The sequence below is a fragment of the Lactuca saligna genome, chromosome 1 (genome assembly GCF_052625555.1).
Source record: "Lactuca saligna cultivar CGN05327 chromosome 1, ASM5262555v1, whole genome shotgun sequence".
Taxonomy (NCBI): domain Eukaryota; kingdom Viridiplantae; phylum Streptophyta; class Magnoliopsida; order Asterales; family Asteraceae; genus Lactuca; species Lactuca saligna.
The window spans coordinates 63,343,153-63,415,241 of record NC_136417.1 but is presented as its reverse complement, the minus strand read 5'-3'; the positions used below and the strand labels follow the sequence as shown (position 1 = coordinate 63,415,241).

At 33.7% G+C, this 72,089-nt stretch overlaps 4 protein-coding genes and 2 pseudogenes across 5 annotated transcripts; 2 read left to right on the top strand and 4 right to left on the bottom strand.

The window, feature by feature from the left end:
- The first annotated feature begins 23,835 nt into the window (after positions 1-23,835).
- LOC145038016 (putative glucan endo-1,3-beta-glucosidase A6) lies at positions 23,836-25,216 on the top strand. Its single transcript, XM_078986687.1, has 2 exons — positions 23,836-23,953; positions 24,033-25,216. Exons 1-2 carry the CDS (start codon positions 23,857-23,859, stop codon positions 25,067-25,069), a joined length of 1,134 nt encoding a protein of 377 aa, XP_078842813.1. The 5' UTR covers positions 23,836-23,856; the 3' UTR covers positions 25,070-25,216.
- Positions 25,217-33,543: 8,327 nt separating this feature from the next.
- Positions 33,544-38,815, top strand: LOC145037990 (putative acyl-activating enzyme 16, chloroplastic). Of its 2 annotated transcripts, XM_078986685.1 has the most exons (18): positions 33,544-33,863; positions 34,378-34,566; positions 34,650-34,764; positions 34,871-34,958; positions 35,070-35,281; positions 35,380-35,498; positions 35,571-35,720; positions 35,829-35,896; positions 36,054-36,159; positions 36,263-36,421; positions 36,681-36,734; positions 36,830-36,910; positions 37,093-37,230; positions 37,398-37,557; positions 37,654-37,733; positions 38,041-38,174; positions 38,342-38,399; positions 38,492-38,815. In XM_078986685.1, the coding sequence occupies exons 1-18, from the start codon at positions 33,618-33,620 to the stop codon at positions 38,582-38,584; spliced, it is 2,250 nt and encodes a 749-aa protein (XP_078842811.1). In that variant the 5' UTR covers positions 33,544-33,617; the 3' UTR covers positions 38,585-38,815. The 2 variants fall into 2 exon arrangements, with proteins under 2 accessions (XP_078842811.1, XP_078842812.1); XM_078986686.1 differs by lacking the exons at positions 33,544-33,863; positions 34,378-34,566 and having other exon boundaries at positions 34,647-34,764; positions 34,860-34,958; positions 38,492-38,809.
- A 4,491-nt stretch (positions 38,816-43,306) lies between these two features.
- On the bottom strand, positions 43,307-46,656 carry LOC145037942 (receptor-like kinase TMK4). The gene is made up of 2 exons (XM_078986683.1): positions 44,250-46,656; positions 43,307-44,162 (listed from the first exon to the last, which is right to left on the bottom strand). The coding sequence occupies exons 1-2, from the start codon at positions 46,468-46,470 to the stop codon at positions 43,651-43,653; spliced, it is 2,733 nt and encodes a 910-aa protein (XP_078842809.1). The 5' UTR covers positions 46,471-46,656; the 3' UTR covers positions 43,307-43,650.
- Positions 46,657-51,008: 4,352 nt separating this feature from the next.
- LOC145037974 (crocetin glucosyltransferase, chloroplastic pseudogene) lies at positions 51,009-52,489 on the bottom strand (annotated as a pseudogene).
- A 10,371-nt stretch (positions 52,490-62,860) lies between these two features.
- Positions 62,861-64,388, bottom strand: LOC145037958 (phloretin 4'-O-glucosyltransferase pseudogene; annotated as a pseudogene).
- A 2,223-nt stretch (positions 64,389-66,611) lies between these two features.
- On the bottom strand, positions 66,612-68,790 carry LOC145037926 (Tetratricopeptide repeat (TPR)-like superfamily protein). Its single transcript, XM_078986682.1, has one exon. It carries the CDS (start codon positions 68,566-68,568, stop codon positions 66,658-66,660), a length of 1,911 nt encoding a protein of 636 aa, XP_078842808.1. The 5' UTR covers positions 68,569-68,790; the 3' UTR covers positions 66,612-66,657.
- Positions 68,791-72,089: the final 3,299 nt, after the last annotated feature.

Below are 72,089 nucleotides of genomic sequence, written 5' to 3'. Positions count from 1 at the left end.
AAGCCCTTTCACTGATCACATGGTCAAAGGTATTACAATTGCTATAAACATAGCGAATAACACGAGAAAATAACTCAGAATGATAATACTGAAAAACACATAGCACATATAACACATAACATACAATTGTTCCTATATATTGAACTCACCTTAAGTTAACCGGGGGTTAAAATAGTAATTTGGACAGCACTTCGGCTTTAAATATGCCTTTCTATGTTGAAAATCGGGAGCTTAATTGAAAACCGGGCACTGCGAAGGTAGGGCTTCAAAACCGAAAAGATAAAATTTTTGGGCTTCTCGGGGGTCTCGGGACGTGTTTCGGGTGCTAAAATTGATACCGGGGTTTCGGGAAAACTCAATATGAAGAAAATATGGAAAGAGGGGCTAAAAGTGGTAAATTTCCAAAGTTAGTCGGAAGATCTCGCAGATCCTCTTTATATAGGGCCGAGGTTCGGAGTTGGCTTAAGCAGCGAAGGGTTCGGTGGCAGCAACAACGAGGGGCATGTGGCGAGAAGGGGAGGCTCGGATGCGAGGGTCGGATACGAAGCTGGTAGGCGAGGCGTGTCTCGCTCCTGCTGGACCTCGGCTTCGGTGAATCAGGGAAGAACACGCGTCGGTCTCGGAAGCAAGCAGCGAAGCAGCTCGGTGGCGAAGGCGATGCGAAGCGCGCGTCGGATCCGGATTGGCTCGCACCTCAATCCACTCAGCTTGCGACACGTGATGCTTCTCAAATCGGCCACGTCTCCGGTGATACTGCTGCTTCGTGGGAGTGACGTGTCCGAATATTGTTCATGCGAAAATTCTCGGTTTTCGGGCCCCGAACTTCTAAAATCCATAACTTTCGCATACAAGCTCTGTTTTTGACGTTCTTTATATGCACGCATAGCTAAAATTACGCTCTACAACTTTCGTTTAGACTTTGTCGGCTAATTTTGAATTTATTTTTAATATTATTATTTTTAACAGACCGGGACAGGAAAATCTGTTAAAAATTCATAACTTCTTCATCCGACATACGTTTTCGTCAGACTTTTTACCGTTGTAAGACCTTCGATTCTCGTTTAGGATGTATCGGTAAAATATCGCTCGATCTAAAACTCAAGTTTTTAGCTGTCTACTGCTAAGTTGAAACTTTGAAAAATCATAACTTCCTCATACGAAGTCAGATTTTGACGTTCTTTTTATCGAATTTCTCGGTTTAACGAATACAACGACTTTCATTTAGATTACTAATGCTAAAAAGTAGTTTATCAAAAACTCACTTTTTACGTCATTCGGTGTCGTGCCGGTTTTTTCGTGGATCTTCGGTTGGTCATAACTTCTTCGTTGTAACTTGGATTTTGACGAGGTTTTTGCCTACAAGTTTCTAACGAGGTTCTCTACAACATCAACTAATAAAATTTTATATTTTCGCTAAATTTTACTATTTAACTTTTAATTGGAATCTCATAAGACTTCCAATATTTTCTGAGTGATTCTAAACATAGTTTTACTTCATTTCTAGTAAAAACCATATGTTAGAACTCAACACTCAATTTTACATAATATTTCACAATTTTATTCATTACAAAACACGATTTCAAAACGTGTATGTTACAAATACCTCCTCCTTTTGAGGATTTCGTCCCCGAAATTACATCGATTAAAATAAATGGGGATATTTTGCTTTTATCTCATTCTTATTCTCCCAAGTATAGTTTGGGTCACGATGGTGTTTCCACTTGACAAACACTAATTCTACTTCTTTATCGCGTAGTTTAGTTGTTCATTCATTCATGATTTCTTCAGGCTCTTCTACATATCTTAATTTATTATCCAATTTCACTTCGGATAATGGAACTGTCTCATCGTAGATGCTCAAGAATTTGCACAGATAACTTACATGAAACACAGCATGAATACCTGCCAAATCTTCAGGCAATTCTAAGCGGTAAGCTTGCTTTCCAATTCTCTGGATGATTTTGAAAGGACCAACAAATCTAGGACTCAACTTTCCTTTCTTCCCAAATCGCATAAAGCCTTTCCATGGGGATACCTTCAGCATCACGAAATCACCCACTTGAAATTCTATAGGTCGTATTCTCTTTTCCGTATAGGACTTCTGTCGATCCTGGGCCGCTTTCATTCTTTCTCGTATGATTTGAATCTTGTTGGTGATGTCTTGAATCATTTCAGGGCCTCCAAGGATCTTCTGTCCTACATCACACCAACATAACGGCGTACGGAATTTGCGACCATATAATGCTTCATATGGTGGCATTTTGATTGAAGTGTGGTAACTGTTATTATACGAAAATTCGACAAGCGGTAAGTATTTATCCCAATTACCACCGAACTCCAAAACACATGCACGAAGCATATCTTCTACTGTCTAGATTATTCTCTCTGTCTGACCATCTGTCTGAGGATGATAAGCGGTGCTGAGAGCAACTCGAGATCCCAATTCGCGTTGCATACTTCCCCAAAAGTGAGAAGTGAAGCGAGTATCGCGATCGGAAATGATCTTTAGTGGCACACCATGTCTTGCAACATTTTCATCCAAGTATACTTGTGTGTATTTCTCCATTGGATCCGTTTCACGCATGGCGAGAAAATGTGCACTCTTAGTCAGACGGTCGACGATTACCCATATGCTATCATGCTATCTAGCAGTCTTTGGAAATTTGGTAATAAAATCCATGGACAGCTCTTCCCACTTCCATACAGGAACACTAAGGCTTTCTGGATTTCCATAAGGCTTTTGGTGTTCGGTTTTGACTTGTAAGCATACTAAGCATTCCTGTACATATCTTCCAATGTCTTTCTTTAATCCAGGCCACCAATAATCAGCTCTTACATCATAGTACATTTTACTAACCAGGATGTATTGATAGTTTAGATTTATGAGCTTCATCTAAAATCTTCTGTCTTAATCCACCAATCTTTGGAATCCATAGCCGATTCTTAAATACTTTTAATCCTCGTGGATCACCAAGTAAAACATCGGCATAATGTACCATTCCTTACTTCTTTACATTTTCTGGCTTTAAGGCTTCAACTTGCCACTTCTCTAGTTCATCAAGAATGGTGAACTTCACCGTAGTGTGAGTAATAGTATAACACATACTATTACAATAAACTTTTCTGCTAAGTGCATCTGCAACCACATTAGCCTTTCCAGGATGGTACAGGATTTCGCAATCATAGTCCTTGATCAGCTCCATTGTGACATCCCCATTTTCACGGCCAGAAAAGACCGATTTTTGATGTTTTATAAAAATCAGAGTACTTCTTTTAATAAAAATGTTGCGGAATTTGTTCCCAGAAAAACATGATAAATACGTTTTTAAAACATTTTCGAAGGAACGTATTTTGTTCATTTTAAAACATTTGGGATGTCATCGTTAATACAGAAACATAACCATAAACAGAACTTACATTTATTTACACTAGTGATCTATATCTCTTTAAATCTCTCAGTGTAATGTGACTTCATATCAACACCTGTGATATAAATAAACTGAGTGGGTCAGGTTGGGAAACCTGGTGAGTACATAGAGTTTTCAACCCACAATAATATAATTATTATTTTCAAACAATCAAACAATCAACCCAATTACCCATCCTTATTATCTGCTTTATTCTTAAGGGTCTACCCTAAGAATCAACTATTCCTCGTTCATACATTCCTAAGGATCATCCTAAGGAATCGGCACGAAGTCCATCGTCACCGGGGTTTAGGCACTAAGTCTGCATAGTCGCCAGAATTTATACAATAGGCACTAAGTCTGCATAGTCGCCAAGGTTTTGGCACCAAGTCTGCATGATCGCCAGGGTCTAGGTATCAAGTCTGCATGATCACCAAGGTTTAGAGTACACCGGGTGAACACATCGTTCACAACACCTACAGGTTGTGATCCTGATAGTGTTCCACTGGACTATCTAGGATAGTCCGTGGTTGTCATCCATACTCTGCTGAATGACGGGGACATTGTTTGGGAAAAAGGCTTCTCACATCGTACACCTCTCACCCACACCTTATAGTTTATATCACCTCTTAACTCATCATCCAACTCATATTTCATCTATTATATCTACCCATGTTTTACCCCAATATTTTCGTAGATATAAAATACATATATAGTTTAAATCATTTAAAACATGTATAAAATCTTTCACTCAGCATAGACAGCAAGTATTCAGACAATATGCACACATAGCACGTAATTTATATTAAAATACTTCATATCTATGTGTAAGATGAAAGGGACTATGCACTCACTTGAGAAGGTGGTGACTCGGTACTCGGACAGCGCTTCGTTTACTTTAAAATAATTTCCTTTGACGAAACCTAGTATTATCACCACTAGATTTTAGTCTAATAGTACCGTGACTAATTATTAGTCTTATTATTATATAAGCGTTTAAACAATACTTTCCAACTACTATGTACAGACAGGGGCCAGACATAAAACACCGGAGGGCAGGACCATTTTGGCGTATAGCACTTCTGAAATCCAACAACCCTATGCGGCCCTTTAAACCAGATTCCCCGTACCGCGAGTAGTTAAAAGATATTATAACGACACTTATATAAGTCATAATAATAGCTCAAATATTTATTATAAATTTATAATAATAATACTAATTTTAAATATAAACTATATTTAAAATAGGGTAAGCATAACTTACTTTTAAGGGGATTTTAGCTAGGAGTCGGGCTCTGCAGGGGCAGAACTTCGTCGCTGAATCTTTCTAAGAAAGATTCGTGCAGCGTTTCAGCGCTCACCTTACTATACTAAAACTACAGAAAGAGAAGTCGAATCATGAGGGACCGAAATGCTCGGGGGATAAGGAGAGAAATACTCTTGAATCAAGAGAATGGTGCAAGAAATATGAGAGCCCAAGGCTCTTATTTATACTAATTGAATTTTCAAAAACTACCCTCCATAATTACTTAATGACATTTTAGTTATATAAACAACTAAACACCCCTCTATAATACTATTTTAAATTGTTTTAATGATATTTGTACTAAACTAATGTCGAAAGAACTCAACATTAGTCTTATAATGACCGCATCGTCGATACCTTTCTAATGATATATACATATGTATATATATATATATATATATATATATATATATATACGTATACATGATTTATACTTTATTTTAATACGTAAATATGCTATTATAATTTGTAACTCGTTCATACGAACTCCGTTTTTGACGTTCTTTATATCCACGCGTACGTGGAGACGTACTCTACAACTTTCGTTTAGACTCTGTCGGCTAATTTTGACTTTATTTTTAAAGTTATATTTTTAACAAGCCGGGACAAGATTGGTCCGTTAAAATCTCATAACTTCTTTATCCGATGTCCATTTTCGTCTGTATTTTTATCGTTACGCTACTAATAACAAGATCTTCGATTCTTGTTTAGGTTGTGTTGGCTAAAAATCAATCGATCTAAAATTCGAATTTCGGGTTGTACACCGCTAATCCGAAACTTCGAAAAATCATAACTTCTTCATACGAAGTCAGATTTGGGCGTTCTTTTATCGATGTTCTTAGTTTAACATATTCTACGACTTTTGTTTAGAGCGCTAAGGCTAAATCTCTCTCTATCATAAATTTACTATTTACGCTTCCCGGTGCCGTGCCGGTTCCGACGCGAAACTTCGACGGGTCATAACTTCTTCGTTATAACTCGGATTTCGGCGTTCTTTATATGTACGGAAACCTTGTGAAATATTCTACAACTTGGTTAAGATTATTTATTTAATAATCTTTTTGTAGAAAAGTCGTTTTCGACCCCTATTGCCTCTAAATTGACTAGCCTGGATCTGCGGGCGTTACAATTATCTCCCCCTTAGGATGATTACGTCCCGGAATCATCAACGAAACAGGGCTCGTATAATGACTCCATACGTCATCTCTTCATCCTAGGTAATAATTATAACTTCTATATTCCTTCAAGTCTATCTCTTAGACTCATTGACTGTAAGCAGTATTCGATCGTGCACCTGCTCTCTACCTCAGGCTAGACTTCAAATTATGACCTATCATCATGTGATGCACGTTTAGACTTAGGTCTCTTAGAGTTAAATTCTAAAATAGACTATGCCTTCATTCATGTTCTAATGTAATATAATCACACTTTAACATGTAGCGTTTCTGGCTACCAACTTCTTTAACAACGAACGCGATACTTCTATTGATTGCTTTGATTTCAATTGTTTGGTTTTTGTCGGACGCTACATCGAACTTGGTTCCCTGAACCACGCAACATACTCATCGTAGTCGGACTCAATTCGGTACGACCACTAGGGTCGGAAATTAACAATCTTTTTAGTCATTATCGAAACGATGGTAATGACATACTTGAAAAAAACAGAATCAGTTACTAGCTTCTTGGTAATCCTTGTGACTTTCCCTGATCCAAGTGTGAGTCTTGTGCTTCCGGTAGTATAGACCTCTACTACCATTCACACCTACTCATACTCGTCCCAAGTATTGTCCCGCAGTTTCCCAAGTCACCATACAAGAAAATCACATAACATTTTAACACATCAGATAAAAAAACGAAGGTTTTATTATTTCTTGAAACTATTACATAGGTGTCCAAGTTCACCCTAGACTATGCCTCTAATAGGCTACATCGTACGACACTATGGCTACTGCATAACTTGATCTTCGGATATGAAGTCCTCATCATTGATTCCTTGCACGGTTTTCTGCTTCGTCGAGGATCATGTGGAATGCCCTTGGCCTCGGTGGCGTTTCTGGTCTTGCTGCCTTATTTTTCCCCGGGCAGTCCCTGGAAATATGCCCTTCCTTGTTACATCCATAACACACCTTCTTGTTGGATGCACACTTGTTGGCGTAATGCCCTGTCTTCCCACATTTGTAGCAAGTTACCTCCTCGCTACATTTCCCGAAGTGCTTCTTTTTACACTTCTCGCACCACTTGGTTTCACCTCCTCCTCCTTCTTCAATCTTTGAGAATTTCTTTTCCTTGTTGGATTTTGATGATCCTTCATGTTTCCTTTTCTCGCCAACTTCAGCTCTCTCCAGACCTTTTTCCCTAATCTGGGTCTCAACATTCCTAGCTGCCCAGATGGCTCCTTTCAAAGTGGTTGCTTGCTTGACCATTGGTCCAAAGTCTACTGGTAATCCATGGGCAAACTTATTGACCTTGGAGAGCTCAGTTGGAACTAGATAAGGAACAAGCTTCATTTTCTCTGTAAAACTTGCAACATACTCGATGACACTCATCTTTCCCTTCTTTAGATTCTGAAACTCGTTGTTGATCTCCAGAAGATCCTGCTCAGAGCAGTACTGCATTTTTAACTGCACTAGAAAATCCTCCCATGACATCTTGCTCGCTTCTCCTTTGGGCATCGAATCGGCTAGTAGCTTCCACCAACTTAGTACTCCAGATTTCAACAAAGGAACCGTGAGAGTGGTCTTTTGCCTGTTGCTACACTCGCAACTCTCAAACATCGTCTCCATCTCGGAGATCCAGTTCATGACTTCCACCGGCGTCGGGCTTCCAGATAGACTCGGTGGTTTGGACGCCATGAAATCCTTGTATTTGCATCCACGTCCATCATTTCCTCCATCCTGGTGGTTTTGCCTAACTATCGGTGGGTTGGCTTGACCAACAGTCCCACTGTAGTTTCCCTCCTCAGTCTGCCCTTCGTTCAACTCGGGCTGTTCGATCTGTATGGTTGCTTCTTCTCGATTTTGCTGGAGCAAACGTCTGGTTTCCTCCATTTGACAATCCAACATCGCCTGGATCATTGCTTGCACTCCGGCCATTGTTATTGGCTCAGCAGCGGTTACCAAAACCGGTATTTGCTCAATCACCGGGGGTTGGTTCCGGTTCCCATTTGCATTCATGTTTCCGCTACGGGTCCTTGCCATCTTGATCTATACACCGAATAAGGTGAATCTAGACCTTTACTTAAGATTGATGTTTAAATCATCCTTATCACTCCGAAACGTTTATATGCTAGTTCTAATATCGTATTCGTACGTTTAGAATCCTAAACACATAAGGTTTCCAGATCCGGTCGGCAACAGACCATAGATCTGATCAAACTATAGCATCATTTAGCACGTAAAAGGAATTTAGGCATCATTCCTAAAATAAGCTAGTGCTTGTGTCTATTCAGGTGCATTACCTACATCTATTTGACACACTCCTCACAATCATCACTTAGCATTCTAAGTTTAAGTTTAGAAATAAATCCATATTCCTAGTTCGCTTAAACTAATGCTCTGATACCAACTGTGACATCCCCATTTTCACGGCCAGAAAAGACCGATTTTTGTTTATGTTTTATAAAAATCAGAGTACTTCTTTTAATAAAAATGTTACGGAATTTGTTTCCAGAAAAACATGATAAATACGTTTTTAAAACATTTTCGAAGAAACGTATTTTGTTCATTTTAAAACATTTGGGATGTCATCGTTAATACAAAAACATAAGCATAAACAGAACTTACATTTATTTACACTAGTGATCTATATCTCTTTAAATCTCTCAGTGTAATGTGACTTCATATCAACACCTGTGATATAAATAAACTGAGTGGGTCAGGTTGGGAAACCTGGTGAGTACATAGAGTTTTCAACCCACAATAATATAATTATTATTTTCAAACAATCAAACAATCAACCCAATTACCCATCCCTATTATCTGCTTTATTCTTAAGGATCTACCCTAAGAATCAACTATTCCTCGTTCATACATTCCTAAGGATCATCCTAAGGAATCGGCACGAAGTCCATCATCACCGGGGTTTAGGCACTAAGTCTGCATAGTCGCCATAATTTATACAATAGGCACTAAGTCTGCATAGTCGCCAAGGTTTTGGCACCAAGTCTGCATGATCGCCAGGGTCTAGGTATCAAGTCTGGATGATCACCAAGGTTTAGAGTATACCGGGTGAACATATCGTTCACAACACCTACAGGTTGTGATCCTGATAGTGTTCCACTGGACTATCTAGGATAGTCCGTGGTTGTCATCCATACTCTGCTGAATGACGAGGACATTGTTTGGGAAAAAGGCTTCTCACATCGTACACCTCTCACCCACACCTTATAGTCTATATCACCTCTTAACTCATCATCCAACTCATATTTCATCTATTATATCTACCCATGTTTTACCCCAACATTTTCGTAGATATAAAATACATATATAGTTTAAATCATTTAAAACATGTATAAAATCTTTCACTCAGCATAGACAGCAAGTATTCAGACAATATGCACACATAGCACGTAATTTATATTAAAATACTTCATATCTATGTGTAAGATGAAAGGGACTATGCACTCACTTGAGAAGGTGGTGACTCGGTACTCGGACAGCGCTTCGTTTACTTTAAAATAATTTCCTTTGACGAAACCTAGTATTATCACCACTAGATTTTAGTCTAATAGTACCGTGACTAATTATTAGTCTTATTATTATATAAGCGTTTAAACAATACTTTCCAACTACTATGTACAGACAGGGGCCAGACATAAAACACCGGAGGGCAGGACCATTTTGGCGTATAGCACTTCTGAAATCCAACAACCCTATGCGGCCCTTTAAACCAGATTCCCCGTACCGCGAGTAGTTAAAAGATATTATAACGACACTTATATAAGTCATAATAATAGCTCAAATATTTATTATAAATTTATAATAATAATACTAATTTTAAATATAAACTATATTTAAAATAGGGTAAGCATAACTTACTTTTAAGGGGATTTTAGCTAGGAGTCGGGCTCTGCAGGGGCAGAACTTCGTCGCTGAATCTTTCTAAGAAAGATTCGTGCAGCGCTTCAGTGCTCACCTTACTATACTAAAACTACAGAAAGAGAAGTCGAATCACGAGGGACCGAAATGCTCGGGGGATAAGGAGAGAAAGACTCTTGAATCAAGAGAATGGTGCAAGAAATATGAGAGCCCAAGGCTCTTATTTATACTAATTAAATTTTCAAAAACTACCCTCCATAATTACTTAATGACATTTTAGTTATATAAACAACTAAACACCCCTCTATAATACTATTTTAAATTGTTTTAATGATATTTGTACTAAACTAATGTCGAAAGAACTCAACATTAGTCTTATAATGACCGCATCGTCGATACCTTTCTAATGATATATACATATGTATATATATATATATATATATATATATATATATATATATATATATATATATATATATATATGTACGTATACATGATTTATACTTTATTTTAATACGTAAATATGCTATTATAATTTGTAACTCGTTCATACGAACTCCGTTTTTGACGTTCTTTATATCCACGCGTACGTGGAGACGTACTCTACAACTTTCGTTTAGACTCTGTCGGCTAATTTTGACTTTATTTTTAAAGTTATATTTTTAACAAGCCAGGATAGGATTGGTCCGTTAAAATCTCATAACTTCTTTATCCGATGTCCATTTTCGTCTGTATTTTTATCGTTACGCTACTAATAACGAGATCTTCGATTCTTGTTTAGGTTGTGTCGGCTAAAAATCAATCGATCTAAAATTCGAATTTCGGGTTGTACACCGCTAATCCGAAACTTCGAAAAATCATAACTTCTTCATACGAAGTCAGATTTGGGCGTTCTTTTTATCGATGTTCTTAGTTTAACATATTATACGACTTTCGTTTAGAGCTCTAAGGCTAAATCTCTCTCTATCATAAATTTACTATTTACGCTTCCCGGCGCCGTGCCGGTTCCGACGCGAAACTGCGACGGGTCATAACTTCTTCGTTATAACTCGGATTTCGGCATTCTTTATATGTACGGAAACCTTGTGACATATTCTACAACTTGGTCAAGATTATTTATTCTAAATAATCTTTTTGTAGAAAAGTCGTTTTCGACCCCTATTGCCTCTAAATTGACTAGCCCGGATCTGCGGGCGTTACATCCATGGCTCGTTGTTGTCTCATATTCAGAGTTTGCTGACTGAATATATACTTGAGACTCTTGTGGTCGGTAAATAATTGGCATTTCGTACCAAAAAGGTAATGTCTCCAAAGTTTTAGGGAAAATACTACTGCAGCGTGTTCAAGATCATGGGTGGGATAATTCTTTTCATAATCTTTCAGTTGTCTTGAGGCATAGGCTATCACTTTACCACGTTGCATCAACACACAACCGAGTCTCAATCTTGAAGCATCGCTGTATACGGAGAAATTATCATCACCTTCTTGGAGTGATAAGATGGGAGCATGAGTCAAAAGATCTTTTAGAGTTGAGAAAGCTTTTTCTTGAGCTTCAACCCATTCAAACTTCACTTCCTTCCGTGTAAGACTTGTGAGAGGTACGACTATACGAGAAAAGTCTTTAATGAATCTCCGGTAATATCCCGCGAGACCTAAGAAACTTCTAATTTAGGAAGCATTACTGGGCACTTCCCAATTTTGAATGGCTTCGATTTTGATGGGATCTACATATACACCGTTACTAGAAATAATATGGCCGAGAAATTGAACTTGATGGAGCCAAAATTCACATTTCGAGAATGTAACATAAAGTTTCTCCTTTCGAAGAAGTTCTAAGATTTCACGAATATGAACGGCATGATCGGCTTCAGACTTGGAATAGATTAAAATATCGTCAATGAATACGATGACCGACTATCGAGAATTGGGTGGCACACTCAATTCATCATATCCATGAATACGGCAGGAGCATTTGTCAAACCGAATGGCATGACAAGGAATTCGAAATTCCCATAACGAGTACGGAAAGCAGTCTTCGATACATCTTGCTCTTATACTTTCAACTGATGATAGCCAGATCTCAAATCAATTTTTGAGAAATAGCTAACACCCTGAAGTTGATCGAATAAATCATCGATGCGAGGTAGTGGGTACTTGTTCTTGATAGTCACCTTATTCAGCTCACGATAATCAATGCACATTCGCATCGATCCACCATTCTTCTTGACAAACAATACTGGAGCACCCCAGGGAGAGGTACTTGGTCGAATAAAGCCTTTGTCAAGTAATTTCTGCAGTTGGATCATCATTTCTTTCATCTCGGATGGTGCAAGACGATAAGGAGTCTTTGCAATCGGAGCAGCACCGGGCACAAGGTCAATTTGGAATTCTACTTGTCTGTCCGGAGAAAGTCCAGGCAGATCATCGGGGAAAACTTGGGGTATTCGTTAACAATGGGAATATCATTTACAATTTTATTCTCCTTTCTTGAGATATCAACTGTATAGGCTAGATAGATAGGACAACCTTTCGATATGAATTTACGAGCTTTGAGGAAAGAGATTATTTTTAAGATTCTTTGTTCACCATAGACATGAATAGGATCTTCCCCTTCAATAGGAATGCGTACCATCTTTTCATAACACAAGAGTTCTGCATGGTTCTTTGACAACCAATCGATGCCGAGAATAATATCAAAATTGGGCAAGGAGATAGGGATTAGGTTAGCAAGAAAATTATAGCCTTCAATTTCTATGACACAATCCCTATAGATTTTATCAGCAAGTAATGATATACTTCCTGCAGTATCTACGTGAAATGGTTGCGCGAGTGCATAGCAAACAGTTTGAAAAGAATGTGCAAATTCATAAGATACGAAAGAATCCGAGGCACCATAATCAAATAAGATGTGAGCGGGTCTAGAGTTGACAAGAAATGTACCCGTCACGACATTTGGGTCCTCACGTGCTTCCTCTGCAGTAATATGGAATGCGCGACCCTTAGCTTTTGGCACCTCCTCCTTTTTAGTTGGAGTATTCTTCGTTTGTTGGACAGGGACTTGACTTCTCGCTGGTTGTTGAACAGAAGCTTGACTTCCCGTCACTTGGCTGGTAAGAGTAGGGCAAAAATGCTTCTTGTGGCCAGTAATACCACATGCATAACAAGTCACATCCTTCCTTGGGCAAGCTGGCTTGATATGACCTGTTTCTCCACACCCATAACAGACAATGGATTCCTTGTCTATTTTGCATTGACCCGGATGATTCCTTCCACAAACGCGACATGACGACGATTGAATAGAAAAAGATTGTGACCTACCACGGCCACGAAAAGCACTCTGAGATTGTGCTTGCTTGCTTGGATCAGTTCGAATAGATTGAGCTGGTGGAATAGTGGAAGCAGGAGTAGTTCTTTCAGTACGTGGATGCTTTGGAATAGTAAGAGTGGCACCACGTATTTCTAAGTCATGCTCACGCCTTCGAGCATACTCAACGGCTTTATCGAATGACAGAACATCCCGGTTGACAACAAAATCATGGATTTCGTGTCGTAGTCCCTCCATGAATAACTGAATTTTCTCGTCTTCAGTTGGAATATACTTCGTAGCAAACCTTGCTCTTTGATTAAGTTGAGTTTCATACTCATTCACAGTCATTCCTCCTTGTTTAAGCTCGAGGAATTCCTTCTCCAATCTTTTCCTCATATCTAGAGGACAATACTTCTCTATCACACGAGTCTTGAACAACTCTCAGGATAAGTTCTCCTGGTCATATCCATCGAGAGCTTCATATGTTGCTTCCCACCAGACTAAAGCTTCTCCAATGAGCATTGCAGAAGCGTAGATAGCCTTGTCTTCATCATCCACATGAGATACACGAAATATTTTCTCGGTGTTCTGAATCTAAGTTAGAACAATTATAGGATTAAGGACACCAGATAACTCCGTAGCACCACTACTCTTGAAATCTTTGAACGAGGGACGCTTCACCTTTCCACTTGAAGATTCTCTTGTGACTTTTTCTTTTCCTTTATCATCATTCTTTTTGTGTTCTTCGAGAGTTTGTCGAATAACACCGGTAAGTTTACCTAAAAGTTGCTCCTCATGAGGAGATACTGGAGTATTCACTTCCTCGGGTTGAGGATCTCCACCAACATCAGGGGTATTGCTACTTACTTGTTCAGCCATCGATTTGAAATACGGAGTAAGATAGTTATATATTTCCTATGGTTTGTATCCCTATACTTACAATGATTAAGTTCATATATTGAACTTCCTATAGTTTAAGTCTAAATACCAATCCGTGGAATTTAGTTCGTTTAAACTACTGCTCTAATACCATGGTTGAAAGACCCCAACTTTCTTATTTTTGAAAGACCCAAACTTTCGTACTTCACAATATCATTACTCAAAAACATGTTATTTGCATATTTATAAAAAGCAATATTTTACATTGATAAAAAGGGAATTACAAACTATTGGATACGAACCTTCTATTACAAAGTGTTATATATATTACATAACTACACAGGATATTGTAATTTATACAAACATAAAAAGTAGTACAAAAGTACTATTACAAACTATTCTACATCTTTCAATAGTATGTAAACATACTAGTTATTTATCACCTGCAATTGTTAAACATTGATAGAGTAAGCGGTGACGCTTAGTGAGTTCAAAAATAGATACAATATAATGTTAGATCATGTGAGATCATCTGACAAGCATTCATATCAATCAAAGACATTATTCAAAGATATTCTTTTCAATTCTTGATATACATCAATAAAGCTTTGGCCCAAATAACATAGATGACATGCAATTTCTGATTAACATCTTGTTAGATTTTAGGCTTATAGTCCTGTCTAACCATTTGCCAATGCCATAGAATAGAAGCCATTCTCTTACGGAGACATGCTCTACATGGCCAGAGGCTACGTACCAGTACCAATGTGAATCTAAGTCCTTTCACTGATCACATGGTCAAAGGTATTACAATTGCTATAAACATAGCGAATAACATGAGAAAATAACTCAGAATGATAATACTGAAAAACACATAGCACATATAACACATAACATACAATTGTTCCTATATATTGAACTTACCTTAAGTTAACCGGGGGTTAAAATAGTAATTTGGATAGAACTTCGGCTTTAAATATGCCTTTCTATGTTGAAAATCGGGAGCTTAATTGAAAACCGGGCACTGCGAAGGTAGGGCTTCAAAACCGAAAAGATAAAATTTTTGGGCTTCTCGGGGGTCTCGGGACGTGTTTCGGGTGCTAAAATTGATACCGGGGTTTCGGGAAAACTCAATATGAAGAAAATATGGAAAGAGGGGCTAAAAGTGGTAAATTTCCAAAGTTAGTCGGAAGATCTCGCAGGTCCTCTTTATATAGGGCCGAGGTTCGGAGTTGGCTTAAGCAGCGAAGGGTTCGGTGGCAGCAACAACGAGGGGCATGTGGCGAGAAGGGGAGGCTCGGATGCGAGGGTCGGATACGAAGCTGGTAGGCGAGGCGTGTCTCGCTCCTGCTGGACCTCGGCTTCGGTGAATCAGGGAAGAACACGCGTCGGTCTCGGAAGCAAGCAGCGAAGCAGCTCGGTGGCGAAGGCGATGCGAAGCGCGCGTCGGATCCGGATTGGCTTGCACCTCAGTCCACTCAGATTGCGACACGTGATGCTTCTCGGATCGGCCACGTCTCCGGTGACACTGCTGCTTCGTGCGAGTGATGTGTCCGAACACTGTTCATGCGAAAATTCTCGGTTTTCGGGCCCCGAAGTTCTAAAATCCACAACTTTTGCATACGAGCTCCGTTTTTGACGTTCTTTATATGCACGCGTAGCTAAAATTACGCTCTACAACTTTCGTTTAGACTTCGTCGGCTAATTTTGATTTTATTTTTAATATTATTATTTTTAACAGACCGGGACAGGAAAATCTGTTAAAAATTCATAACTTCTTCATCCGAAATCCGTTTTCGTCAGACTTTTTACCGTTGTACTACATATGACGAGACCTTCGATTCTCGTTTAGGATGTATCGGTAAAATATCGCTCGATCTAAAATTCGAGTTTTTAGTTGTCTACTGCTAAGTTGAAACTTTGAAAAATCATAACTTCCTCATACGAAGTCAGATTTTGACGTTCTTTTTATTGAATTTCTCGGTTTAACGAATACTACGACTTTCATTTAGATTACTAAGGCTAAAAAGTAGTTTATCAAAAACTCAATTTTTACGTCATTCGGTGCCGTGCCGGTTTTGTCGCGGATCTTCGGTTGGTCATAACTTCTTCGTTATAACTCGGATTTTGACGAGGTTTTCGCCTACAAGTTTCTAACGAGATCTCTACAACATCAAATAATAAAATTTTACTTATTTAAAATTTTATATTTTCGCTAAATTTCACTATTTGACTTTTAATTGGAATCTCATAAGACTTCCAATATTTTCTGAGTGATTTTAAACATAGTTTTATTTCATTTCTAGTAAAAACCATCTGTTAGAACTCAACACTCAATTTTACATAATATTTCACAATTTTATTCATTACAAAATACGATTTCAAAACGTGTATGTTTCATCTTGTTTCCTAAAACGTTTTTTTAATGCAATCAAACCTCACCACCTTCATTGCATTTATCTCGTACACATTGTGGTACTTCACATAGATTCTCTTCATGCCATAAACCTACAAATACTATACAGTTTATGAATTTTAAACACGATAGAATGAAAATGAATTTACAAAGTTGTCTTCACAATAATCAGAAAAAGAGAAAATTGAGGATGGTGGTGTCACGAAATATTTCTATAATCATATATAACTTTCTTTATAAAAATGAAAACAAACACAAAAAAAAAACTTTTATCTTAGGGGATAGAATACAAACCTAAGGATTACCATTATAAATTTTACCCCGTGACTCGCGTATGAAACTGATGCAGTCACGATGTTGCCATTTTCTATAAGTCTAGATGAACTTGAAACCCATTATAAAAAGAACCAAAGTTACCATAAAACACTATTTTCGATATTTTAAGTTGCTCTAAATATAAAATCCCTGTTAAGATATCAAAACCCTAGATTTCAAAAAATCTCAATCGTACTTGCAAATGAAGTCAAAACCAAAAGCAGAAAGAGATAAAGTCAAAGAAACGAAAAACCAAAATCAAAAAGATAGAGAGGTTGACTGGTGTATGTTTGTGCATATAGACAACAGAAAGAGGGTGTGTGTATGTATAATCGCATCCTTATTGATTTTGTAATAGATAGAAAGAAACAGAGGAAAAAAATGGCAAATTGATTTGGGTTTTGATTGAAGAATAAACTAACGTGTCTTAAGATCAAAACCATAAAAAATTATTTACCTTTTTTGATGAACTGTTTGTCAGCGACTAACAAAAAAGAAGAAGATCCAAAGGTCTAGAGAGGTGGGGGGGGGGGGGGGGGGGGGATTCAGAATGCGAAACTAACTTTAGGTGATGTTTGGTTTACATAATGTGTATAAAGGAATTGAAATTTAAATTGGAAAACAAATTTGTCTGGAATTTAAATCCAATTCTTTATCATGTTTAGTTGACAGAAAATAGAATTAGAATTAATTTTAGATTTTGTTTGATTCGTAGGAAATGAAATTGGCATCTATGTAAAATGTTAGAATTATTCTTTTTCTGTTTTGCTTAAGTTTAATTTATTTTCTAGGTTAAATAGCACAAAAGACACTAAATTTACACCAAAATTGTAATTTGACACTGTATTTTTTTATCTTAAATTTGATATTGTGTTTTTCAATTTTTTATAATTTTGACCATTTGACCGGTCAACCCGGTTACCTGCTGACGTGACATGATGACATGTCAAAATTGAATTTTTTTTTTCTCACAAAATTGAATTTTACACCAGAATTAAACTCAATATTAAAAAAAAAAAAAAAAAAAAAAAAAAAAAAAAAAAAAAACGTAGTGTCTTTTGTAGAAAAAAAATCAATTTTGACACGTCAACATGCCAAGTTATCAAAAGGGGCACGTCATCATATTACGTCAATAGGTAACAGAGTTGACTGGTTAAGTGGTCAGAATTATAAAAAAATTGGAAAATACAGTGTCAAATTTGAGGAAAAAAAACACAATTTCAAATTAGAATTTGAGTGTAAACTTAACGTTTTTGGTGCTATTTACCATATTTTCTAACGCATATGTAAAAATACATTATATAAATTTAAAAATAGTAAAAATCTTGATAGTGACGACGACAATGGTGGTGATAAGTAATGGTAGTGGTGGCAACAACGATGGTGATGGTGGTGACTGATGATGGCGGTGTTGGTGGTGGCAGCGATAATGGTGGCGTCGATGGTGGTGGTGGTGGCTGGTGGTGATGGTGATGATGGTGGTGGTGGTGGGCAATGGTGGTGGTGGTAGTGGCGGTGGCGATAGTGGTGTTGGTGTTGGTGATGGTGGTGGCGACAATTATAATGGTGGTGACGACAGTAGTAATGGTGATGAGTGAAGGTAGTGGTGGTGGCGGCGACGATAATGATGGTGGTGGTACGACAATGGTGGTGGCGGCGACAGTGGTTGTAGTGGTGGTGAGTGGTGGTAGTGATGGCGGAGGTGATGATCGTGGTGGTAGCGGTGGTGGTGGTAGGTGATGGTGGCGAGTGATGGTAGTGGTGGTTGTGGCTAGTAGCTACGGTGGCGGTGGTGGTGGTGGTAGCGGTGATGGTGACAGAGGTCGTTGGTGGTCGGTAGCAGTAATAGGGTGTTGGTTTTCTGATAAATGGGGTATTTTTTGTAATCTATCATTTTCCTTGATAAGAATGAATGTTTTTATCCAAATTTAGAAGGAATCTATTTTCCTCCATACGGTGAAAATTTTATTTCATTTAGAAATCAATTTCCCCCTCTAAGTCAAACCGAACCAAACGCATGAATTCGAGGTAAGTAGAATCATTTCCCTTGAATTCTATTCATTTTCTGCCAACCAGATGCATTCTTATTGATCAATTTAGATTTTCTTGCAAGAGGCATTTTAGCATCTATCTTGATTGGAGATGATTTTTTTTTTGGAACATTTTTATTTTAAGATTAAATGAAATGTGAGAATATTTATGATTTTCAAAGTAGTAAAGAAAATAATCTCACAGATGCCAAGTACAAAATTCGTAGAAGATTCCTACAAGATAAAGAGTTGACGAAATTTTTTTTTACTTGAAAGTATTCTTATTTGTACAGGTGATTGGGAAAATGATTTAAGTAATCATCGAAGGTTAATAAATTTGGACTACCACCACCTCTATGTTCCTTGACTCCTTGTAAAAAAAACAACAACAACAACAACATCTTATATGGCTATGCAATATAGTGGTCAAAGTTGATATATTTTAGTTTAACAAAAGTAAATTTGTGAGTGTTCTATGAGACTTGTCCAAAATTATTTGCGTAAACCTACCCAGCCTTGATGCTTTTTTGCGAGTTTGCTTGATTATTTTTTGCAAATTGTGTGAACTACGTTTATGCACAGAAAGGGGTTCATATTTATGCTAAGTGTGAATAATTGTTGATGGAATTTCTTTCAACTGGTATTATATGTCAATATTATGTATTGACGTGAGGAACTTGTTCATGACTTTGGATGATGTGTGAAACCTAAATAATGTTATTACTTTTTTCTTTTAAAGTGTCCAGCTGAGTATAACAGCCCATATGTAGAGTTTGAGGAAGCCCACTCTTATGAGGAGACTTAACAGAATCCCCACCACACCATAATCTTTTTTTTTTTTAGGATTTAGCCTTCGGGTATATATCTTCACCCCCTTCACAACAAATTTTTTACTCATTATATGGCACCTTCAACACATCATTAAAAAGAATACCCTACCACACCATAGCATAATCATTTTTTTTAGTTTCTCTATTTTTTTTTCATTTTATCATTAATTATAAAAATAAATTATATAATTTTATAAAACCAATCATTTAAATAAAAACATAACATTTAAATTGAAAACAAAAACATTATAAGACAAAAGAAAAGTTACGATAAATTAAAAACATACAACGATCCTAGCAATTTAAATTTATTTCGTTAATGCTTTTGCCGGTGTTTGCCTTCAACGCTTGCACTACTTCAAGATTTTTGGGCGCCAAATCTTCGGTGATTGTACTAAGAATTGTAAAGTAATTTATGAGGTCTTTTCGCTCTTGTCGCTCTCGATCTGTCGTTTCTTGTTGTTGAAATATTTCCAAGTACTCACGTCTCAAAATAATATTTTCTTGTTGCAGTATTATGTGTTCCTGGAATAACGCTTCGATTTTTGTCATATGCTTCGCTTTCATTTCACTTTCTTCCGAATGTTTTACCATGCGCTTTGCTTTGTCACGTCCTCCCGGTTGTCGATAACAAGAGATCTCTTCGATGTTATTTGAAATTGCATCAACGTCGCCGTGAAGGTTTATGTGAGTCGTGCATCGTCGACCGAATTCAAATTTCTTGACCTCTTAGATTGCACTCCACTTTGCAACGGCCATTTTGTAAGTATAAGTTAAATTCATGGATTTATTTAAAAGTTTAAGATTTGGGGTTTTTTGCAAAGCGCTTCGCGACTTCTAAAATTCATGAAGCCACGTGTGTATGTGTGTGTATATATTTTTCTAGAGAAAAGAGAGAAGGAACATTAAAGGGGAACCACCCTCGCCAAATCGCACCGAGGGGGTGGTGTTTCTGGTTTAGTAACCACATAGTACAACCGCACAGTACAAAAAGATAGTACATTGTCCCGTCTCATATAGTATACAATATACTCATTACTAGGCTCCTAGCCTTGATGTTAACCTAACTAATTAGGTCAAAGTTTTATAGGATAAAAATTCAATGTTAATAATCATTTAAAAAAATGAAATTTTTTGTCATATTGACTTCAATCTTAAGTCCCTTTTTACCGTGTCTTCAAACTTAATTTTTTGGCAACTCTCGACCCAGCCTCTAACCCGTCATTGTATCAAGTACCAACCCGAAAATAGACATGTTTGGATTGAGATTTTGACCCGCAACCCCACCGACCCGTCAACCTGTTTATTTTATGGGTTAGGGTGAGTTATCTGTTTGGATTCGTGAATCAACCCGCCAACTCTTATATATATATATATATATATATATATATATATATTACATTTTAAAAAATAGACATATTTAATTATTAATAAGATATTATTTCCTTCTGTAATATTCTGTATCATTGTATTCCTACGTCTTCCATATTTGTATAATCGTGTGGCTAGTTTTTTGCGGTGCCATAAGCAAAAAAGAAAACACACATACTTACGAGTCACAGACGAAGAACATATCATTGTATTAATTATGTTTTTTTTTTTCTATTCATTATGCAATTGACTTGAATGTGGTTGTTGACAACGTATCTCAAAATGTAATGAATTTAAACAAAAAGGAAGACAATATAGAGGTTATAAATTCCAACATACTTTAAGTCACGGTTCGGTGAGTTCTTTTTAGTTCAAATAGTAGAAGACATAAAATTATATATGTAACTTTCAAAAGATCATAAATTTAATTTTACATAGTGTTTCTATTTGAAGATCATCATGAAGACATGAAAAAGTCGGTGTTGGAGGAAGAAATGGGAATTCTAGCATGAATGAATTACCGAAATGGTTTTTGGATATTTTTGAACAATTGCATTTTATTTGAATGTTTTCATTTTTCAATTTTATTTGGATGTTAATATCTTTATTACTTTACATTGAAAACCTCTTCTTTTTTTTTTTTTTATGTTAATGACTTTAATCACTTTATGATTTTATTTTGAAAAAACCTTATTTTCTGAAAATATGTTGCTTATTTATTAAACAAGTTATACGAGTTGGGTTCGATTCACTAACCTATGAACCCGCGAACCCATATACTTAAACAGGTTATATAGGTTGGGTTGGGTTGAGGTTTCAAACTCGTCAACCCGTGACCCACCAACCCACCAATCCGATTGTCAGACCTAGCAATAACAAGTTACAAAGTCTCATTTATATACATGGTAGGATAAAACATGATGCAACGTGTTTGATGTTCGCTCATCATTAAAAATAGCATACATACATAGCTTGTTGATTTTAATTTGGTCATTTAGTCCCCATGTAAATGAACAAAATAGATAAATGGTGAAATCTATAAATTTGGACAATATTTGAGTGTCAATATTTGACAAAAACTTTCATCGCCATTCAATTATTTAAAATATACATTTTAAGGATCACAAAAGATGCACTTTTTCAGTTTTTCTAGACCATAATCTTACCAACTTTTTGCTCTATTTACTATACCATAGTTTACTCTACTTGATCACCTCTTTCATTCTCATGTTGCTCAATGAAATTCAATAACATTTATATTCATGTTTAAACCACACAATAAAATAAATTAACAAAAACATTTTTTTTATTAACGACAGACCATCTAAAAGCTAAAAGTTGATTTATACATGACTTAATTCCAACGGATTACCACTAATGGGAAATCTCCAGAAAAGTCCTAAAATTTTAGTCCAATTTATGAAAAAGTCTCAAACTAATTTTTGTTTATAGAAAAGCACAAAATACCGGCTAAAACTTCGAAAAAACCCTTTTTGGCCGGTTTCGTAAATTTAGCCGGTATTCTGTCATTTTTCGTTAGTTTGTTCAAAATATTAGGACTTTTCTGAAAATTACCCGATAACCAAAAATATTGGGACTTTTTTTAAAATTACTATGGAATCAATGGATATTATTATTAACAAATCATTTATAAACATAAAAAATATTTTTTTATTATAAACAAAGGAAATACATTTGTTGTTAATTTCTAGAAATAGAATGGTCGACTATGTACTTCTCAATTGTTTGTTGACCACTTCAAAGTCTCTATGTTCTTCATATGTATCGTTGTGGGTGTCATAGTGAGAAATACTCTATTAGGCGTGACCAATACAAGAGTTGATAATATTTATTAATACACAATCAATGAGTGTCTACTTGCTATTAAGCATGATGTTATATGATCATGTGTTATATATTAGAAAATATCATTACACGAACATATAGATCTTTCATTATGTTCTTTAACCTAACTACCACCTAACCTCCAAACATTACCCGGTAACAACCATAAAATTACACACATCTATCGAGAGTGAAAAGTAAACCTTGAATGACAATTTAAATAGATAATGACCCTTCACTTGTTTCCATATAAATTATCATTCAGGGTTCATTTTTCACATTTTATAGATGTGTGTTAGCCGATGATTGTTAACATGTAAGGTATGAATGTTGGTTGGTAGTTAGGTTAAACAACATAAGAAGAACACCAATATTAGAGGAATGCTAACTAACTTCATCTCACCATCATACCCACAACAATGCATAGGAAGAACGTAGAGAGTTTGAGTGGTCAGGAAACAATAGAGGAGTACTTAGGCCACCAATATTTTGGTTATTATGTAATTTATAAAAGATTTGTTAATAATAATATCCATTAATTTCATGGTAATTTTCAAAAAAATCCTAATATTTTGGTTATTATGTAATTTTTGGAAAAGTCCCAAAATTTTGAGCAAACTAACGAAAAAGGACAGAGTACCGGCAAAATCTGCGAAACCGGACGAAAAGGGTTTTTTCGAAGTTTTAACCGGTATTCTATGCTTTTCTGTAAATAAAATTTATTTTGGGACTTTTTCATAAATTGGATTAAAATTTTGGAACTTTTCTGGAGATTAACCTACCACTAATTTACTAAACCACCTTGATTGTAGTAAACTCAACCCAAGTTATATAACTTTAAACCTCAAATGAAAAAAAAAGTCTCAATTTTGATTCTAACATTGCAAAATACAAATTATTAACATATATATATCAAGGGGCTGACTCATAATCTTTACCTTGCTCAATTCTAAATTATGCAATCATTTCTAAATCAAACTCTCACAAAGATTGTCACTCAAATAACTCACAAACCTTAGGAGGTTCACCAATCACTCTTTACTCTTTCTTTTAACACCATATATCTTCATGTATATATACATCATCTTACACCCTTCTTCACATCTCATCTCAAATGATATTTGCATTTGCATTCTTTCATATGCAAAATCACAAATTCACCAAAATGGCTCTTCTTTTCCTCACTTTCCTATGTCTCATTACTTCCTCAAGTACCAATTCCTTACATTAATTCTAACTTTTCTTTTATGTTTTTCATTCTAACCTTTTTTTTTTTTTGAATTTTTTTAGGGGCTGCTATATTAAACAGGATCGGTATAAACTACGGAAGGCTAGGAAACAACCTTCCATCACCTGCGAAATCAATCGAACTTTTACAAAGCATGAACGCAGGTAGAGTCAAACTGTACGACGCTGACCATGAAATCCTCCATCTTTTATCGGGGAAGAACATCGAGGTGGCAATCACAGTCGCTAACGACGAAATCTCCGCCATTGCTTCAAATCAACATTTAGCAGATCAATGGGTATACGAACACGTCTTAGCTCACTACCCTAGTACCAAAATCCGATTCGTGTTAGTAGGAAACGAAGTCCTAAGCTCCACAAACACAGTTCAAGATATGCAAATCGCAAAAGATCTTGTCCCCGCAATGAGACGTATCAAGAACACGATAAAATCACAAGGGATTCGGAACATCAAAGTCGGAACTCCACTTGCAATGGACATGATGGGAACGACGTTTCCGCCTTCAAACGGGAGTTTCAAACCGGAGATGCGGGAATTGATGATTCCACTGTTGAAGTACTTAAACGGGACAAGATCTTTCTTCTTTGTGGATGTTTATCCGTATTTCGCGTGGGCGGAAAGTCGCGCGAATAATCAAACGGGGATTGATCTTGGGTTTGCTTTGTTGAGAAGTGGGAATATGACGTATACGGATCCACAAAGCGGATTGGTGTACACGGATTTACTCGATCAAATGCTTGATTCGGTTGTTTATGCGATGGCGAAATTGGGATATGATGATGTGATGCTTGCAATTGCGGAAACTGGGTGGCCACATGAAGGTGATTCAGATGAGTTTGGAGCGAATAAAGAGAATGCAGCTGAGTATAACAACAATTTGATAAGGAAAATGTCTGCAACTCCAAGTAATGGAACTCCAGCTAGACCAGGGGCTGTTATTCCAACTTTTATATTTTCGATGTATGATGAGAATCAGAAATATGGACCTGCAACTGAAAGACACTGGGGGTTGATGAATCCAGATGGGAGTGCTGTTTATGCAGTGAACATAACTGGGAAGGTTAATCCATCTGATTAGTTATCATCACTTATCAGATTCGGAGATATCAGAGATTTGAATCTCAATAATTCTTAGTAAATAATGAGATTTTATGTTTGGAATTTGTTTTAAACCGAGTGATTTCGGGATTATTGGAAGTAATTAATAGAAATGTTTTTGGTTTAACAGTTTTTGTGTGAATGCTCGATGGTTGAAGATTGATAAGAAGAATATGAGTATGAGTTGGGAATTTGGGGCGAAAAAACCGTAAAACTCGAACTAAATCGATAATTTAATTTCAAAGTTCATAAGTAACAAGATCTATATAGGAAATGATAGATGAAGAGTGTATGAAGATGTTAACATTGATCTTGATGAATGAAAATGACATAATTAAGGAACTAATATCTGTAAAATACAAATCTGAGAGCAGAGAAGATGATAGAAAATCGAAAACAAATGGAGTGGAATTCACTGGATTAGAACACAGAGTACGAAGATCTCTTAGGTCGGAGGAAGTGGTGCCATGGTTTTACCATGACAAAACACTCTACCTCAATTCCATATAGGATTGGGGAGTGGTAAAACCATAGGGTGGATGTGGTGGAGAAGAAAGGAAGAAGAGAGAGATAGAAGAGAAATAGTAGGAGAAGAGAGTGAGGAGAGAGGAGAGAGACGCGGCCAAATTTAGTTGCATACGACCAAACCGCAGTGGAGTGGTGGGGGCGGTGTTCCCCACTGCCACCGTAGCAAACTGCAGTTACAGCTTTCTCATTTTGTTAATATTATTATTAGATTTTTTGGGAAATCTAATCTTTTTTTTTATTTAAGAAAGAAAATAACCAATATAAATTTGTTTTTGAAAATTAACTATCATATTCGGAATTGATCATTTCAGAGTCAATTTTGGGTTGTGTACCCTATTCGGGTCATCAAAGACATTAATACGACTTGTTCCAAAGCTAAATTTACAAAACCGGGTTTCAACTTTTATTTCGACACATTATGGAGAAGTAACTACAAACCAATTATGACACACATTTTGAGTTAAGAACCAAAGAAGATATTGAAAGCGGTCTTGATGATCTGGTTGTTTTACGGGTATATCGTCATTTTGTAGGTATGTCCTTCTCTCATACACTTTTAATAGTTTGATTTTAAGATTATTGTATTACGTTAGTCTGAAGCACGAAAAACAAGTTCGGAATAGATTTAAGACCAACCCAAGAGTAGTTTACCTATATATATGTTAGGGTATTATACATTGGAATTTGGTATCCAAACATCTTCGGAATTTCCGAAATGCGGGGAACTAATCCGGAATGTGAAGAACAGGTCTGGAATGTTCATCACATTTCGTTTTGGAACACCATTTAACTTATGATTTACCTTAAAATTATTTTGTTTGTTTTCTTTTTGCAGGGTGACAAGATTTTTGAAGCATCAATTACACCATTTTGCAAACCCGCAATTGTTGCGGAAATTCTTGTGGAACTCGAAGACATACCACCACACGAGATTATGTTCCGAAAGACCTATTTTGGAAGGTGGTTGGGTAATCTTGTGGGGGTTAGAAGGGGATATTTTACTTACACATTACATGTTTGCCACAAAGTTATGACGGACCCTCAAAGTGAAGTTGAGGAAATGGTTTTTGAGATCGGAGGGTACGAGTTGACTTTTAGGAAGAAATAATTCTATCTTCTCACCAGATTCCACTTTGGTGAATATTTTCCTACATCCATTTCAGACGTCGCCTTTTGATCCCGTGTGTTTCCTATGGTTAAGAAGAATGTCTCCGTGAAATTAGAACGGTTGGTTCATGTGTTTGAAAATTCGCTTAATGACTTACTGGACGAGGATGTGGTTCGTGTATGTCTTTTATATCTGTTAGAGAAGGGTTTGGATGAATGTATACCTTATCAGTCTGTGACAGAGGAGTATTTCGCTTTGCTATCCAACATTAATGAATTCAAAATGTATCATGTCGTTAATTTGTAATTATCAATACTAATACTTTTTACGAATTTAATTGGGAACTTTGTAATTATCAACAAAGAAGGTCATTGTATTTCGTTGGGGGCCTAAGTAGCAGGCAACGTTCGAGACGTTGAGGTAGAGGTTGTGCGAGGCGCCGATTTTAGCCCTACTAGACGACATTGAGGATTTTATAGTATACTGTGATGTGTCCATCTCGGGTTTAGGCGCAGTGTTGATGCAAAGGGGGCGCGTCCTTGCCTACGCCTCGAGGCAGCTGAAGCCTCACGAAGCGAACTACCCAACGCACAACTTAGAGTTGGGGGCAATTGTTTTTGCTCTCAAGATTTGGCGACACTACCTCTATGGGGTCCGTTGTACCATTTACACGGATCACAAGAGCTTGAGGTACCTCATGGATCAACCGAATGTGAACATAAGGTCGCGTCAGTGGTTAGATGTGGTGAAGGATTACGACTGTGTGATCCTCTACCACCCGGGGAAGGCCAATGTAGTGGTAAGTGGTCGATGCACTTAGCCGCAAGGCATTCGTAGCCCCGATCAAAGACATCTGTCTGAGGATGACAGTGGTGACTCCGCTTCTAGAGAAGATCCAAGAGGCCCAGCTGGAGGCTATGAAGGAGGAACACCACTTTATCAAGTGAGTGCATAGTCACTTTAATATTACACATAGATATGAAATATTTTATATAAATAATGTGCTATGTGTGCATATTATCTGTTTACTTGAGATCTGTGCAAAATGAAAGATTTAACCTTCTTTTCTTCAGATCTGAACCGTATATATATTTTCTTTTCAGATCTAAACTTTTTCTTCAGATCTTAACAGTATATGTATTTTCTTCAGATCTTAACAGTAAATGAGATAAAACCTGGTAGCTATGGACTTAGCGCCTGTTGGATGAACACTGACAACTATAGATTTAGTGTATGTTATATAAACTCTGGCGATGATGGACTTCGTGCCTACGCCTTAGGACAATCCTTAGGAATGAATGAATAAAGAGTAGCTGATTCTTAGGGTAGATCCTTAAGAGTGACGAAAATAATGGGGATAGGTAATTGGGTTGATTGTTTGATGTTTAAACATAATAACTACATTATTGTGGGTTGAAAACCCTATATACTCACCAGGTTTCCTAACTTGACCCACTCAGTTTATTTGTATCACAGGTGTTGATATAAAGCTACACTACACCGAGAGATTAAAGAGATGTAGATCATTAGTGTAATTGATGTAAGTTGTGTTTATGCTTATGTTTCTGTATTGACGATGACATCCCAAAGTTTTAAAATGAATAAAATACATTTCTTCCCAAAGGCTTTGATAACATATTTATCATGTTTTTCTGGGAACAAATTCCGCAACACTTTTCTTTAAAAAGTTACTCTAATTTGAAAATAAAGCATAAACAAATTGGTCTTTTCTGGCCGTGAAAATGGGGATGTCACATGTGTATATAAAGAACGTCAAAAACGAAGCTCGTATGCAAAAGTTATAGCCTTCCTATGTACTCACCAGGTTTCCCAACTTGACCCACTCAGTTTATTTGTATCACAGATATCGACACGAAGCTACATTACATTGAGAGATTAAAGGAGATGTAAATCACTAGTGTAAATAAGGTATGTGTATGCTTGTGTTTCTGTATTGTCGATGACATCCCAAAGTTTTAATATAAACAAAATACATTCCTTCGGAAATGTATTGATAATGTATTTATCATGTTTTCTGGGAACAAATTCCACAATATATTTCTTTAAAAATATACTTTGATTTTCAAATAAAGCATAAACAAATCGATATTTTCACGCCGTGAAATTAAGGATGTCAAAATACTAGACAAAGATAAAGAATTATTACTTAATTAGTTAAGCAGTAGTATAGAAAGATTATAAGATCTCTTAATGAGACGAAGTTATAGATTGTTCATAGGAAAAATGTTATGTGATGAGTTACATAACAAAGATAAAGATAAAGAGATAGAGGTTCCTTCGGGGACAAAAGATAGATGTTCCTTCGAAGACTAAAGAGTATAGCCCCTTTAGGACAAGATATAGAGATTCCTTTAGGAATGAGAGTATGATTCCTTTGGGGACAAGAGTATGGTTCCTTCGGGACCAAGAGTATGGTTCTTATGGGAACAAGATTAGTATTCCCCCGGGAATAAGAGATAGACGGTTCAATTGGGGACAAAAGTATGGTTCCTACAGGAACAAGAGTATGATTCTTTCGGGAATAAGAGTAAGGTTCATATGGGGACAAGTGTAATATTCCTTTGGGAACAAGAGTATGGTTCCTACGAGAATAAGAGGTACAATGTTCCTTCGAGGTGTCTGATATTGCAAAGTTTTATGTTTATCACATCTAAGGTGTATAAGTGTGTATTCTTCTGTAATGATCTCATATTCAATAAGCAAGGATAAGTCTTGAGGGAAACTGAGTCAGGAGCTATCGAGGTTCGAGGTAGTAGTATTCATTTACATGATTTTAAGTTGAGTATATATCATATTTAAGCATAGGTCTCAAAAAACATGTATTTAATTATTGTTTAAGTAGTTGTTTATTATTATCATGTTGGTTAGTTGATTTTAGGGGCATGTGTGAAAATTCAATAAATAGGCAATTAAATATTTTTTTTATTTATAGCCAAAATTCATCATAATTTTGATTTTGAAAAAAAAAACTTGTGGTTATTATTTTGTTTTTGGAAAAACTTATCTAAAGACCCACTTTGAACTTTTTAAATCTTCATATCTTTCTCTTTTTCCGCTTCTTAGAATGCATAATTTCTAAAAATAAATAAATCATATAACAATTCAATAATCATTGAATTAAAACCGAAACATTAGAACAATAACCAATTGTAGAAGGCTAGAAATAGAGATGAAATAAACCTAAACATAAATGTTAAAACAAATGTTATCAAAACAGTATAAAATATTTTTATTTGTTACATAAATCAAATAGAGATGAAATAAACATAAACATAAAACTTAAAGTATGGCGAATCTACTTTATGTATTCATAGAATTTGAGAAAGTGTGTTGTATGTATCATACACAAACACCAACACAAGTGATTATCGAGAAATTGGCGAATTATGTGATTGGTGTATATATAAACATGAAAGAGAAATTTATGTATAGGTCTAGAGGGCGTTGTATCACACTTGTCATGGTTCACGTAAGCGCCACATCTTATTTGCCATATTACAACAAAAATTTGTCATTTACATGGTGTGGGTTTCCACATTTGTCATACTACTTTTTTTTAATATTTAATTTATATAAAGAAATCATTATAAACAAATTAATTTGATAAAAACTTAAATTTCATTGACTTGAAAGAAAATCACATACTTGAAAATAAACTAACACACAACAACACTAGAAATTTAAAGACAAAGCTTACTAGAAATTAGAAAACAACAAGCTTAAATTTGACGTCATTTGGGGCACTGTCTCATAATTTCCCAGAACTCGGGAAAGGTTTATCGGTTTTTTTACTGAAAGCCTCAAGAGCAACCAAGTACTTTCGCTTTCATCTTGCTCGGCTTCACTCATCACCCTATGAAACACATTGTTAAACTAAGTTGAAACAAAACTTGTGCATCTCCATTTGGAGAAGAGTTGATCTTTAGTTTGAGGTACAATGGTTTTGCGGTTGAATCTTTCAATGACTCTGCTCTAGAAAATACTCGAAGTGACGTTAATGTTGACTGCATCTTCTGTTACATCAACCCATGAACGGGCCAATATGATTTGTTCATCAGTTGATCAAAAACGAGCCATTTTTTAGCAATGAGGTTTTGACGAAGATGGAAAACAAAAAAGTTATGAGAATTGAATTAAGAATATTTGAATGTGGTGAAAAATGAATAAGGATGATGATAGTTATAGTTGGGGACTGAGGGTTTAAAATCTTAAATTTTGAAGAAAAAAACAATTATATTTTTGGAAAGGGAGGTTTTTTTTTTTTTTTTTTTTTTTTTTTTTTTTTTGTAAATATGGTATTTTTTTTAAATGAAAAATTGATTAAATTGTAAAAAGAAAGAAAAAATGGTAAATGTTTCTCTCATCGGCAGAAGTTCACCAAGTAGGGTTGCCGAGCCGAGGTCACCGAGGACCTGGCCCGTGTTTGACAAGGGGTGCCGACCCCACTCCGTCAAATCTAACCAGTTGAGAAATTAATATTGGAATTTATTTGTGATTGATTGTCGTCTTGCCGAACAAACCTTCTAAGTCACCAACAAATTAAGGTAATGACTAACGAGTAAGGATTATATTGGACCTTTTAAACTCTAATGCCGAATGCCTAATGGAGTAATAATACATAAAGTTAATTAATAAGCTAATCGGCTAATTAGGTCTATAACCTGGAAAAAAAAATGGCTAGCAATCTAGCATGGGTGAAAAAACAAAACGTTATTAAATAGTTATCCTTAATACGCTAGTAATCTAGCATGGGTGAAAAAACAAAACGTTATTAAATAGCTATCCTTAATACGTTAGCAATCTAGCATGATTGAAAAAAACAAGGTTTTTTTGTTTAGCGGTATGGAATAACTCTCTAATTTAAGAGGTCACGGGTTCAAGCCTCGTTTGAAACATAGGTTGTGATAGTTAGGAATATATTAGTTAGAGGTGAGTATATTAACAAAAAAACTTAACCAAAACCAAATTAATGAAAATAATCGAACCTTTACTAAAAAAAAAGTGGTGTTGTTTCTATTTTTGATTAACCAAATACGTACAGTTCGGTTATGGCTTTCTTCCAAAACCGAACCAAACCAATAATATTAATAATGTTTTAATATAATATAATATTAACTATATGGTATGGGCTACACATAATCCTTGTTGTTTGATACTCTACAATGTATTTGATTCGATGAATGTATATGCTTCAGTGAACTTTTAGGATAGCTACACATAATCATGGTGTATGTCGCGCTCAGGTAAGTAGTTTTATTAGCAATCTATGTTACTACTTGGTGAAACAATATTGTCATGTAACCTACACAATGTAAGATAGTAAGGTTATCCGGTATACCCATCAACTAATAGGGTGAGTGTTATATCATCACCATATGCAACCACTAAATATTTGTTATGCCTCCCACTCTGCATCACTATATACCTCTTATTTTTTATTATTTAAACAAAAAGAATATTTTTTTTAATTATTTGAAATTAGAGAGAATGATAATCATTGGGCGTTCTCCATCGTTCTCCCCAACACAACCACTAAAAACGACTAGCCACCACTAATCACCCCGAGGTGGTGTTCTCGAATTCTGGTGGGTGCCAAGTGGACCACGGTCCGTGATATGTATACAAGATAACCTAAGGGTACCAGTTGTAGTTGTCGTGTAACACATTCGGTGAAACATTATTTCATATTAGACTTACTTACATTAGTGACCTTGGATGAGGGTACAGGCAGATATCATGAATTGTATGTTTTTATCCATTTTCATTTATTTAATAAATTTATTTATATTTTTTAGTCTAATAAAATTAAAAGGTTCACATGTCAACCCGTGAAATTATGTAAATCCGAACACAACTCATATAATAAGCAGATTGACAGGTAAAAAAATCTCAACCCAAGCCTTGTTATCTCCATGACGGGTTCATGTTGTATCATGAATACTTCAAAGTTGTCACCCCTAGTTATAACAAGTTATATCTTTGTTCACATTAAACAAAAATAATGTGATAATATAGTTGTAGAAGTACAAATAAAATAAATAAAACAATACTAATTCAATAATCTCATGGTTTATTTTGCACGGGTATAACATGAAATCATAAAGTGCAAATCTAAACACAGAAAATATGCAAAAACATCATGAACTGATTCAACGGCTATAAATACACATTCATATAATTATATAAGAACATATCTTTGCAATTTTACATCATCTACTTTCGACCTAATTGTCTTGAACTAATTTAGCTGAAGTTTATTGATGATATAGAACACAATACACCTCTATTAGACTTTCTTGTAGCAGTGTTCAACTAAATTACTAAAATATTAAACTTTTATTACTAAAATATTCATTATTAAATATTAATATTGAAAGTAGATTCTTAATAAGAAAAGAAAACATTAAATGTGTATATTTTGAATAGAAATATTTTTCATTTCGGATGATTTCTAACTACAAAAAACATAAAAAGCTTTGAGATTGTTTTTCAAAATGATTTTTTGGTTTGTTGCTTTTCTTAAAAGTCAAAAAAAAATTCAAAAAGATATTTGAAAAATAAAAAAGTCATTTTCAAAATAAATTTGTTTAAAAAATTATGTTTTTAGCGTTTTAAAAGGTAAATTGGGTTTAAAAAAATAATAATAATAACTCAAAACATTTTTATAAACAACTTTTTAACCTTTGCGCGTAAACAGCTAAAATGAAAAAAAAAACTTTTGAAAAAAAAAACTTTTGACGCCAAACACTCTCTTACATCATTTAATCCATCTATGAAATATATATATGATCTCTCTCCGGTCTTCTCGATTTCCAAATTCAAAGCTTCACACACTAAAACTCTGATCCACTTCACACACATAGCATACAAGATGATTGTTAATGGACGTTTGTTGAATCCATTTTTTCAAGCTCCTTCAATGTCCGATTCGATGTCGATTGCAATTACTTCAACGAACTATATCGTTTCACCGTCGTATCATCGACGGCGACCTCCGTTTTGCTATCAATTCCAGTACCAGTACGTCAATGCCGGAAATGTACTTTTTCATAGCAAAAAGGGCACAAGAGATCGTCTCAGTTTGTTGAATCGAATTCGAGCATACTCTGAATCTAAGGTATCTGAATTACTCTTTTTTCTTTTGCTATATATGTGGTTTTTGTGAAATGTTTTTATGAACCAAAAGAGAATCGGAATCAATTCTGATGAATCAAATTTGTGTGATCTCGTATGATGCATTAATCGTATTGCCATTATGAAAGTTTATTAGGTTGTTGCATTCCTTTTTGTTTTCTTTTTCTGACAATTGGAGTTCCTTTTCTTCCTTCTTTTTTATGGTTTGGCATTTTCACAACAATATAAAGCGCAATGAAACACAAGTACAATAATTATATATGACTTAGTAACAATAAAATTTAGCAGTGGTGTACTCGTAATAATAACATTCATATAAAGTTTGAATTTGGATAATGAAATATTTTTTATATCAATTGTAAGAACCTATGATTCAATTATCACTTATCAGTGTTAGTTTCATGACTTTTTTCCTATCAAAGGTTTAAAAGCACGATATAGTAAGCTTGTATATTGATGAAAAGATAATGATCTTTCCAACATAATCTCAATTGTAGACAGAAGAAAAGGAAGTAAGAAAGTATTCACCTATCCTCGAGAGTCAGTTGCTATCAGAGAAGAACGTATCAACAGATGAATTAAAGGCTATTCCTGATATTTGGAGATCTTCAGCAGAAAGATTTGGTGATCGGGTTGCATTGGTGGATCCACATCATGACCCACCTACAAATATGACATACAACCAGGTCTTCTTCCCTTTTACTATGTCTTTTAATTTTAACTCAATCAATTCAATCTGAACCTTCACTTTTGATTGTCAAATTTGCAGCTAGAGGAGGATATTTTAAATTTCTGTGAAGGTTTAAGAGTTATTGGAATCAAACCATGTGAAAAGGTAGCACTCTTTGCTGACAATTCATGCAGATGGCTTGTTGCTGATCAAGGTAAATACATTGAATTCATGATTTTTTTTTTCTTCTTATTTTGTAATACACATGAAACTAAAATGACAAATATGGTTGTATTTTATTTTAACAAGTTTGGGTGTAGGTATTATGGCTACAGGAGCAATAAACGTTGTGAGGGGATCCAGATCATCTGTGGAAGAGCTCTTACACATCTACACTCATTCTGAAAGGTTAGCAAAAATGTTAAATTACTTTCAACTTCAAAACCGAAAGAAAGTTTATAAAAGTATAAATAGACTCATATTTCCTCATGTCAACCATTTTCTTTCTTTGGATAACAGTGTTGCACTTGTTGTGGATAATCCTGAATTATATCATCGGGTTGCAACGGGGTTTAATTCAAAGGCATCTGTTAGATTTGTGATCTTACTTTGGGGGGATAAATCATCATTAAATAGCCATATGATGGAGGGAATCCCTGCTTATACCTACAAGGAGATTATAGATATTGGCCATCAACATCGTATGCTTTTGGTTGATTCACATGATGCCCGTAAGTCAAATCCACCACTTTGGAATTGGAATTCGAGATTCCATTCCATACTCCATAGCATGTTTTGGTGTCTTGTTACTGACTTTATGAATCTTTAGGTGAAAAGTATGTTTATGAACCCATCAAGTCTGATGATGTGGCTGCTCTTATATACACAAGTGGGACCACTGGGAATCCAAAAGGAGTAATGCTTACACATAGTAATCTTCTGCATCAGGTACTACAAATGTCTCTTTTGCCCCTTTCATTTGATCAAATTTTCATATATTATGTTTTTATACCTTTTTAGGTTAATAATTTGTGGGACATTCTCCCTGCGGGGCCCGGGGACAGATTTGTAAGTATGCTTCCACCTTGGCATGCATATGAACGTGCTGTTGAGTATCTTATATTTGCTTTGGGAATTGAGCAAGTATACACAAACGTGAAATACTTAAAGGTATTCTTTTTATCCCATTTGGAATTTCTTAAATGCAGAAAATGGATATTATATAATATTCCCATTCTATTTTGTTATTTAAATTCTTTTTAGTTGTTTTCGTTGTAGGATGATTTGCGACACTATCAGCCACAGTATATCATATCTGTCCCTCTAGTATTTGAAACTTTATACAAGTACATCTTCTCTGTTTACTCTTTAAAACTTTACAATCATTCAATGATGTGAGAAATAGCAATGTGCTTTCATCAAATTATTTATTGTAAAAGAAAATATTGTAATATAAAGAAAGTAGATTGTTATTTCTTGCATTTAGTCCTTTCTGTTATGCAGTGGGATCCAGAAACAAATATCCACCTCATCTGCTATCCGTAAGGTGATTGCATTATCATTGATAAATATCAGTTTGGCATACATGGAGTTCAAAAACATATATCAGGTTCAAACCTTTTAGCATCTTGTTGACTTTTGACTTTTTGTGTTTGTGCATGAGGGAATTTACCTTTGTAACGTTGTGATTAGTCTTGATATTGTTTTTATAGGGTGAATGTTTGTCAAGAAGTCAGAAAGAACCTTCTTACATTGGTGCAACATTGGATTGGATATATGCACGGATTATTGCTGCCTTTTTGCTCCCTTTACATTTATTGGCAAACAAACTTGTTTACAGTAAAATTCACTCCTCTATTGGGATTTCAAAGGTTTAATATATATTATCCTTCTTATATCATTCTGTTGTCTGTTATCTGTTGTCTGCTGTCTGTTGTTTGTTGTAGCTGAAATTTTTTATTCCACCTGAAAATATGGGACAAGAACTTGCTATCGATCTCTTGTTTGTGAAAAAGACGTGAATGCCCTCGATATCCTCATAAAGTCTACGTAGAATGTCTAGGATTGTAAAAGCTAATAGAAGAAGATTTAAACGAACTTCCAATTCTGATAAATGTTGGCATTCGACAGGCTGGTATATGTGGAGGTGGAAGCTTACCGTTACATGTTGACAAATTCTTCGAGGTTTATAGATTCATTATTATTATTTTTTCTAATATGTTAATTACCAGATTAAAATACAGATAAAAAAAATAGTCGTAATTGTAATGTTTTTACAGGCAATTGGAACAAAAGTCCAAGTTGGGTATGGATTAACAGAGTCATCTCCTGTCATAGCTGCTCGACAGCCATATTTAAATGTAATATACAAATCCAGATGTGAAATTTTATATATAGATTTTATATTATATATATATATATATATATATATATATATATATATATATATATATATATATATATATATATATATATATATATATATATATATATATATATATATATATAAAGAATGAGAAAATGATAAATGTGAGACTTGAAGGTTCTTAGATCGGTTGGGCGTCCAATTCGAGATACAGAAATAAAAATTGTGGATGATGAAACCGGTGAAGACCTTCCTCCTGGTTCAAAGGGAATAGTCAAAGCCCGGGGCCCACAAATCATGCAGGGTTATTACAAGGTAAGGATAAAATGGTTTATTGAGTCTAGAAAAGGAATAGACCCATTCAACTACTTTACCCATTCAGCCAGTCAATGGGGAAAAGAAAAACCAGGTGTAATTTTTTAAGAAAAAGATGATTAAATTAAAATTAGTGATGGTGATGGTGATTATTTTAATTGAAATAGAATGAGGTTGCTACAAAGAAAGCAATAGATGAGGAAGGGTGGTTGAACACGGGGGATATCGGTTGGATTTCCACTTCCCATTCGTTAGGCCGAAGTCGTAATTCTGGTGGCATTATTGTTCTCGAAGGCCGTGCCAAGGACACCATTGTCCTTTCTACAGGTTAAAAAAAATAAAAATAGAAAGACAGTTTCTTTTATGTATTTATTGTTTTTTTTTTCAAGTTTATTTGAATGTTGGTTTTTGAATGGTTACTAGGGGAGAATGTTGAACCGGAACAAATAGAAGAAGCAGCCATGAGAAGCAATTTAATTCAACAAATACTCGTCATTGGTCAGGTAACTTATTTGTTGCCAGTTTGGTCCAAAAAAAATTGCAATTTTGATCCTTATTTGAGGTTCTTGTAACCTTTTCGATCCCTCATCCAAGTAAAATGACTACTTTTGGTCCTTGAGTATAGCTGATTTTGGTCCCAAAATATAATCATTTTACTTGGATCAGGGACCGAAAACATTACAAAAACCTCAAATAAGGACAAAAATTGCAAGAGATAAATTTTGGGGATCCAAATTGACAAAATCAGCTATAGTCAGGCACCAAAAATGTAATATAAGTTTAATGTTTGATGTTATAAATGACAACCAGGATCAAGGTCGGCTTGGAGCTATAATAGTTCCAAATAAAGATGAAATTGTTTTGGCATCCAAAAATTCTTCTAACAATGCTCAACTTACCAAACACCAAATCACTGCCATTTTATCTCAAGACCTTCGTAAATGGTAACCAACCAACCAACTTTACTTTATCTCAAACATATTTTAACTAAATTTTGGCTAAATTAATGCTACAAATAGCATCCTATTTTCATTCATTTATGTATGTATTATTATAGGCAGCATCCTAATAATTTTCTTCTTAATTATTACATTGAATTTGATGCATGCAGGACATCAGATTGCTCATTTCAGGTGGGACCCATTCTTGTCATTGAAGAACCTTTTACGGTAATTTGGCATGCATTGTATTTATTGTACCTTACCTTTTTTTTTTTGACATAATTAATCTTTTTGATAAAATATGTTTGTTGAAATTTCAGATTGATAGTGGTTTGATGACTGCAACCATGAAGATCCGTAGGAACAAGGTTGTGGAACTATATAAAGACCAGATACATGATTTATACAAGTAATCTTGTAGTACGTTTAATATATTTACTATTTAGAAAGAAAAAAAAATCGATAATGTGTATGTACTTTCTCCATATAAGTGATGACTCGTTTTTTCATGTCAAATTACAAATTTGTTTTTCTCAAAACACCCTTTTGGACATTTGACACAAAACAACCATCAATTATATTTTGAAAATTGCCTAATGAGGGGCCCCACTAGAAGTTTGTAATTTATCTACATAAATGTGTAGCTTGACCATTCAATATTCATAAAGCAAAACAGAATTGATGGTTATTTTATAAAAAAGATTACTGATTATCACTATCTAGTTTAACTTGCTTAATTAGCTTTAAATAGAATCAATAAGGATCAGGTTTGTCATGGATATGCATTCCTTAAGAGAAGTTTAGAATAAACTTGATAGATTGTCGAAAATGACAACTATTAATTGCATTTAACAATTTGATATGCATTCTTTAAGAGAAGTTTAGAATAAACTTTATAGATTGTCGAAAATGACAACTATTAATTGTATTTAACAATTTGATCATCTTTTTAAGGAATTACCTGCTGGATAAAAGATCAAGTAATTACGACTTTATATTAGTGAGTTATGCGTATTGTAAAAAGTGGGAGAAAATATAAAAACGGTTGAAACAAAAGAAAAAAATGCAACATTGTTATGTTGTCTTCTGAGGACTATAGTTGATTCAACATATATAGAAAATAAGTGTTTTATAGTCTAAAATGAATTGCAAATACCAAATTAAATGATGGAAAAAAATCAAGTAATTATGATTTGATACAAGTCATTTGTATTTAGAAATCAAGTCAGAATATAAAAATTGTTGTTACAGATGAAGAAAAAAAAACATTGATATGATGTCTTAGCCTATAGTTAATATGTAACCAAAATAATGTACATCCTCTCAATTTTGTGTATTTATTGATCAATTATACCTTATGAGAAAGTATCAGAACCACATAATATCGGTCCCTTATGGATAAATGTCATGTCCATCATATTACATAAAAATAATCCTAGGAATGTGATACTGTCATTATGAAAAATATTATAATACATAATGTAATTGTACCCAACACATAAAATCATTATCAAGATCCTGTGACACCCACATTAAGGAGTTATTTTTCAACATTTATTCCACTTGGCCGAATAATTATTATTATTATAAATGTTTCATCATTTGGCCAAGATAAGTTCATCATGTTTCAGTATAATACCAAAAACAGAATAGTACAACTTGACACATTATTTTAGACACAAGACCCCCACCGATAATACTATGGTACTTCATATGAAACTTACGATTATATTAGACCAAATAACATTTAAAATTAAGTGGTAATACACTATGTTTTTCTATATAAAAAGTAAGTATGCACAACTTATTCATACTCACAAACATTAATCATTTTACTATTGGCATTTATTTGGAAAAATGTAGTAAGGTGACTTTGTAATGAATAAAAATCACCCATTTTTTCTGTTGCCTGATTTTTCCAGATTCCATTCATCCACTTAGGAATATGCATTTGGACTGAGTACCTGAAACCAAACAAAATACTTTATTTGGGACGGACCGAATCGACCCGAATAACCCAAAATAACAATGACCAAATATAAATTAACTCTTCGAGAATATTGATTGATTGTTTTCTCTTTCTACCTCCATTGTTTATCATGTTTTCCAACTCTTGCGCGACGTCATATATTTGCAGACAAATTTGTTCGGTATGGATCTAATATCCGCTCGCTTGTACTAAAAGTCGCCTCCAACACCATGATAGAAATTTGTAGTCCCAAAATATTTATCAACATAAATAAACAAAGTATTAAAATATAATTATTAAAAAGTATACAAATAAATAAAATTATAATTTCGACTATCGTCATATTGGGTGGGTATGACAATAGCAATACATGGCAATCCAAGTGAAATAGAAAGCTGTAACTTTAACCTTAAAGTTAGCAATCCATGTAAAATTATAGAGTTTGTACATTATGCTTTGTATGTTGTCTTTAAGACAACTCTTTAAGAGATGTATTGATTTGATGTACTCCAAGCATAAAATATAATATTTAAGACTTTATATATATATATATATATATATATATATATATATATATATATATATATATATATATATATATATATATATATACACACACACGAGACTATGTTATGGGAAGGTTGGGTCACTTGACCCACCTAAAATAAAAAAGTTTATAATATGTTATATACAAAAAAAAAAAAAAAAAACATTAATAGCCTATCTTAAATATTTTGAATAATCTATCTTAATGTGTATTGTAAAAAAAAGAAAAAAAAAAGATATAAACTTGTACAACATATCTAAGTGGGATTTAGGAGTCTCACATCGGCTCTAAGAAAAAAAAAATTATTGAGTTTTCAATTAGAAATAAATGTTTCTTCTTACATATTTGTATAATATAAAGCTTGCTCATGGTTTGTTTAGACCGACTAATTCTAAGTATAATTTGTTTTTAGTAAAAAAAAAAAAATAGGGAATCATTGATTTGGGCTTAGCCCTTCAAGACCATTTTATATATATATATATATATATATATATATATATATATATATATATATATATATATATATATATATATATATATATATATATATATATATATATATATATGCTGAAATTGTTATTTTTCTGGGTGAACTGTTCAAATTGAACCTATTTTTTTAACCGAACCGATTGAACTCGGTTAGTGAATCACGTAACGTCATTATATATATATATATATATATATATATATATATATATATATATATATATATATATATATATATATATATATATATATATATATATATATATATATAAAGGACGAGGGAAGTTCTCCCCTTTATAATTTTACCATTTTATTTTTGTTTTTTTTTATAATTTTGCCATTAAATTTTCAATAAACTTTTGCCAGTATATATTTATTTTTTTGTATTTTTGCCACTAAATTTTCACTTTTAATTATTTACAATTATTTTTCTTTAATCTTTATCATTTTCATCTAATGTTGTCTTCTATCATTTATTTATTTATTTTTGTCTAAAAAGATTCGGTTGTGATTTTTCTCACATGTTTTATATATTTTCTCAAAAATGTTCTGTTTCTTTAATCCATTTACAATTTTGTTTCCTATTTTTCAACATTATTCTATTTTTAATGTTTTTTTTTTCTATTATCAACCCAAACTTTTTAACATTCACACTTTTGTCACATGTTTTCTAAAAAGTTGTTAAATTCAATCAATTTTCTTTGTTCTTTGTAATTTTTGTTTATCATATTCTTCTACCATTTATTTATTTTTCCTAAAATAATTGACGTGTACAATACATGGGCCTTTTCCTAATTTAAATGAAAGTGAATTAGTTGCTATGTTTCCTGGAATCACATGGTTTGATTGGTTGGTGCACAACTAAATTGCAGTTGACCCACAAAAAATATTTGTCACAATGATTCAAATAACGCGATTGTCACATCATTTATTACATACAAACGAATAAATATTATTATCCATCAGGTTTTTTAATAATGGTTAACTAATCTTCTCAAATACTCAAATCATTGGATCCACATGCCATTAGCTAGACTAATAATTAGTTGGAACTTGTTTAGAAAGACGTAAAGGCTTTGTGTTCGAGTTTGAGGAGAAAAGAAAAACGTAAGTTTGAACTTTGAACTTTGAAGCAACACTTTATGCTCTCATATTAATATATAAATTAAATAAATATAATACATACTTGTATCTTTTAAAAAACTTATCAAAATAAAACGACTTAAACATCCTAAAGCTTTTTATACATTTATAAAGCGGGGGGTGGACATATGTTTGTGAATATTAAAAGAAATCCAGCATTGTCACCACCTAAACCCATGCATCTAATACAATTATGGACCACAAGGCATAATAGCCACGGTGGATTAGTTATCCATCGAAGACCTCCCATGTTCACCCATGTGCAAACTTTGCCTTTTCCTTTATTTAATAATATAATAATAACCAACACTTTATTTAATTGACAACTTAGATGTCTTCTTCCAACATGTTTTATTCCCCCTTCAAGCCCCACAAAATCATTTAAAGATAGAAGCTTCACCACTTGGCTTTTTCCTTTTCTCACTTGTACTTTACAATCTTTTCACCAAAAGGTTATCTTTCTTGTAACCCAAGAATTAAATCAAGTAAAGTTTACCTTTACTTGGTTGTGCATATGATTAGGGTGTCCAAAAGAAGCCCCTAATTTACATTTGATTTTAAAATATTTGATCATGTATGCAAATATCACCCCAAGTATGTACACATTAGTGTGTCCTAGCCAATTAGGAGTCCCTAATTCGCGATTGGAATAAAAATTTAATTAACAAGACTCGAATCCTTAACCATTTATGCAAATATACCATTCTGAACCCAACATAACAGTCTATTATCCGCATAGATCTAATTCATATTGGAATTAAAACTCCTATATTGACTCTTAAAAATCTAATCATCGACTATTTCTACAAAGTATACCACCCAAAGACCAACTATACCACATATGGACACTAGATTTTTAGCTATACAACAACAAAACCCTAATTCTCATAAAGATGCTTCCATAAAACACAAAAAATATGCTCTACAACATTGTTTAGAATTTGCATCATGAAAAAAGTATTAAGTTAATCCAAGATAAAAATCTATATATAGTTCAATATATAACAAGTGTTATTATGTTTTACCATGAATGTACATATCATGAAACAAGAAATGACCAAAAGAAAAAGAATATACACATCAAGAAACAACATGACTCTCATAGAGGTGATCCATATCATCTTTCCCTTGTAAAAAAATTACAAATTTCCCCATATCCTCCCACCATCTCCACCCAAAGAATTCCAATTTCCAACCAAACCTCATCCCAATAATAAAAACCATAAACTAACTCAATCTCTAATCTAAAATAATGAACAAATCAAAGAACCATAGATTATAAAACCCCATCCAAATCATCCTTCAAACTTTCAACCAAAAGTCAACCGTCTTCACTATCTACAATTCATGGAGTCAAACGTATCCCCAATTCCCGAAGGCATAGAAGGAACACTCGAAACCGTTTGACTAAAAGAATCATCACCAAACATTCTAGAAGTTCCTTCATCCGCTTGCCACCTTTCCAAAACTTGAGGAAGACTCATATGAAGATCAATTCCTTCTTCTTCTTCGGTTCTAGAAGGTTTCCATCTTTCCACAAGCGGGCCCAACACATTAACCGCATGGCCCATGTCCGGTCTTTGATGCGGGTCCCGTGCGGTACAATGACCCGCCAGCTCAGCAACCTTGAAAATGCTTTCTAGGGTTTCTTCATTATCATTCTCAAGTGTTTGATCCATGGATTTTATTACGTCTTGTTTGGACGAAATTGCCCTTCGAAACCATGTCACTAAATGGCTTTTGTCCTCTGGTAATGTTTCATCTAGGGCTTTTCTCCCTGTGATTAACTCCATTAACACAACTCCAAATGCATAAACATCAACTTTTGTAGTCACTCTTCCCGTTGCTGTTTAAATAAAAACATGTTAACAAGGGTAAAAAGGTAAAAAGGTAAAATGTTGAAATACAATAAAGGGTATAAAAGAACACTCACCGGCATATTCAGGGGCAAGATAGCCAAAAGTTCCTGCTAATTTTGTTTCAAGAGAATGTTTTCCATCAGGGGCACTTTTGACCAAACCAAAATCAGCAACTTTAGCTCTCATATCATCTCCAAGAAGAATATTAGAAGGCTTTAAATCTCTATGAATAAAACTTTGTTGAGCTAAACTATGTAAATACTCAACCCCTCTTCCAACATCCAAAGCGATCGAAACCCTTTGTTTCCAATTAAGTGGATTTCCGTTATTACCCCTCCATTCAAACAAATGTTGACTTAAAGTCCCTTGTGGCATATACTCATAAACCAAAAGCCTTTCATTTCCATTAATACAGTATCCAAGAAGAGCTACAAGATGCCTATGTCTAACTTTTGTTAAAACAGCAATTTCAGCTTGAAATTCTTTTAACCCTTTTGTCCCCATTACACCCGATTCCATTCTTTTAACTGCAATTTTAGTCCCATCATGTAATTCCCCTTTGTAAACAACCCCAAATCCACCTCTTCCTAATATGTTCTCTTCATTGAAATTACCAGTCACTTGTCGAAGAACTTGAATCGAAATTACAACATTACCCCCTTCAAAAACCGACATTTCCTTATCCCCACTACCCTCGGTGTGTAATTTACCAACTACAACACCAACATGGTCATTTTTAACCAAATCTTTACCCTTTTCTTGATTTCCAACCTTCTTTTGGTTTCGTTTCTTGATGTAACATTTATATGATACAAAGAATACAATCACAACAAAAACAAGAACACCAATCACAATCCCAACAATCATACCAGCTGAACCCCCTTTTGTGGTCCCGGATTGGGTCCCGGTTGTGTTAGTGGGACCCGATCGGGATCCAGGTGTCCCACTAGGGACATCTGAACCTAATAGTGGATTACCACCATCTGCAAACTTAACCCAGTTTGGAAAGATCGGTATATCACCGGATAAATTATTGTTGGTGACATTAAGAAGTTGCAGGTTGGGTAAAGATGTTAATACTTTAGGAATGGGGCCAACAAGATTGTTATCGTTCAATGAGATACTCCTTAAAGATGTCAAACTCGCAAAAGCTGGAGAAATTGTACCTGAGAATTTCTGTTTTCCAAAGCTTACAGATGTCACGTTCTTCCCTGAAGAATCACAGGTGATGAAAATCCATCCTTTGCAAGCATCGTTGTCTTTCCATGATTGTGCGAGTGGCATTGGGTACCCTAAAGCTCCGGCGACGTCGAGGAGTGACGTCACTTGTGGGTCGCAAGGGCCGGGAGTGGGTAAACAAAAGGAATTGGTATCGGTTCCTAATTCGGAATGAACTCGTGGTTGAAATACAGGTAATGGACCTTGTAACTTGTTGTTTTGTATAGTGATGCTTTCGAGTTTAGGGAGGGACATTAATGATTTAGGAACTAAACCTGTTAACTGGTTATCCCGGAGTTGTAGATCGAATAAGATAGTGCAATTTGAAAGATCCGGGATTGCTCCGGTGAAAGCGTTAACTTGTAGCCATGCTTGACTGAGTTGGGTCATTGAAGAGAGGACATCAAGAGTACCGGAGAGTCCTTGTAGCTGGTTGTTGAGCCAGAGATTCTGAATTTGTGAACCGCCGAAGCTCGGAGGTAGGTTTCCGGTGAGGTTGTTGTTGGATAACCGTAGATTCTGCAAATTAAGTAAACTGCCGAAGATGTCCGGTATGATGCCTGTTATTTTGGCGTTGCTCGCCAAAAAACTTTGTAAGTTAGTGTTCTGAGAGAGAGCTTCAGGGAGAACCCAGGAAGACAGATCTGAGTTGAAAGAGATGCTGAAGTTTTGTAAATTATTGAGGCCTAAAAAGAAATCCCGTGGGATGGAGGTGAAATTGTTGGTGTCGAGGGTAACTTGTTCGAGGAGGGTGAGGTTGGCCAAGGTAGGTAAGTCGCCGGAGAGAAAGTTGCGTTGGACGGCGAGGCTTTTAAGTTGGGAAAGTTGATTGAGGTCTGGGGGTAGGGTTCCGGTGAGGGATTTGGAAGCTATGTTTATGGATGTAACACGGTTGGACTTGTCACAATTGATTCCTTCCCATGAACAGAAATCAGTACCAGTCCAGGTGGTTGGCGCGGGGGATAGGGTGGTGGAGAACGTTTGCATTACGGCGGCGTCATCGGCCACCGTGAAAGAAAGAAGAAGGAAGAAAGTGAGACAAAGTAGGCGGAGGTGACGGGAGTTGTGATATGCCATTGTGGGCAAATCCTGAACTTGTGGCGGTGGACGGTGGCCGTGGACGGCGATGGCAAATATACTCAATGAGAGAGAGAGAGAGAGAGAGAGAGAGAGAGAGAGAGATGTTTGGTGGTGGTCGGAGAGTCGGAGCGGCGTTTTGTTTCGAAGTACAGCGATTGTGTTTCGCTTTACAGGTCACGGCGTTCCTTTTGCTGAGATATCGATCATATTTTGGAAAATGATGCAAAGACGTCCTTCAAGTACAAAGATATTACAGATACAGTCCTTGTTATTAAGTTGTATATCATTCAAGACAACTTTTTTAACTGGAAATTGTTTATAGAATATCATATATTTTTATAAACGTTTTTGTTTTTGCATCGTATTTAAAAGAAACCATAAAAAAATACATGTTTTTTTGATATTTTAGAAATCATAAATAATACGTGTTTGTGATATTTAAAACAAGAAATACACGTAAAGTATGTGTTCACATTTTGATGCAAATAATCCTTTATTATCAAATTATTTCTATCAAATCGTTTCTATTTTTTCTTTTGTTTTAAAGTGACTATTTATTTTAGTTGATTTGATCAAAATATTTTAAATGAATAATATTATTAAAGTAGTTTCATGTTAATCAAAACAACTTGCCAAATATGTAACAAATTGATCTATTTTTGTCAAAAAGTTTGCCTCTATTTAATTTTATGATGTATATACAGGATATTGATATTGATAACATTTAAATCTTGTACAATATCTAATATACCTAGTATCTAAGATGTTACCAAGTAAATAGATTAAATTGCTAAAAGTAAAATGTTTTTAAAAGTTATATCTAAAGTAAGCAAGGTGGTTCCTTGTCAATTGTTCCGAAAGCTATGGGTTAGGTTTGTGGATCGCATGATTTCACAAGATCGTTTAGTTTCTTCAAGGAAGTAACAAATCTATTTATATGAATGATTTGATACATTATTGTGTTTTACAAGATTATGCTAGATCTAATTGCTCGTTTAGTGCCTTGTAGAAGATAGACGTGGAGATGACACCCAACTCTTAAAACACATAAAAAGACATTATATGATTGGATTTCAAGAATTATATGTGTTCAGTTACAAATTTAGATTTTTTTTTTTGAAACCGTAAATAATTATATATTTTTCTCCTCTCTTTATTTATTGGTTTTTGTTATGTTCCCACAAGAAGTGTCTCGGTTCGATTAATTGACATGAGGAAGATGAAGTCAGGAAGATGTTGAGCTTGAATCCTTATAGATAGCTGGAACTTGGAAGTGAGAAAAGTCATTCCATGATTTTATGTTTGTGTATGCTTTCCGGGTAAAAAGAAGAGAAGAAACATATATAACCTTAGAGTAATTAATATCAATGTTGTCTAAGTCCCTCAAACACATAAATACAAATAATACCTAACACCCCCCCCCCCCCCCCCCCCCCAAAAAAAAAAAAAAAAAAAAAATACAAAAACAAAACAAACAAAACAAAACAAACTAAAAAACAAAAACAAAAACACAAAGTGACAGAGGAATGTGAGCAATGAGCTTGAGTTCGTGAAGAATATTAGAGGAACGTCCCAAAATGAGAGCTTTTGTAATCTATAGATCATTAGAGACTACAGAAAGAAGATGAAAAGAGTGATCCACGTGTATACAAATAAAATGAAAATTGATCTCAATATGTTTTGTGCGCTAATTATGAAAAACATCATTTTAGACGATATGCATCGCACTAAGGTTGTCACACCAAACAACAGTAGGAGATAACTGATGGTCACCCGTATTACAAAAAAATCATTGTAAACATAATAGTCTGGGACGGACACATGATTCTATAGTAGGTGTTACCGGTCTGTAGTAGGTGTTGTCGATTCATAGTAGATGTTGTCGGTGGCACATTTTATAGTAGAAAAAAGAAAAAAAAATCGAAAATTTTACACTACGTCTGGAAAAACTAGGTGTTATCGGTGCCACCATTGGCATCATAATAAATCCACCATTGATAATAGTTCTAGAGTAGTGTCTGTACTCAACTTTTGTACTTGATATGGAAAAGGGACTGTTGCATCAAGAAATAAGTGAGTCACCATGAAAGAAGCAATAACATGTTGTTGAACATGGATCAGTGACATTAACATCCCATTCTCCATCATAAATTGCATGAAGCTCAATAGATGATGGAGAAGGGAAGTGTAACTCGTGAGTCGTGAAACATGGTATCTGTTGATGTATCTTAAAATTTTCAAAACAACAAATATAATGAGAAGTCTGAGGAATTGCCATAAACCGACTAACAATGTGGATTGAAAATGCCAGATTTTGGCGAGTGGCTGTAAAGAGATCCCACCAACTGGCGGTGGAGTGTGGGTTTACGTAGAAGTGAGCTATCACATGATGAGATCTTAGAATTAGTGAGACCCACATGAGATATAAGATTGGATACAGTGGCTTGGCACAAATATATATATTAGTATCTCGAGCAAGCACCTCTAGTCTTAGGCAGTAATGAAGGCGTTCTAAATCTTTCATCTCAAAATGCCGTTGTATCTTCCAAAAAGGCAATTATCTGAACATCACTTCTTGTGATAATCATGTAAATATATAATAGTTTTGGTGAAGAGTTCGGAATCATAAATGCTAGCAAAACCTAATGAACACATGTTAATACGACAAAGCCCAAGGAGCTTGTTTAGCCCATAAAGAACTTTCTGTAACGAAAAACATGAACAATATTAACCCCCGGTGTCGATTTCATGTGAACCTCCTCAAATATATCCCCATTAAGAAAAACATTATTTACATACATACATATGGTAGAAAATACATGACAAACGACAACAAGGGAAAGAAGACTATGAACATAAATAAAAATTGGTTTTTAGGTACCATTTAGTATGTAGTACTGAAACTGGATAAGACAGAACAACAAATGTTAAAGAGGTATTTGGCATGAGTGGAACAAGAACAAATTGAAAATTAATGGGACCAATTAACTATTTTTCAGTCCCACCAAAATAGATGGAACAAAAACTAAAAAAAATAGTAACCTTTGATGCTAATCTTTATACTTCTTGTTATTAAAACATCTTCCACGATGATTTGTTCTTTTTCCCTTTACAATTATTAATCACCAAATATATAATCCTAAGCATGAAAATGGACATGAATTTGAGAAATATAGGGGGTTCATTTCAATTCTTTTATTATTATTATTATTATTATTATTATTATTATTATTATTATTATTAACCATTTTAATTTTGTGAGACCGTGAGACCAAATCTAAAAATAATTTTAAAATGCAAAATAAATGGAAAAATCCAAAAATTCTTTTTTTTTTTAATATTATTTTCGGAACTTGAATTAAGTAAAAAAAATTTAAAAAAAAATCTTGTTTTTTTTAAAAATACGTGAAATATTCTAATAGAACATTACACTGTACATTTTCTAAAAAATAATTTTAAAATGCCTGATAAATGGAAAAATGTAAAAAAAAAAATTTAAATATTATTTTCGGAACTTGAATTAGCTAAAAAAATATATAAAAAATCCCATTTTTTTAAATACGTGAAATATTCTAATAGAATATTACACTGTACATATTCTAAAAAATAATTTTAAAATGCAAAATAAATGGAAAAATCTAAAATTCTTTTTTTTAAATATTATCTTCGGAACTTTAATTAACTAAATAAAATAAAAAAAATCCCGTTTTTTTTAGATACATGAAATATTCTAATAGAATATTACACTGTATATATTAAAATGCAAAATAAATGGAAAAATCTAAAAATTCTTTTTTTAAATATTATTTTTGGAACTTGAATTAACTAAAAAAAATCCTGTTTTTTTTTTAAATACGTGAAATATTCTAATAGAATGTTACACTGAATATATTCTAAAAAATAAATTTAAAATGCAAAATAAATGGAAAAATCCAAAAAAAAAAAATTAAATATTATTTTCGGAACTTGAATTAACTAAAAAAAATAAAAAAATAATAAAAATAATAAAAAAAATTCTTTTATTATTATTATTATTATTATATATAATTTATTAAAAAAGATTACTGAAATATCATGTGAATGTCATGTTAGGGCTATAGTTATTGCACGGTGAAAAAAAGAAAATAAAAGAAACACGCACAAAAAATATGAATGTCTTGAGGCAATTTTGTAATTTTGAAGTCATGTTCTGTTATGTGCTAGACACTGTTAGACTCAAATAATTCACGTCAAAGCATTGTAGTTCAAGTGATCAAGATCTAAGATGAGTAGGATGTATCCGTAATCCTATATGGTTAGTCAATGTTTGTAATAGTAGCCATGAGAGAAGAAATATGGCAGGAAGATGAAGAAAAACTGTAACACCAATAAAGAGATCGACATGTAAAAGGGTGAATGGTTGGAGTTAGAGCGTATAGTGTTGTGAAACCATGTAATTATAGTATTTTTCCATGTTTGTGTATCAAAACATTATTAAGAATTGAATTTATACATAACTTATACACACATACAATAAGCAAAGACCATATATGGGCTAAAGAGAATAAATGGGCTAACATACAATTGGGCTAGCTACCAATACAATAAATACAATAATCACATTTTAATTATGAAGCACGTTTTAAGTTTTCGAAGAATCGATGTAAATTTCTATGTGAAGATCCTTCCTCCGCAGTGGCCTCCATTGCCATACTTTTCAAATTCTCACACTTCCTGTTTATCTCTCCACCTCCCATCACCACCGCCAAACACCTCTTCATCTCTTCCCTCCCCACCACACCTTCACCATCCGCCACCGCCTTCACCCCATTCCCCCACACTTCCTCCACCATCTTTGCATTCAGCTTCTGATCGGCATTATGTGGACACCCCACCATCGGCACCCCACATACCACGCTCTCCACCGTCGAGTTCCACCCACAATGCGTCACGAAACACCCAATCGCAACGTGATTCAAAACCTCCACCTGTGAACACCATCTCACTATCAACCCACCGCCTTCCGCCGTATAACGCATAACATCTTCTTCATCGTTCTCCCCGTTATTGCGTATGACCCACAAGAACGGGTAACCTAGTTCGATTAATCCCTGAAATATCTCTTCCTTTTGCTTTCTCTGTAATTTCAGTAAGCTTCCGAATGAAACGTAGACCACCGATTTCTCAGGTTTCGAGTCTAGCCATCGGAGATATGTTTCTCGATCGGAATCTTGAAAAGTATCGCTGACGAACGGCTCCTCCGTGTCACCGGAAACTAAAGGTCCGACGGGGAAAATGTTTATATGATCAGGTATTGCTTCAATCGAATCTTCTTCTAAGGCGTTAAAACTGTTGATTAGTATGAATGAATCTGGGTGTTTCTCTAGGATTTCTATGTGTTCTTGGAAAACGACAGCCAAAGTATGGGTCGTTAGGAGAAAAGAAGGGACTTCACTGTATCTTAACAAGGGCAATCCTGGTATTTTTACTATACCAGAAGGGTCAATATTGGAATTTCCTACCCCTCCATCACTTTTGAAGAGATGATAAACCACAGAGAAAGAAGCTGCGGACTGGATAAAGAATAAAGCTGACGGCACGTGAAGTTCATGCGCCACCTCTGCCACCCATGGAAGGCAGATGCCATAGATTAAGAAATCCACCTTTTGACCCTCTTTAGCTTTTGTTATCAAGAGTTCTTTGAGGTTACTTAACCCAGCGAGCTTGATTTCTTGAAGGTAGTTTGGTTTTCCGGCAGCACCTCCGTCGGAGAAGAAATGGTAAGATAGGCCGGGGACTGAAGGGAGGGTTTTGAGGCCGTTGATGGTGGTGGCCAGGGTGACTCGAGTACCGGCGCGCGTTAGTTTGGTGGCTAGCCGGAAAGTGGGGTTGATGTGGCTTTGGTGTGGTAAAGATACAAGAAGGAAATGGTAGTTGTTCATGTTATGGAATATGGAGTATGGGCTTAACTGTGGATTTAGAGGAGTGTAGTATTGTCATTATATATAAAATGATAGGTGTTTTAAAATTCGTGTTACCATTTTAAAATCTATATTCTCAATCAAAATACAATAGCAAGGTGTCTGTATGGATGTTTTATAATTGATTATTTAATTATTAATTTCATATCTTATTAGTTGTGAGACTCCTATGTTATATTGGTTTGGTAAAATAGAAAAAAAAATATGAAGTTTTAAACAAAAATTTATTTAAATTTGAAATTTTAGATTTGAAATTTAAAATTTAAAAGGAAACATATTAAATACAATATATAAGTACTAATATTGTAATTTATTGATTATTTTTAATTAAGGCAATTATTAATTCATATATAGATTTGATTTGTAAATTAAGAAAAGATAAAAAATGAGAATGACAAATGGAAAATAAAATTATTCAAAAATATCTAAAAATGATATGTGTCCAAATTAATATAAGAGTGACAAGTGGAAGAAAAAAAATATTTATTTATTAGAAAAAATTATATATTCCTTCTGTCCCGAAATTATTGTCCATAGATTAAAAAAAAAAAAAACAGATTAAGAAACTATTAATTACCACAAATTTTATCCAATAAAATGTTAGTTTTGTTCTTATTTTGCATTTAATGTTCCATTAAATGCTTAGTTGGTTAATTAATAATAAAAAAGTTTTTTTGGTAAAAATGTTATTTATTTTTAGAAACGAACAATTATTTTGGGACAAACCAAATGGAAAGAAGAACTATAATTTTGGGACGGTAGAAGTATAACAAAACTCTCTGTCAATTTGTCTACTGACGCAACAGTTTCTTCGGTTTTTGAAGTTATTCGTGAGAGAACATGTCTTTGGCGAAAGGACAAGTCTCCTGTATGTGACTGCATCTCATATAGTGCTTTTGGTCACCTTTGAGTAGCAACTAAGATTCGAACTTTATTCAAATAGTTACTATAGGGATTCCATATTTGATAGGATGGTTTCGCAATTCTCTACTTAGGTAGAAATACTTAAGGTCAATTGAATTTTTGGGTTATAAAATTCAGTGAGATATACTTTTTGTATTTGTTTTGCTCTTTTTTAGGTACTAGTTTATAAAATCCGATCATATAAAAAAATCAAAGCATTGCAAATAAGATAAAGGCTTTGTAAACACCGGTCTCTATAAATATATGTGAAGCCCCATAGGAACCCTCTAAATGACTCATTCAATGAAAGTAGACATGGATGTCTTATGCCATGAGGTTGTGGGACGTTAGCTCTGACGCCATGTAATTATATGTGAAACCCAAGATTGTCTCTCCAAAAGAACCTTATGGAGAGAGGACATATTTCAACATATATAGTCACTTGTAAAACCTTGTTGCACTGATATGCGTCAAAGTCGAAGCCCAATGAGGATAGATAAGGATTTGTTAAGTCATGAGGTGTTGGATGTAAGCACTGATACTTTGTAAATATATGTGGAACCACATATTAACTTTTTAAAAGAGCTATTGTGGAGATATGATAGACTCCAATATATATATATATATATATATATATATATATATATATATATACACACACACACACACACTAGGTTATAACCCGTGAAAACCACGATCGGTATGCTTAAAAATTTTATATAGACAAAAAAAAAAGTAACAATTAAAAATTTTATCATGAAAGACTATTGGATAAAATTAAAAGTTGTTTTATTAGTCTTTTAAAGCATAATCATTAGGGCTGTAAACGAACTGAACGTTCGACAAACCGTTCGTGAACTGTTCGGCGGGAAGTTCGTTTATGTTCGTTTATTTAATAAATGAACGAACATGAACAAAAATTATCGTTCGTTTAGTTAAACGAACGAATATGAACAATGGTCTCGTTCGTTCATTTATGTTTGTGAACGTTCGTTTATGATATTCATTTACGTTCGTTTATGTTTGTTCGTTTAAGTTTATTTATATTCATCTATATTCAATTATTTTTTATTATATTGCTATATTATATGTTTGTTTATGTTCATATATGTTCAATTATGTGTTTTTTTTTATTTTTATCGTTGTTCGTTTATGTTCATTTAGCATGTTCACGAACATAAATGAACGAACATGAACAAAGTAATTTGTTAAACGAACGAACATGAACAAGAAAATCTCGTTCGTTTATCCGTTCGTGTTCGTTTGTTGTTCGGCTAACTTAAACGAACGAATATGAACAAGACCTTGTTCGTGTTCGTTTAGTTCGTTTACAGCCCTAATTATCATCCTAAAAATTAAATCGCATTTTAGAAATTAAGATCCAATTAAAAATAATAATAATAAATAAATAAAAATAAAAAAATGAAATTGAAAATTCATTATAAATACATTCCACTTTCGAATAATTACGCTATAAATACTTACCATTTTCAAATATTTATGTTCTAATTGAAAGATTTTTATCAATTACAAAAAAAATTGAAAATTAAAAATTCTTTAAAAATTATATCATCTAGAAAAGGGACATGTGACATTTAGAGATTTTGTTTATTTTATATATATATAATAAACAAAATCTCTAAATGTGACATGTCTGTGTTATCATTTATAAAATTGTATCGCAACAGATACACTAACAATCATTTTATCAACCAAGTTTACACATGTTAGAACTCGGTTAAAACACAATCTCCAAGCTAGAATATATGCCTTTATGGGAAAAAATGAGTTCCATCATGTAGTAGCATAACCCACATACGAACATGACATTATATATATATATATATATATATATATATATATATATATATATATATATATATATATATATATATATATATATATATATATATATATATATATATATATATACATAAACTCACGAACGTATCACACTTATATATCTCTTTCATCTAAAAAACAAAAACCGCAACCAAATCTAGATTTATCCATTGGTCTTCCTCGATTGTCTATGCAAAACGAACCCAAGATTCAATTTGAGTCCTATCTTTAACATGATAGTCGTTGGGTTCCTTGAGGTTATCGACCCTATCGAATCTTTGTTTTAAGACTGAAGGGTGTGGGTGCGGTCCCAGACCGCACTTTGTGCCACGTAGACCAGGAACACCGCCTCCAGACCACGGTTTGGTGCGGTCTTGGCCGCACTACGGTCCTTAAGTGCTGCACTTTTTGATTGGTTGAGGGGAAAAAGGGAGGATCGCCGGTTGTTGGGTATTTTTTTTTCTTTTATATATATATATATATATATATAACATCATTTTTTTTTCACAACACAATCTCTTGCCTTTCTCAAAAAACTTTTTTAAAAAAATCAACAGTCTCTCAAAAATGTAGTTTGCTTTATCTATTTTATTTGTATTTTTTAAGTTTCTAGTATTATTTAAATGTCAAGTGTGTGTTTTTTTATTTTTTTTTATTTTTGTAATGCAATATAATGTTTTTTTTTTTTTTTTTAATTTTCAACTAATGAAAAATTATGTTTTTTTATTAAAATAGAAGTTTTATTAAATTAAAATAGTTAAAAAAAGTATTATTAAATTAAAATAGTTAAAAAAACACAAAAAAAAAAAGGATGTGTGGCATCACTCTCTTGGTGTGGCAAGAAACTACACTTGAGTGGTAAAAAATGACATGTCGCTTATATGATGGGGAAGGAAGTGCGGTTTCAGTGGCACCACACCTTCCAGCCTAACATAATATCTTCCCACAAAATGTCACCCAAAACTTAATCCAATGATTATATTATACCTTTAAAAGAACTCAATTCTAATCCAATGATTATATTATACCTTTAAAAGAGCTCAATTCAAGGCTTCATATTTGAAGTTGAAGAGAAACACAAATCATGGTAGACTAAGGGCCATTTTAGCGAGGCCTACCTAAACTTTGACGTAAACAATTCTCTTAATTCTCCATAAGGACATGGGGTATATATGTCATGAGGGTCTTGTGGTGACGAGAAGGAGGAGAAAAATAAATGTGTACACCACCATGATGATCTCTTGGTGCTGATATGATCATGACCTTATATTGTATATACCACGATCATGACCTACATCTAGGTTAGTATAATCATTTTTGGTATGAAAATCTAATTGTTTTATTGGTTGCCGATATTTTAGCTTTTTACTTGTTCTATCGAAAGTGTATTTTCGTTAATTAAAAACTTATTACAGAAAATGCTTTGAATGAAGATGTAGACTGGTTTTGTCAAAGAAATTTAACTAAAGCTATTTGTTGATTTAATATGATCAAAAGTTGATGGTTAGATTTTATTATATTGAATTATATTGATCCGTGATATCAAACCTACTAAAGTTCATTTTTGCATGACAGGGACCAGGATATAAACATTTAACAAACAACTAAAAACATTTGAGAATTTGATACAAAGTCAAGAATATAAGACACAAAGACTCAAAAGTTTTTATACTAACATAATAACTAATAAATAAAGAAAACAACATAAAGGATATTGAATCGGTAAAGAATCGTGCTTCATTTGTTCTTATTATGGATATACTTTCAAGGTTAGGTTTGCTGTGACATTATCAGTTTTAGATTTATTTGAAGTGAATGAGTCACTATAAACATTTCAGTTTAACTAATATCACATATTTTTTTTTTTTTGTGATAAAATTATACATTTAAGAGATAAAAAATTATTTTCAAAATTGAAGAACAATCCAAATCCGATGATAATTCAAAAATTTTGGAACGTTATGTTTTTTTACTGAAGCCCAACAAAAAACACGACAAATGAGAAATAGATAGGATACAAAGACTTAAAAAGTGACATTTGATTGAAAAATTGATGATATAAGACATTTTTAAATTGTCATTTCGAACATGAATATAGTGAACTTTGGGAAAAAAAAAACATTTGGTGCAAATTAGAAAAAAAATACATACACATTAACACAAGTCTGAAAAGCCACATTCCTAACTCAAAAGGTCATTTTCGGTAATGTGTTAAAAAATGGATCACTTTCGTTAATATCTTCTAAAAAAGTGGTTACTTCTATTAACATCCCATAGATAATGGGCCTTAAGCCTCATTATTTGACTTAGCCCGTTAAACTATATTATCCATAATGAGTCAAAAAGAAAGCTTATTTGTTTAAAGAATTCAATTAGTTATATGTTTTAAATAATCCATAACTCACCAGAATCTGAAGAACTGAAATCACACATTCACATGAGTCCTCAAATAACTAGCCACACCAACCATCTAAATCAAATAGAGGTAAAACATCTATAGCTCAAACCATCAAAGTTTGACCAAAAGTCAAACATGTAAAAAGACACAACGGTTAACTTGTTAATGGTCAGAGCGACGCGACCCAACTCATGGTTGTATTTCGGGCACAAAGGGACAATTGCAATTCCACTCAACCTTTGTGTTGCGATCCCTTTATGGTTGTGTCATGCTTCTTAGTCAGATGCACTTATTCCATTAAGTGTTTAATCCTTTCAAACAAAAGCTCTGATTTTCATATCTGAATCAAATAAAAATCTTAACGGATAAAGTCCAACTTTATCTAGATCTATGACTCAATCAAACCCAATTTCAAACGCTACTCATATTTGACACAAAATGGTCAAGATTTTGTGCAAGGCTCCAAGAAAGCACATGTACACACTATTTCATTCTCTCAAATGACCTGAAATCATCTCATATCTAATTTAAGGTTCCGAAGTTGCTCAAACTCCAAGAACATCAGGTCTAAAGAACCAAAACTCTTCTATAATCCTTGATACATGGAGGAAAAGCATAAAGGCAGGAACTTTCTAACCTACAGGGTCCAAAAGCAATGTATAAGGTTTAATATTGTTTGTAATGAGTTCCTTAATGCACCAATTGCCACCAAATCTCAATTTCTTCACTAAAAATCCACTCAAAGGCTCAAGATCTCCCAAAAACACTCAAAGGGGGCTAATGTTCTTTTTTGAGGAGAAGGTTGAGAATAACAACAAACCCTAAATGTTATGTAACGACGTGATTTTTCACCTTATTTTTTTAATTTTAAAACATTATTTAACAAGGTAATGCAATGAACGTCTTGTTTTAGTTTATTTGAAAACATCATCAACGGTACTTAAAAATCTTTAAAAAAAACACACATCAAAGTACAAGTTTGTAAAACCCAAATTAAAAGAAAACCCAAGACATATCTAAGATGGTATCATCGCTAATATAACATATAAGATAAAGCCACCCAAAAAGTCCCCATGCTTACCAAACCATCAATCATGTTGGCTGTACCAATGCAAGGCGAAAGCGACTAGGAAAGAAACAAGTGTCAACATCAACACAATGAGTTAATCTCAAGTTCATAGGTATGGAAACATACATATATCGTACAAGACATTTAGTCACATAGGTACCCACTCTACATGTTTCTTACCAATCACCATTCACCGTTTAATATTATGAATATATTGATTGTTAACATTTCACCGTAGTAATTATTTATTTATGTCACCACTATCATGGATCTAAACATCGCTAATTCTCACCTGGAAGATCCCCATTTCGCTACTAGCATGAATTGACAACCCAACGTTTTAAGTGGAGCGCGACTCCTACCCATAACGTTGTTGCTGGTTCTCCGTATTCAATACCCTTACGTTGCCCAAGGTGTTGTTGTTTGAGAGTGGTACAATTGGTATTTTCATGCTTATACCCCCAACTCAAATGTGATGCTTGATTTGGGGTCTCCGTGTAGCTAATATCACTCCAGATGTGTCCGAATGATCACCTAGAAAACCATTTGATACACTTTGTGGCTTAAGTTCTTCTCCGCTAGGTAATGTTCCAACCTAATGGGTCATCATTGTTTTTTATCAGATTTTAGTCATGTCTGGCTAAACCCTAGATTTTAGTTCTGCATAGATCAATAGTTTTCATGTAATCAATCATTATATATGGTTTTTGATTTGTGATTTTATCTAGTAATTTAAGTTGTGATCTTAATGAATATTTGATTTTAGTTCTCTTTAGTTTGATCACCTAATTTAGGATTAAATCAATATAGTTAATTAGTTAATGGAATCTGTAATTTTTCTAATCAACTGGTAGTAACAACTATCATATTGATTCTTTGTTGAGATTTAATTCTCATATAAACTACAATTTTATATTTTTATGCTTCTGAGCTTGTGAGAAGTATTGAATATTGCTGGGAATTTTTACACAGATCATAATGTTGCTTTTCTGGTTTGATTAAGAGTTTGTTTAATTAAATAAGTAAAAAGTTAGGATTAACTAAAGAGCTTGTTTTGGTTAATTAACTAGGTAAAAAAGAACTTATCAGAGCTTATTAGTAGTTTTCAGTACCAGCTTAGATCAAACACGTTTTTAATAACCAGGTTTGCGTTGATTGCATGATTAGAAAACTCGCAACAGAACTTAATTCGTTTTTTATACTGAATTTTATTTAGTTTATTGCATTGCTATTTTAGTCTTTAATTAACAATAAAAAATCTCCCTTTTATATTTTTCTAATCGGTTTCTAAAAATTTCAACCAAAACCAATGGATTCAGTTTATCGGTTTTCGGTTTTAAACTTCGGTTCCATGCTTCAGTTTCGGTTTTATAATAGAAACCAAAACCCAAACATATGTCTTAATTTCCCTAAACACGTCAACTATATAATGGTGAGGATAATTGATATTTACATATCACTAGCGATGTGGGACTCACGAGATAATAGAAAGAAATTGGATGACCATCTTATATAGAAGCGAATGTTGGTTTAAGTTTTATTGGGATTTTCTAATATGTGCTCTAAGGGTATATATAAGAAGTATTAATTATCAAATATATTACCTTAATTAAATTCAAAATACATTTATTATTGAGATTATTAATGCATTTCACATTTAATTATGGTAACATTCCTTATAATTAATGCATTTTTTATTTAATTATGATAATATTTGTTATTATATAACGTTTTTTATATGTGTTCTTATGGTACATATTAGAAAATCTCAGTTTTATTAATGGTCGATGTGGGATAGAGTTAAGTCGCTGGCAAAATAAATCGAGAAAAATGAGGTTAGCAGGTTTCGAACTTGCGTCATCTCCTACAATTACCTAAGTCGTTAATCACTAAAGCATCCTTCATTTTCTATTTGTAGCCCCAGGACTACGTATATATACAATTATAACTCACACAATACATATAATATATCAACATTCGTTTGGTTTCTTTCGGTTTTACCAAACCTAAAAACCGAACCCAAACCAAAAATTTCGGTTTTTGAAAATTCTAAACTCAAACCGTCGGTTTATGCTTCGGTTTCGTTTTTGTCGGTTTTACGGTTACCGGGTTCGATTTTACTCACCCCTAGTGAATACATATATCTAATCTTAAATAACATTTTATTATGAACATGTATTTAATCTCTTAATCTTTGTTGATTACATTGCCTTAAAAATTTTGTTGCCTATTTCCAAAATCATTGGAGGGGCTGATAGTAGTTTTATTCTCAAATAACTTGTTATCTTAATTTTTTTAGTAATAATAGTCTAAAAACCAAGGGGACATATATATATATATATATATATATATATATATATATATATATATATATATATATATACATACATATACTAGCAGTGTACCCGCGCAAAGCGGCGGGGCGTGTAAATTCTTTCGATGATATGTTTCCTCTACGAAAATGTTATGTTACAAAAGAAAGTACATGTCGAAAACAAAATAATCAAACTATGGTGTTATTTGGGAGATGAGGTCATTTTTTGTTCCTGGACTGTGGGCTTTATAGCAGAGAAATGAACAAAAAGGTATATGCGATTGGAGAGATATTTGAATCAATATGCTAAATTTAAGGATATCTTAAAGGGTTCAAAATTTGAATGAATCGGCGATTTGAGGGAACCATATCAAATTGCTGAGAAATATAAAGAGATTTGATGATAAATATTTGAATTTAAAATATGGTTAAAATTTAATATTATTTTATTACTGGTTACTTGTACTATCAGCTTCATCATTTGGACGTCTTAAAAAAATATTATTTTTATAATTAATCTATTTTTAGAAATAGTTAGATTTCTTTTATATATATATATATATATATATATATATATATATATATATATATATATATATATATATATATATATATATAAAGAAAAACCAAGTGTAGAAAGAATAGCAAAATCAATATAACGAATTTGTTAAGTGCAAAAGTAGGAAGATCCAATACATAGACCTTGAAGAACTAGTACCACTTTCATATATCTGAGGGGCTGTTTGGATTAGCTTATTAACTTATTGCTTATTAAGTTATTTGAGAATAAGTAATAAACAATAAGTAAGAGGGGAGATCATTATTAAAATTAGTTTATTTAGTTAATTTCTAATACAATAATCTGATTTTTAAGGATTTTATCCAAACAATTAAACTTAGTTTATTGTGGTAGATATAAGTAATAAGCAATAAACACACTCTTTTTTTTTCTATCCGAACATCTTTTATATTCCATCATCCACTTTTATACAATTAATATATATATATATATATATATATATATATATATATATATATATATATATATATATATATATATATATATATAACCTTCATCTTCTAAACCCCACATCACTAATCTCAATGTCGAGTACATATCTTACCGACCATGATGAACAACTTCATTTTCTTTAAAAACAAACAAGTCTCTCTTTACCTCGATCCAACTACACCCTACCACTTTCTTAGCCTTTATATCTTTTTCTTTCTTCACTGTAGCTACACTTTCCCATGTTCCCCTCATCTCATAAGATTTACACAACACAATATAAGGTAACACACATAGGTTCCAATTCCACCATTATTTCAGCGACTTCTCTATAAATCCCAACTCTATATGTACCCCATAAACATCAAGAATCGACTTGCACATAAAACCATTGAGTCCACTGCCCATTGTTGTTATTATGTTAATTGCTTCATTAAGTTTTCTAGCTAATTGTATCATCAAATCAATAATGGTGGTCAAATGGGTGCTTTTTGGCATAACAAGTATGCGTTATCCATTGAATAAAAGATTAACAACCCTTCACTGACAAAAAAACCAACCATGTAACTCGTATAATTATAAATGTTTGTAGGTACGTGGGTTAGAATTAGGTTTGTGATTCATGGAAAAGAAGTCTAAATATCACATATTTACTTATTAATTTTTAATATCACATATTTAATTATTAATTTGTACTTTTATTTGATATATTGTTTTATTTTATTTTTTCTAATGGCCCTAAATTAGTTATAAACTAGAAGGCGATCCGTATGATAAACAGGTTAACGGATCAAAAAAAACTAACTCAAAACCTTTTATCATAGGCTTTATCCAGCTAGCAAATATTGTAAACTTCTAATAAAGGAAAATGATAAAAGTAATGCTAAACTGATAATCTGGAATATGATCTAAAGTTTTCATACTCAACGTTAGAAAATGAGTACATGACATTAACCGAAACAAAAAACTGATATATAAAAAGTTACAAATTTCGTTTTCAAAAACAAAAAATGTCTTAATCAAAATTTCATTCTGAAACAAGTTTTAAGGTTTGGAAAAATCGATTTAGATTTCTATGTGAAGATCCATCCTCCGACATGGCCTCCATAGCCATGCTTTTCAATTTCTCACAGTTCCTCGTTATCTCTCCACCTCCCATCACCACCGCCAAACACCTCTTCATCTCTTCCCTCCCCACCACACCTTCACCATCCGCCACCGCCTTCACCCCATTCCCCCACACTTCCTCCACCATCTTTGCATTCATCTTCTGATCGGCATCCTGCGGATACCCCACCATCGGCACCCCACTTACCATGCTCTCCACCGTCGAGTTCCACCCAGAATGCGTCACAAAACACCCAACAGCAACGTGGTTCAGAACCTCCACCTGCGAACACCATCTCACTATCAACCCACCGCCTTCCGCCGTGTAACGCCTCGACTCTTCATCATCCTCTCCTTGATTGCGAATGACCCACAAAAACGGGTAACCTAATTCGATTAATCCTTGAAATATCTCATATTTTTGATTTTTCTGTAACTTCACCAAGCTTCCAAAGGAAACGTAAACCACTGATTTCTCCCGTTTCGAGTCTAGCCATCTAAGATATTTTTCTCGATCGGAATCCTGAATAGTATCAATGACGAACGGCTCCTCCGTTTCGCCGGAATTCAATGGTCCGACGGAGAAGATGTTAATGTGATCCGGTAGTGATTTAATCGATTCTTCTTCTAACCCATCAAAACTGTTGATTAGTATGAACGAATTTGGGTGTTTTTCTAGGGTGTCTATATGTTCTTGGAAAACATAAGCATATCGATGGGTGGGGATGAGAAAAGAAGGGATTTCACTATATCTTAACAATGGCAATCCTGGTAATTTTATTGAACCAGTAAGGTCAATATTGGAATTTCCTACCCCACCGTCACCTTTAAAGAAATGGTAAACCACCGAAAAAGAAGCTGCCGACTGGAAAAAGAATAATGCCGACGGCACGTGGAGTTCACGCGCCACCTCTGCCACCCATGGAAGGGAAAGACCATAGATTAATAAATCCACCTTTTGTCCCTCTTTAGCTTTTGTTAGCAAGAGTTCTTTGAGGTTTATTGACCCAGGGAATTTGAGTTCTTGTATGGAGGTTAGTTTTCCATCAGCACCGCCGCCGGGGAAGAAGTGGTAAGACATGCCGGAGATTGAAGGGAGGGTTTTGAGGCCGCTGATGGTGGTGGCCAGAGTGACTTGAGCACCGGTGCGTGTGAGTCTGGTGGCTAGTCGGAAAGTGGGGTTGATGTGGCTTTGGATGGGTAAAGATACGAGAAGGAAATGGTGGTGCTTCATGGTTATGGTTGATTCAGAGGAGACTAGTGTTGTTATATATATAAAGGGTGTTTCGATAAGTATTTTAAAATTGTTGTGACCATTTTAAAAGTTATATTGTCAATCAAATAATCAACAAGGTGTTTGTTTGTATCTGTTTTTATAATTGATTAATGAAAAAACATCATAAATAGTCCTTGTGGTTACTTAAAATCTAAAGTTTAATCCATGTGATTTAAAAACCTCATAAATGGTCCCCGTGTTTTCAAAACTTTTGATGTTTAGTTTTTTTTTTCTAACTCCGTTAACTTTGTTCGTTAACTGAAGAGTATTTTCGTCATTTCACCACTACAGGGATCATTTATGATGTTTTCTCGTATTTAAAAAAAAAAAATTAAACATAATTAAATATATAAAAGATCTCTCTCTCTCTCTCTCTCTCTCTCTCTCTCTCTCTCTCTCTCTCTCTCTCTCTCTCTCTCTCCCCCCGCAAGAATGTGGAAACTAAAAAACCTTGAATCAACCAGCATAGCCTACATTTTGTGATTGACTTCTTACACACCAGCTCCGACGAACACCATATCTACCACCACCGACAACCACCTTCATACCCACTACCACCGGTGATCATTCTTACACACAAATCTCAAATCAAGGTCCATTGTCTACATCTACAACACCAAATCTAACCCTGAAATGATAGATCTGCAACATCAAATTCAAGAGAAAATGGAAGGATTCCGATTGTAGATTTGGGTAAGATCCATTGCTTGCAAATGGATGGCTTGATTTCTTCAAATTAAGTGACTTTAACTCTAGGTATAACGGATGAGTGGTGTTTGGTTGTAAATGTTTTCTTCTTGTTCACTTGCTCTTGTTTTATTTTCTTATTCAAGTTTAGTATGTGTTTTTTTTTTCTTGTTCGTCAACAGATGCAAATGTGATTGATCAGCAAATTGAACCCAAAACTAAGCTTTGATTACAAACCCAAACCCCATGGTAGTTTTCAGAAATCAACTTCAAATGAAGGCTTCAATTCGGTATTGAACTTTATAAAAAGTGGGGGTTTTATTGAAAATAGAAGATAGGTTAATGACTCAACTTTAAGTAGAGATAAGGTTCTGGAAAGGTTTTATGGGTTCTTGCTTAGGTTGTTAATGAATGTCAAAAAAAAATCATGGGCCTTGCTTCATGTGGTGCATCAGATATGCAATGTTACTGTTTGCACTTCCTTTAGTGGATCTATGTTCAAAGGGTTAAATTGTGATGGTATTCTGCCCCATCCCAAACCAACCTCATCTTCTTTGTTTGAATTTCTACGACGACGATGGATTGTCGTGATATCAGTGGGTTTGACGAATAATACAAAATTGATGTTCTTAGATTTCTTCACCAATGCATAACTCATTTTAATGGGGGTAGAGAGAGAGAGAGAGAGAGAGAGAGAGAGACCCATTGGATATCAAATTTAATTATTTTTTTTTCTTTTAAAAAAATAAAATAAAATAAAAACCTCATAAAATGTCCATTGATAGTTAAATGATGGAAATACCCTTCATTTAACGATAGAAAACTAACGGAGTTAGTAAAAAAGACCAAACATCAAAAGTTTTGAAAACACAAGGACCGTTTATGAGGTTTTTAAACGATTAAACTTCATATTTTGAATAACCACAGGGACCATTTATGATGTTTTTTCTTGATTAATTGATTATTGTGGTATGATGGATTTTTGTGTTTGTTAATATGATTATTTAACCATTTCAAAGCTAAATTATTAGTTTCATTTCGGTTTTTATTTTTTCCTCTTATATATTGTGCATTAAGATCAAGATTAAGATTTTTGCATGTGTTCTTAAAAGATGAAAAGTAAATATAAATTGATTTGATAAATAAAATAAAAAAGGAAAAGAGAAAATAATAAAGCACTTATGTGACGATATAATGAAGAGAATGACATACTTGTTTACTCAAGACATGCAACTAAAACTATTTGTTAATTTAATATTAGAAGTTGGCATCAAGTTGGCTTGAGGTCATATGTAAATGATGAATGAACACGATATAAACAACTAACAAACAAATAGAAAGATTTTAGATTTTGGTACAACGTCATAAATATAAGACACAAAGACCGAATTTTTTATTACCTAACTAAAAAGATCTAATAAAAAAAACAAAACATAAAAGGATAAAAGATATTATTAATCATATGTGATCGTGTTTCATTAGTTCTCAATATAATTTCAAGATTCGGTGATTAGGACCCTAATATAGTAATATATCTAAATCTACAAACAAATAAAAAAAACCAAGTGCATAAAGATGCAAAATATGACTTAAGAAGAATTACAACCACTTTTATATTTCTAAATCTTTAATCTTCCATCATCCACTTTTATACAATTAAAATCATCTAAATCCCACATCATTAATCTCAACATCAAGTACAAATCTTCCCCACCATGATGAACAACTTCATTTTCTTTAAAATCAAACAAATTTCTCTTCACTCCAATCCAACTACACCCCACCACTTTCTTAATCTTTCTATCTTTCATTTCTTTCTTCACTCTAGCTACACTTTCCCATTTTCCCCTCACTTCATAAGCTCTACACAACACAATATAAGGTAACACACACATAGGTTCAAATTCTATCAATATTTGAGCAACCTTTTCTATAAATCCCAACTCTCCATGTACCCCATAAACATCAAGAATCGATTTACACATAACACCATTGAGTCCACTACCCATTGTTGTAACTATTTCAAGTGCTTCATTAAGTCTTCCACATTTTATCATCAAGTCAACAATAATGGTCAAATGTGTGTCTTTTGGTGTAACCCCATATTCGTTCTCCATTGAATAAAAGATTAACAACCCTTCATTGATCAAAGAACCATAATTGCAAGCTAATAGAGTCCCATATAGGGTTACTTCATCTGGGGTGGGCCCACTTTTGAGTAATTCATCAAAAAGTTTAAGGGATTTGATTGTTTTTCCATTATAAGTAAACCCTAGAATCATAGTGTTCCAAGATATTAAATCTTTGACACCCATTTGGTCAAAGATGGTTTTTGCAGAGTCAATGTAACCACATTTACTATACATTTCAACAAGTGAGCTTGAAACAATAGAATCATCCTCAAACCCTAATTTCACAACCAAACAATGCAACTGTGTCCCGAGGACAGGTGGCAGAAAGAGGGAAGAACAACTCACCAAACAACTAAGTGTGAATTCTGTAGGCCTTATGTTTTTGTTTAAAGAAAGGGCAAAAATGTCAATTGCATTCTCCTCTAGTCGATTATTCACAAGGCTTGAAATCATTGAATTGCAAACGCATGAATCCCAATTGTTGATTTCTTCAAAAACACGTATTGAATCGTTTATATTTTTACATTTTGAGAACATGTCGATAGCTGCACTTGAAAGAATTGTGTTTGAAAGAAACCCTAATTTTATGGATAAAGAGAATAACTGTTTCCCTGTTGATAAATCTTGATCAATGGTAGAAGAAGAACTAGAACATGAAGTCATAATTGAAGATATTGTAAATGCATCAGGTAGATGATTGGTTGTTCTCATGATGTTGAAGTGTTTATAAGCCAATTTTTTGTAACCCGATTTACTGAAACCTGCAATCAGTGTATTCCAGGAGATGATGTCGATTTGCTCCATATTTAGAAACACACCAAAAGCATAATCTAGAACGCCATGATTACAATACATATCAATCAATGAGTTCCAGATAATAACAGAAGAGAAATCGACTCCATTTCTTATCATGTTACAGTGGATTTCCATCCCATGATGAACAGATTGTATGAATGACAACACAATCGAATATGTGTAGTCACTTGGTGTTACTCCAAAAGTTTGCATTCGTGAGAATAATTGAAGCGCACAATCGTGAAACCCACTAGAAGAGTACCCTGAAATGATGGAGTTCCAGCTCACGACATCTCGTTCAGGCATTTCATCGAACAGTTGGCGTGCTCCTTTAAGGTCGTCGAGACTAATGAGAACTCGCATGTATATATTCCAAGAGAAGACATTTTTGTGGCGTATGTCATCAAACGCTTGGAAAGCGTCTTTAATGGTTCCGAATTTTGAGTAAAGATCAAGACAGCGATTACCCAAGAAAGTGTTGGTGTTGCAAAGACTGAGCTTTATGAGTTGGGCATGAACGATTTTAACGGAAAATAATGACTCTATCGAGAGACAGTGATTTAAGAGGGTTGAAAAGAAAGTTACCCGTGGAGAACAGACCATATTCTTTCTTGTTTCATGATATCATCATAGCTTCAAAATTTTGAAGCTTCGATATGGTAAGTTACGTCATCGTGTTGATATTGTCAGGTTTCTTTATTTCAGAACTGCAACTATCTCCAGTAGCTTTGATTCTGATAACAACATATGGGGGAGAAACGAGTAGCGACCCAAAGGGATTTTTACACAAAATGCTTGGCAAACACTCTTGAGCCCCATCTCTAACCCAACGCTACTTTATTTTTACACAAAATGCTATGTAAAATTGCTATATAAATATAACACTAAATAAGTAAATATTATATCATATTTGGTATCATTATGACATTATGTTATTCATTAACTCTAAATACATTAATACAAAACGTGCTATTGACCTCAATGACATTTTTCTAACAAAATTTAATGATCATCTCAAATGTAAATTCATATAGTAACCATGGTTTTTTAACAAGGTTTTTCGAAAATGAAGCTTTATTTCGAATTACAAAATAAGGGATTTTTTATTTAAAACTTTATTTTTTCTAAGTTTGACTTTCGAAATTCATTCAAGACGTTCTAAAAAAACAAGTTCTAAAATCTTGTAACCACAATATAAATAAAAATGAGTTCAAAAAAGTATGAAGGGCCGTGAGATTTTAAGTAAGTTTTGTTATGGGATAATGACTTTATAGGTAATATATTTTTTGAAATGTACATATTTAATCTTTATTTTTATTTTTTTTTTGTAAAATAAACTCTTATACTTTAATAATATATACACATTAGGTCATTTTTACCGGATTCTACAAGTTTTGCTGACGTGGAGGGTTTATTTTACAAAATAATAATAATAATAATAATGACTAAATGTGTACATTTCAAAAAGTATCTTACCCTATCAAGTCATTTTCCCTTTCTTTTATTTTGTTGAAATGAAATACTCAGGTAGCATCCACATATCCACAACGAGATTTTTCCAACTTTTATTCATCGTGAAAAAGAAGGAGAACCCCGATCTCCAACGACTCCTTTGTGTGTTCCTACACATCACTGGTAGCAAGGAGGAATGATGGCAAAAATAGCAAGGTTGAAGGGGGAGGCGGGAGGAAGTAGAGACAGTAGTTGGCAGCGAGAAGCTGCTTTGGTAGCCCCCTCGTCAATTCTTTCTTCTTTTTCTGGCAACATATCTCAATGATAGAGGCAAAGAGAGACAGATCAGAGAAACACAACAGGTACTGGATGTTTGGTTGTTGTGGTTCGACCAGAAGGAAGAGGGACGAGAAAGAGAAGGGTCGCCGCCCTTTTCTTGTTGCTGGAGGATCATCCACCTCCGGTGACTAAGCTAATTAATTGTTATTTAGTGCCACTTGTGCTTCCACATCAGCAAAACCTATAGAATCCAGTGAAAATGACCTAATGTGTACATATTAATAATGTATAAAGGTTTATTTTACAGAAAAAAATAATAATAATAAAAAATAATAAGGACTAAATATGTAGAATTCAAAAAGTATCTTACCCTATCAAGTCATTTTTCTCTAAAAGAAAATTCGTATATGACCGATATACCGGGTATAACCGGTCACAAAAATTGCATTGTTACAAAAAATAAAGTATAAATTAAGGATATACTTATCGAAGTTGGTTAAGTTATATTGAAGAAATTATGTTTTACATGATTGGATTAGTTAATTAATGATATCGACCGTACGATTTCATATAATACAATGAACAATCGGATAAAATATGTTACTATGTCATTATAGAATTTATTCATTCAAATCAAATATGGGAACAACCGCAAGGCATCTCACATGGATACAGTCAACTATCTCGATTATATTATACACTAGGTGTAAGACCTGTATATTATACGGGTTGATTTAAAAATTGATTAAACTTAAAATATAAAAATGAAATATTTTTTAATGTACAACTTTAAAATAAGAAAGAAAAAAACGTATTTATTACAATTTAATAGCATATCATATATATGATATTTAATACTTTACATATATAAATATATGACTTTAATTAAAAATTAAAATAATAAAAAAATGACAAGTAGATAATATTTATTTCAAAATTACCACAAAATGACAAGTGTTAAAACTCATGAGAGATTGATAAGTGGTAAAAAAAACCTTTTTTTATTAAGAAGGATTCTAGGATGTTGGTAATATATATATATGGGAAAAGTGAATATACCCTTAAGGGTATATAAACTTAGGTACCCAAAATCACCATACTACATCGTTTTATATCATATATATATATATATATATATATATATATATATATATATATATATATATATATATATATATATATATATATATATATATATATATATATATATATATATATATATATATATATATATATATATATATATATATATATGTGTGTGTGTGTGTGTGTTTCTGTTACATGAACTTTGCTAGTCGCCATTTGAACCAAAATCAACATACTTCGTATTTGCAGGAAAATCTATATCATACTCCTTTTATTATGATGTTAAGCATTGCATAACACAACTTATTCTTTGTCATGTAGCTCCTATATGCATAACATCTCTAAAAAAATTTAGCATGTCATATCCATTTTCTATTTTTTTTTTCTAAATTTCTACTGTCTCTTCTAACTTTGTGTTTGATAAATGAGCTAGTAGTATATGGTAAGAAAGATTTTCGAAATTTCAAAATAAATATACCTTTCCCGAAACGTCTTATCACTTAAAGAAGTTTGAAAATTTGTAAACATTTGAAAATTTTCGATTGCTTGTTATTAGTAAAAGTAGTTTGAAAAGTAGATCCAATTCGATAAGTCATAAAAATGTGTATGATAATCTTTTTTTTTATTTTTGAATTACAAATTTCGAACATTGTACTTATTTCTCAAATTTCGAAATTGTGTGGTCATTATTATGTAGGACAAGTTCTTTTATATGGTCATTGAGATCAATAGCTCATTTACATGTAGTAGTCTACAAAAACCTAAATTCATGTTTACGAATTTCCTTTTCATTTTCGAAAACTTAAATATAATGTTATATTGGTTGGATTGGTGTTTCGAATAACGCATTTAATGTGGTCATTGAGATCAACAACTCATTTACATATATTAGGCTACGAAAACCTAAATTTAGTTTTTCAAACTTGTTCTTCGTTTCCAAAAACCTAAATTCAATGTTATATTTGTTGGATTTGTGTTTTAGCAACTATTGCAACGTAAGATTGGGTATATAGACGTATGTAAATAGTTATTTTTTACATGTTGTAACAACTTTCGAGCATGTTAGAAACTTAGTAATTACTTGTTATTTTGGTAGATTTATGTTTTAACATCTTTCGTAGTGTAGATTAATGTACAAGATATATTGGGTGTGTCAGTTGGGTTTTGCTTTTTATAACTAAAAAGAGAAACATATACGAAACTGATGAATATATTTAAAAAAAGAATTAGATGTTTGACACTCCGGTGAAAGATTGTAAATTTATTATAATTTTTAATTGTTGTGGTTTTATTACATCATCTTTGCT

What these genes read in the sequence shown, in the direction of transcription:
- LOC145038016 (XM_078986687.1), top strand. Translation starts at nt 23,857, where the DNA reads ATGATATTTGCATTTGCATTCTTTCATATGCAAAATCACAAATTCACC. An exon ending in ATGTCTCATTACTTCCTCAA is followed by an intron (nt 23,954 to 24,032) that starts GTACCAATTCCT and finishes GAATTTTTTTAG; the next exon opens with GGGCTGCTATATTAAACAGG.
- LOC145037990 (XM_078986685.1), top strand. Translation starts at nt 33,618, where the DNA reads ATGATTGTTAATGGACGTTTGTTGAATCCATTTTTTCAAGCTCCTTCA. An exon ending in CAAACGTGAAATACTTAAAG is followed by an intron (nt 35,721 to 35,828) that starts GTATTCTTTTTA and finishes TTTTCGTTGTAG; the next exon opens with GATGATTTGCGACACTATCA. An exon ending in AAATACTCGTCATTGGTCAG is followed by an intron (nt 37,734 to 38,040) that starts GTAACTTATTTG and finishes AATGACAACCAG; the next exon opens with GATCAAGGTCGGCTTGGAGC.
- LOC145037942 (XM_078986683.1), bottom strand. Translation starts at nt 46,470, where the DNA reads ATGGCATATCACAACTCCCGTCACCTCCGCCTACTTTGTCTCACTTTC. An exon ending in TCTTGCCCCTGAATATGCCG is followed by an intron (nt 44,163 to 44,249) that starts GTGAGTGTTCTT and finishes TTATTTAAACAG; the next exon opens with CAACGGGAAGAGTGACTACA.
- LOC145037926 (XM_078986682.1), bottom strand. Translation starts at nt 68,568, where the DNA reads ATGGTCTGTTCTCCACGGGTAACTTTCTTTTCAACCCTCTTAAATCAC.